Source organism: Dendropsophus ebraccatus, chromosome 2 (genome assembly GCF_027789765.1).
Source record: "Dendropsophus ebraccatus isolate aDenEbr1 chromosome 2, aDenEbr1.pat, whole genome shotgun sequence".
NCBI classification, from domain to species: domain Eukaryota; kingdom Metazoa; phylum Chordata; class Amphibia; order Anura; family Hylidae; genus Dendropsophus; species Dendropsophus ebraccatus.
The window spans coordinates 28201664-28273752 of NC_091455.1; the positions used below are offsets into that span (position 1 = coordinate 28201664).

At 42.9% G+C, this 72089-nt stretch overlaps 1 protein-coding gene across 2 annotated transcripts; it reads left to right on the forward strand.

The window, feature by feature from the left end:
• The first annotated feature begins 19869 nt into the window (after nucleotides 1-19869).
• TMEM74 (transmembrane protein 74) lies at nucleotides 19870-60058 on the forward strand. Of its 2 annotated transcripts, none has more exons than XM_069957198.1 (2): nucleotides 19870-19975; nucleotides 59186-60058. In XM_069957198.1, the coding sequence occupies exon 2, from the start codon at nucleotides 59245-59247 to the stop codon at nucleotides 60052-60054; it is 810 nt and encodes a 269-aa protein (XP_069813299.1). In that variant the 5' UTR covers nucleotides 19870-19975; nucleotides 59186-59244; the 3' UTR covers nucleotides 60055-60058. The 2 variants fall into 2 exon arrangements, with proteins under 2 accessions (XP_069813299.1, XP_069813300.1); XM_069957199.1 differs by lacking the exon at nucleotides 19870-19975 and adding an exon at nucleotides 53863-53921.
• The last annotated feature ends 12031 nt before the right edge of the window (nucleotides 60059-72089 follow it).

Here is a 72089-nt window from a genome sequence, read left to right on the forward strand (position 1 = left end):
GATCGGCCCTCAGTAAAGCCATGCTGGTTTGGATCCATCAAATTGTTGATTCTTAGGTGATCCATTATCTTCTTTTTTAGAAGAGTTTCCATCATTTTCACTACTACAGATGTCAGGCTCACTGGCCTGTAGTTACTGGGCTCTTCTCTATTCCCCTTCTTGTGGATTGGTATAACATTGGCTGTTCTCCAATCATCGGGGACATCTCCTGTTAGCAGGGATTGGTTATACAGATCTGTCAGGGGGGCAGCAATCACAGATCTGAGTTCTTTAAGAACCCTGGGATGGATCCCATCTGGACCCATCGCCTTATTCAGCTTTAAACGGGCAAGTTCCTCTGCAACTTCAGCCTCTGAAAATACTGGAGCCGAACCCATATAACTGGAGGCAATGTTGTGTCCAACCATCCTGTGATTGTGAAGGCCGCCTTCTGAAAACACTGAGCAGAAGTAACTATTCAAATAGTCAGCGACCGCCTTATCTCCATCAATAAACGTATTCTCCCCATTACTTATTTTAGTAATGCTGCAGCCATTCTTCTTCTTCTTCCTGTCACTTATATATCTGAAGAAGGTTTTATTACCCGCAGTAACAGATTTTGCCATTTCCTCTTCTTTTGAGGCTTTAGCAGCATTTATAATCTGCTTTGCCTCCTTCTGTATACTTTTGTACGTCTCTATGTCAGCTTCATTCCCAGTCTCCTTATACTTCCTATACGCTGCCATGTATATCACTTACATGCTGCAACACAAAAAAAGGTTGAAAAGCAGAAGACAAGGAGATCTCTGCTTCACAGCTCTAATAACTCCTGACCCCTGTTCTCCGGCTGCCTCAATCAAGTAGGAAGATTTGCAGAGCTTCATGCAGAGGTCAGGGGTTATTAGAGCAGTGAAGCTTTTTGTGTTGCAGCATGTAAGTGAACTTTGGGTCATTTACACACTGCAGTATATAGGGGGTTAAGCAGAAGGTAGTCTGCTCCTGCACCTATGTATTTAACCATAAGGGCTCCTAATGGGCCCTTATTGTTAAATACAGTGGACTGACAGCCATTGGCTCTCTGCTTTGCCAGTCACTCTTGTGGCTACAGGCAGGATTCTGTCTCTGGCAGTGAGGAGTGTGAGTGCAGGCACATTATAGAAGCAGTGTGTATAGCTGAGTGTGAGTGCAGGCACATTATAGCAGGAATGGAATTGATGGGAAACACAAGGGCTGACAGAGACTACAGGGAACATGAAGGAATAAGCAGGGCAGATATGGGCACAGTATAGCACTCTGTCCGGGGAAAGAGGGGTTAAAGCTGTAAAGAGATTACCTCCACAGTCCTGTCCCCTGATGCAAGCCCCAGCCTAAAGTGAATCTGCTATGATTAGGAAGGTGAGGGAGACTTTCTCGGTCAGAGTACAGGGCTGTAGACAGGCCCGGATTGGTAATCTGGCGGAGCGGGCGAATGCCCGCTGGGCCGCCAGGATTACCAATCAGAGGGGCTGCTGGTCCCCCTGCAAACTAATATCGGCCCCTGCAGTGGTTGAGAGAACAACGCTGCCGGCCACCGCGCTGTTCCCTCGGCCTCTGCTAATGGGGCTGAGCCGGCATACTCCCTCCGCCCCCTCCCCTCCAGAACACTCAAGGGCCGCTCTGCCTCTTAGTTATTTCTCTATGTGTAGCAGAGGTGCCGCACAGGCACGTCTGCTACCGTCGGCTGACGTCATTTCCTGCCGCAGGGGAGCTGATTAATGGAGGACGGGGGAGAAGGAGCTGCTGCCCCCTGCAGCATAGAGTGGCTGCTGCCGACTGAGGAATCACACAGAGGGGGCCCTTGCTGCTATGAACAAACAGCACTGCTTGGTGAGAAGAAAGAAGGACTCTTAAAGACCTGTTCTTCTCACCAAGCTACAGCCAAAGCCTGCCCTCCCCCCCTGTGTAAGGACGCAACCAACTTTCCCTCCCCCCACTCAGTGACGTCATCATCTCCTTCCTGCTCTGCTGTCGGAGGGGCAGGGGAGCACCATGCTGGCTGTGAGGGAGGAGGACCTGTCAGTAGCTGGGATGGAAGGAGCTTGTCTATGAACAGTAAGTGATTGTTTCTTGTCTTATAGTGTGAGTGCAAAGTGAAACTGTGTATCTATATAGTAGTGTGTACAGTATGTGTATTGTGTGTGTAAAGGATTTCTATATGTATGTATAGTGTGTATTTATATATGATATATGCATTTACAGTATATATATATATATATATATATATATATATATATGTGTGTGTGTGTGTGTATATATATATATAGTGTATGCATTCCTCTGTAGTATGCTTATGATAAATGCATGTATGAATGTGCAGTAGGCATGCATATAGAGGCCATGTTCACATGGCGTAACATACCGGCCGTTCTGTGGACGGTGTTAGAGAAGATCATTCCAGTCGGTACTGCAGTACCAGACGGATAATCTTCACTGCCGCTGAATTCGGATGCAGGCGCATCAGTGTGTGTCTGCAGCCGAATTCCCTGCTGCTCACAATGGAGCGTGCGTCCAGAGTCGCACGCGCCATTGTGTGAACTGACTCGGTTTTCTGTGGCCCCAGACAACTGACATGTCAGTTTCATGCGGCGCCACTAGGGATCCCGGCCGGAGTGTATACTATGTGTATACACTCCAGTCAAGATTCCTTAGAAAGTACCATTACATAAGTTCCATAGTAATCATGGCCGTTGTTACAACAGCCATGATTGTTACATAACCTATGCAGTGGGAACATGGCTTTATAATGTATATTTGTACAGATTGTGTTCATATGTGCATGTATTAAACAAAATACAAAGGACCACATCTACTTCATGCAAAAATTGTGTCTTTTTATTCTTACAGTATTATATATTTTTTGTATATGCAATGTGGTAGAATATGAAAACACATGTTTTGCATGGAGGAGATGCTGTCCTAGTTTATAGTCTACTTTGTGAGAGGGATGCCAGGGGTTGGTTGTAGTGCGCCCAGCCCAAGGGAATCTGCAGTACACAGCGCTACACAAAGTGTATACTGCCTGTGGTAGACAAATTGTGCCGACATGTGACCATACACAAACTGTAGCGTCAGCACAATCTGTTTAATACCGGCTACATGTGTACATATGTATGCATGCACAGTGTGTGTTTATTATGTATGTATGTATGCACAATGTGTGTCTGTATGTATACATGTATGTATGCACAGTGTGTATGTATGTAGTTATGTATATATTGTAGGGATCTTCCCGGGGGATGGTGTGTTTGGACACAGTTCAGGCAGCAAACTTGGGCTCATAAAACAGCTTTGGTGTTTATTTGTAGCATAAACGGTCCAGCAACATAAATACAGCAACACCGTGCAGTGAGAATAAACAAAACAAAAAGTCCTGCCCGTCTGGGCGCTTACTAATACAACAGGTTACCTCTCTGGCACTTCACTTGGCAGGTAATATTGCAGGGTGTGCATAAGCCCCAGCTCCCAGCGAACACACCATGCAGGCTGTTCACGCCTGTCTGAGAGCAAAACAAGGATCCTCTGCAGGGCTTTTCTCTGTCAGGCTTGATTAGGGCCAGAGACACCTGACCCCAAAACCTGACCTGGATCGGGGGGAGGGAATGGCAAATCCCACTACCAAAACCTATCTGCCATTCCATGTAAGTCCAGGCCCGGCAATAATAAATAATAGCTCAGCAGCATAACACTGCTGAGCACAGATGCCTCCTGGACTTACCATCTCACACTCCGTATTAACCTGGGTGAGATGTACACCCCCTCGAGCACTTTTCCCGTGACATGTCCACAATATATATATGTATGTATGCACAGTGTGTATGTATGTGTACATGTATGTATGCACAGTATGTGTGTATGTATGTATGCATGCACCGTATGTATGTGTGCACAGTGTGCGTCTATGCATATATGTATGTATGCACAGTGTGTATGTATGTGTGCACAGTGTGTCTGTATGTATATTTGTGTGCATGCACAGTATGTATGCATGCACAGTGTGTGTGTGTTTGTCTTTATGTATGTATGTATGTATGCACAGTATGTATGTATGTATGTGTGCACAGTGTGTGTTGAGTGTTTGCGATGTATGTATAGCATATGTGGTGTGTGGATGCGGGTAAGAAATACAGAGGGGACCTGATACTATAATACTATATAGAGGTGCAGAAGGGCTGGACTACTATTTAGTAGCACAGACTGCTTATAAGGGGGCACAGAGGGAGAAAGGTTACTGTGTTGGGCTCGTTCACACAGAGCAAAAGCAGCTGAATTTCTGCACTGAATCAGCGCTGAAATTTCAGCTGTTAAAATAGGTGCAGAGCTAATTTCCATTGTGTTGAATGGAAATTCTGCTCTGCAGTTCACACAGTGGAATTTCCGCACTGAACTAATCCGCTTTCCGCCAGAAGAAAGAACATGTTCATTCTTCCGCTAGCGGAAGCCTATACAAACCAATGGGGCTCTGATTTTCTGTTTCAGCGCGGAATACGCGCGTATTCGGCGCGGAATACAAGCGTAATACAAGCGGAAATTACGCGCTGAATCAGCGCGGAATTGGGGAAAAAGGGGGGGAGGATTCTAGTATATGTTCTGGTATAGTCTAGTTTACTCGCCAAATACTCGCTGAATTTCAGCGCTGAATGCATGCGGATTCAGCGCGGATTCCTCGAGTATTCCGCGCTGAATTTGTCAAGAGCTGATTACGAGCTGAACACTTTCCTAGCTGAATACGCAGGGATTCTGCTTGCATTCTGCTTATATTCTGCTCGGAATTCAGCGTCAGTTGATTTCAAGCGGAAATATTTCCTCGCGTAATCCGCCCCTTTTGCTCAGTGTGAACGTAGCCTAAAGCAATACACTTGAAGATGATGCTGGAGCAAGGATCCTAAATTGTTTGTCTGGTAGATCTTGCAGGGAGGTGTCATGGCTGGAGAAGTCTTCATGATAGCCAACCAAGAAAAAGAGAACAATTTCAGCAAAAACGTCACTTGCTATTCATGCACAGAAGACACCTCCTGTGAGTCACTGGATTTAACTATAATTACTCCTTTTTATTACCAGCTAAAGTGTAAATCAGTCAGAGCAGGCCGGGGCAGGAGGTGCAGCTGGGGCTCTGCTCTACCTCTCACACTTCAGCTGGTAATGATTATAAAAGTTTATGTAGGACTAAAGGTCCTGTCACTTATATCTCCCTCGCACCTGTATGCCGGGATCTACAACACTGTACGTGGTATGGACCACTCTTATTGTGGATTTGGTGCATCTGAAACACATAAATATGCAACATCAAATCCACAGCAGATTATGTTGTTTTTTATGTGTTGATGGTAGGGTTCATGTATTTAATGAAGTAGTGAGTAATGAGCAGAATTCGCTACAGCCTGTATAGCACACTGCTGTCTATAATATATTGGGGAGCATATATTATGTGGGCTGCTGAGGTTTGAGTGCCAGGGCTGATTTTAAGTCCCAGTCCGGCCCTGGCTGTAGACCCCGCTATGCAGGCCATGCCCTTAACCCGCTCCACCTCCCATCCAGTACAGGGAACTCTTAAACCAAAGCAATGCTCTTCTTGCAAAACGTTCATATATATATATATATATATATATATATATATATATATATATATATATATATATAATATAATTGTGTTGTGTGTGTGTGTTTGGGGGGGGGCTTACAGTTCATTGCTATGAGGCCCCATAAATCCTAGCTACACCCCTGAGATAATCGTTCTGTGTGATGGGACCTTAAGAGATTTTGTTTTCTTGATTGTGAACTTTACCCAATGGGGAATAAAGAGATCACTTTTACTCAGGTAGTCACTGTTAACAATGGCTTGTGGGTGGATAAACAAAAGACACAATGTTCCGTTACCAAGACATCGGGTAGGAATCCTAATGAGTGAGGCAGACTCTAGAACACCTGCAGGAATCCTAAAGACAATATTATTCCAACACTTATGGTGCGTTTACACAGAGAGATTTATCTGACAGATTTTTGAAGCCAAAGCCAGGCACAGACCATAAACAGGGAACGGGTAATAAAGGAAAGACTGAGATTTCTCTTCTTTTCAAATCCATTCCTGGTTTTGGCTTCCAAAATCTGTCAGATAAATCTGCCTGTGTAAACGCACCATGAGAAATGTGGGAAGAGTCCTTAAAGGGGTATTTCCATCATGACCTTGTGGGGTTGGACACCTAGCGATTGTTCATGCAGCCCTGTCCGCACGGTTCTCAAGCCATATTATAGGCTCTGATGTCCCCTTAAAGAGGATGCACCACCTGGTACATCCTCATTAAACTAAACCCACTAATCAAACTGATCCCTTAGAATGAATGGAGCCGCATCATACAGGGGAGGGAATTCTCTCCCACTGGGGGCGGCCCGGCCGGCCTCCAGTGCTTAAGCACCGTCCGGTTCGGTGCATAGAACGGCGCAGTGCACAGGAACCAGGCCTCGGTCCGAAAAACGGACCGCGGCACCGGCTTCCCCGTGCCGGTGCCGTTTGATCAGTGGGTTTAGGTTAAAGAGGATGTACCAGGTGGTACATCCTCTTTAAGGCTATGTTCACACTGCGTATGAGTCTGGCCGCATTTCGTACGCCGCCGTACATGTGTGGCTGAAACTACGGGCGTGGGAAAAATCGACATGCGGCCGGATGTGTACGACCTGCGAACATACGCCCGTAGTACAGTTATGCTTCCCTAGCTTGTTTCGAAGCGATCTATAACAGGTCATTTACTTGGAAATCTTCGCCCAGCCCAATAAAACTCACAGAACCTTTTGGATCGAAAAATCAAGTTCAATTTGGCTGAAATAAGTACTTTGTACGGGACCGCATGGAAATCCACGGCCGTGAGTTGGAACATTTCCGTCCTCAAACAATGGTCTTGTTCATTTTTCACGCCGCGGCATACAATCCGGCCGTAAGCTCACGTAGTGTGCACTGTGCGGGCGTATATCGTATACTTTCAAGCGACCACATCAACCTCAAAACTACGTGCGTATATTCGTGGTTCACACTACGGCCGGACTCATACGCAGTGTGAACATAGCCTAATACAGAAACCCTATCTGGGGGGTTGGATAGAAAAGCTGGCTGACTGTTACTTAGAAAAGCAAAATAAGAAAAGTTTTATTTCTACAGAATTAATAGATTCTAGTTGCCATGCAGAATCAGAAGCCAAAACACATTTTTCTTTCTTTCGTATAACGTGTAAATTGTGAATGTGACCTCGCAATCTGTTAGATGTGTTGCTATGGAATCTTGCATTTCCAGACTTTGCAGTGACACAGAATCATAGCAGCTTTTATATTAACTCTAACAATGAAGATGAATGTTTACACCAGCAATTAAGGCCGGGGATCAGTGCTGAGATTTGTCTATAGAACGCAACTTACTAATGAATATATGTTATACCGGACAACTGCAAAAACAACTAGATACAAAAAATAATATATTCTATATATAATAATTGTATCGACCTGTTTAAATTAAAACAAATCTAAAGAGGATCTGTCCTCAAAAAACAATTGTGTTAACTCACACATATCAGGAGCGGCATCCAGGAATTATCCTCATTTGCTAACATTATGGCTGAGTTTGGGCACTCCATCAGGAGCAGCATCCAGGTATTATCTTCATTTGCTAAAATTATGGTCCAGTTGGGGCACTTTTTGGCGTTTCTCCCAGTGCACCTACATTGCTTTACGGGAGATAAGGGCCCTATTACATGACCCGATGACTTTCTGTAAGCGAGCATTGATCTCCTGGATTGGTGCTCGCTTACTGAGCTCATACACTGCCCGATAAACGGGTAGCAAGGGCTGTACGGATAACAGTAGCGATGCCCATGAAGCCCTTGTAATAATAAAATAAACTCTATACCTCTACATAGCATTCAGAAACCCACCTGCTATCTTTTTCAATGGGATGCCTTGTGCGCCTCTACGCTCCACTTCACTTCTTTGTGCGGAGAGGCACGGAAGGCAGAGGCATGCGAGGCATTTAATTGAAACAGATAGCAGGCGGTATTCCGAGTGGAGTCCGCGAGCGGGGGTTCCACTTGGAATTTCCGGCTGTTTTCCGTAGTGTGAACGAGCCTTAAGGGTTTTCCTACAGTTTTTGGTAAATCTACTTTTCACTTAGTTGACCAAATTTAAAGTGTTTGGTTTTCACATTAGAGCGCAACAATAAGCGCCTTTATGCAAAATGGCGCATGTATGGGCACATGTATAAAACCAGGCAAATACACTAACAACAATTATATAACATATAATAAATCAAATGGGTTGAGAAATGAAAAGGAATTTTTAAAAACCTGACAATCCTAAGAAATCAGGGCCAATGTGTATCCCCCACCTTTGCCTTTCTCCTAGTCCCTGCCTGACACAACCTCAACCTATCACTGGTCTCAGTGGTGACTTGACTAATTAAAGGGGAACTTACTAGGAACAGGATAACATTATTAATACTCACTATATAAATATTGGGGGAAATTTATCAAGACTGGCTTACGAGTATACCAGTCTTAAATAAAGCCCGACCCCTTTTTCCTGGTTAGATTTAGTATAAGGCGCACGCCTTACGGTAAAGTCGGACGGCCTTGCGCCTGGTGCAGGCATTGCGGTGCTCATCTACACCTGCTTGGAAGCAAGTGTAGATTGGTATCATGATTTACACCTCCAAGTGGACAAAAAATCACGATAAATTTGGTGAGGGAGGAGACCACACCTCCTCCCCATCTTGACACACCCACCCATCAGGCAAGAGGGGGATATGGCTGCCATATGCCATGGAAAAGGGGGGCATCTAGTTCTAAGTGACGTCACTCCATTCGACTACTGATCCTTGTCTGGGCACTTTCTTCAGGGATGAATTCAGCTCATGGGATCTCCTTATTTTATTATGGACATTATTATGTTGTAGCTGTTTATTCAAAAGTTTTTAAAGTGTGGACAGAGGCTAACCCTTTAGGGGGATCCTCCCAACTATCATGAACCCTTATAGTACTCATGCATAAGGGCCACTGGAGCTCCTCAAACACCATGTCCAGTTGTGGTGTCCTCCTCTGCACCCATCCACTATAATGCCCTCTCTAATCACTTATTCCCAATGTGGCACCATTACCATAGTGTTTAATGGATGGATTATATTGTTTTGCTAATAACTCATTTCTCACGTAGTGGATTTAGAGACATTTAGAGACTCGCTGTCTTTGGTTTCATTGTATTATGAAATAAGAATAATTTATAAGCCCAACAAAGTGCAGTCGCCATAGTTTGCGGTCGCATGGTGGAGAATTGTTTGATCTTGGAGTACTTTAGTTGTCTTACAAGCACCTGCATTAGGCGAGTTTAACACTATAAAGAATGCTTAATAGTTGGATATGAATCTAGCTTCAGGCACATAGCTAGGCCTATGGGTCCAAATTAGAGAGTGGCAGGCATTCCATGGTACTTCTATATGGCACTCTTTCTTGTAACATCCCATAAATGGATGCTTCTCATCTACAGGAAGGCAATTTGGCTGAATACTATTTTCTTCTCACCGTAGAACATACTGCATATAGCACCTACATATGCTTTTCTATCAATTCAGAGGCACACAGGGCATTCTATGCACCAACATTGATCCGTGATATGGTTGTATGCATGAAATCCTATTGTGCTGTACTATTGTTTTTGTGTTTGCTGAGAAAACTTTCCCCTGCGCCCACTAAATATATTCTGCCCTCTAAATGGAATACTGTCTGCCACACACTGTGCCCTCTATATGTAATACTGCCACACACTGTGCGCTCTGTATGTAATACTGTCAGACATTGTGCCCTCTGTATGTAATACTGCCAGACACTGTGGCGAGGGGGCTGCAAAGAAACCTGGCCTGGCAGTGTCACTGTGAGCGCTTATCAGGGGCACTCACAGTGAATGGGCACCTGTTAGTGCCCAGCAGTGGACAGAGGAGGAGGAGGAGAGGGGGGCAGCGGGATAGATGGTGGCTGTTCCGGGACAGCGGAACATCACCCCAAAATCATGACTGCCCCACTGGATCCGGGACGGTTGGGAGGTATGTATACTATACAATATATGTTACATATCTACCATCTATCCTATACATATTACAGTGTCTCTTATGGGAATGACACACAGCGGTAGTCTGCCATATTATGCTGAAGCTACATATAAATGCATCATCTCTTCCACTGAACGCACAAATATTTGTTGTCCCTGTATTGTAGAGATGTAGATGGTTGTTTGTGGGATTACTATGAACGTATAATAGTCACCATGGTGATTTTGATTTGATTCCTACAGATCATGGAAGTAAAATGAAAAGCTGTCTACCTTAATATACAACAAAAATACATAAAAATGGAAAACAATGTTGTATAATATAATGTAATATGACGCTCAGGACTGGAAGCCTTAAAGCCGTTTCTGCGAATAAACCTTAGCGCTAAACCTCAGTATACAGTGAATATACTATGTTACAATACCATGTAATAAAATAAAAACCCAAATGATCAATTTCAGAACTTTTTCCACCTAAAGGCTGTGATCACGCATAGTATTTCCATCATTCGGTCTTTTGGTCATTATTTTTTTTTTTTAACCAAAACCAGGAGTAAGTTGAAAACACAGATATCGGGGAAGGCGTCTGACGTAACATAGGTGTGATACTCGGACACTTCTGTGTTATCTGAGTATTGGGTGTTTTTTGTACAGGTGTGATGTGCTTTGGCTGGTTTACTGTCCTCAATGGTCGGTAACCTCCGGGAGTGTTGAGGGTCACTTGGGCACTTGTCACAGCAACCTGGAGTGGTATCAGACCCACCCGGGTAGTCGGTACTGCCACTCACAGAACGGGGAGAAAACCTAAGTGTACGATGGTGTGTGTGGGTACAGGTGCAGACAGATCTGATAGAGTACTGTGCGTTTAGTCAAAAATAGAACACTTTATTAAATAAGACGAGTTTAACAGTATCTAGCAAGCTAGGAAATACCTGGTTCCCCAGTGGTAGTTAAAACGTAACTTTTATTTAAATATTAACTTAAAATCTTGTTTTCACCCAATATGTATGTGTAATTGTTAAAACACTTGTGGTGAGACAGCAGGGTTACTCTTTAGTGAGAGTTGGGGGTCACGACTACGTCAGTATTGTCACTTGCCTAGTATACTAGTCATGCAAGGAAGTCCAAACAGTGATACATTAGCGTCATGCATCAGTCACGTAAGCTCCTATAATGTGGCCCCAGTAGAATGAACACTCGTGTTTTCAGGGGTGTGTGGGCCCGCATACCCCATGGACGAGAAGTCTAATTAAACTCGGGAAGGGATATCCGAGTCTGCTGCTGTGCTTAGAAAGACACCAAAAAGAGAGGGGGGGGTTTGGTTGCTAGAGCTTACGGCCAATGCCGATGCAGTGATGCTCGTGGCGTGGGCTAGCACTCTAAAGGACAGTGCCAGTAAAGTAGCCTGTTAGGGTAGCAAGATTTAGGGCAAGCTAAGTAAGAGCTATATTGCCCAGGAACAATTTTGTATACGTTCCAAGTTGCTCCCCACTAGGTGAAGAGAAAAGAACAGACATCTCCACGTCACAGATAGTCTGTTGGCAAATGGGGGACCTGTGTTGCGAGCCTCAAAATAATTCTATTCATGCCTTGTTCTAAGGTCAGATTCCCGGGCTATTTTTTTTAATTCCTGCACATGCGGGGAAACTTGACCGTAGCGGCTCTGATTGATGGTATTGCTCCTGCGTGAGAACATAGACTTAGAAGTATCAGAAGTTATGCATTGCGCATTTCATTGGACTTAGCGCTGATATGCAGGTTACCAGTGCGCATGTCTAGGTACTTAGTGCAATCTGCACTGGTGATACTCATAATGCGCATACAAGCGAACTTTGTCTCAGCTTCAGATCCCTGGAAGTTTATCTGCTCATGGTTCTCCACATAGTCGCTAGAGGATAAGAAGTATTGCGCATGTTTGAAGACTTAGACGATCGGCTAATAGATGCATGAAATGGGACTTAGAAATTTTGAGCCTTCCGCGCCAGGACCACGCATTTTGAGTGTCAGGGCCATGCATAAAGGATTGATTCTACCTGTATACTCCAAAAAGAGGTCATAACTTTGCAACACAGGGTCAAAGGTAGACGGTTCTGGTACCATCAGATCTGGATGGACCCTCAGAACGTTTGGAGACCAAAGATGACTTCGTTACCCAGCTTTGACTACCACTTCGGCGTATCTCCTTACCACGGGGTGTAAGACACATGAGGATGTTTGGCTGTGTTAGGCAATAACTGTTATGCTGCTAGGATGTATGGTAACTCATTATGGAATTGCGGCTCCAGGCAGTCTGCTTGTAGTCCTCTAATGAAGCTCCATGCAACTAGGTCCCACCAGTGGGAGTTCTGAAAGCAGAGCTACAGTATACTCCTGAGAGGTGGGAGATCTAACACCTGGATGGCTCTAGAGGGCTCCCCCCCCCCCAATGGCTTGCATCCTCGGCAGATGACCTCCACCATGCTGTTCTTTGGGTGATTCGCAGTGTTGGCTTTGTTCCATACATACCTTATGGAATTATGGCCAAAAATGTCCCCCTTGGTCTTATTAGCCCATAACACACCAGAATGATGAAGGAGCCATGAGTGAGATAAACTATAATTTCTTTTGGTTCCGAAAATCCCCTGTAAGCTCTCAAAAATGCCCCATAGCAAAGGTTCTACAATAGGGATGCTGAAGCTGAAGTCCCACCTGGTGCCTGGTGGGGTTAATATTGGCCGGCCTTATACTGCCATATAGTTAATTAACCAAAGGGAAGTGATTAATAGACCTCTGGGGTCCTGTGGGAGTGAAGAGATTATTGCTTGTTTTGCTGATGGTGTAAGTTGTTTAAAGGAGAAGTCCGGCCAAAATTATTTTTTTATATGTTATTACTGATGGAAAGTTATACAATTTTCTAACGTACATAAACTATGGGAAATGCTCATATACTGCTATTTCCCTTAATTTAGTGTATCAGGAAGTGTTAGAATTATCTCAGAAGCAGTGACGTCACGACGAATGGTGTAATTCCAATGGAGTGTCCAGCAGGGGGCGCACTATATATACAAGTCAATGAGTCAATGAGTACCATTGACTTCTATATATAGTGCGCCCCTGCTGGACACTCCATTGGAATTACAATGGATGTGTGTATGTAAATGTAATATACAGTGTTTTTGATTGAATACATGTATGAAATACTTTGGGGAGCAAGTGTCCTTGCTCCCCAAAGTATTCCATAAGTGTAAGCAATCAGTACATCCCAGTAAGCCCGCCGAACTGCCGCTACCGAACGCCCGCCGCTCTGGACTACACTCAACTACTACTCTCCCCACCTGCTCATAGCATGCACAGGTGATGGGAGAGTAGTAGCTGGGTTATATCTCTGATATTGCCGCCGCCGCCGCTGATGCTGCGCGAGGGAGCCGCTCATCACTGCAGCCATCATGCCCCTCCGCTCCCCCCTCCTGCTTCTTCCTTACTCTATCTGATGGCTGACTCCCCATCAGATAGAGTAAGAAAGAAGCAGGAGGGGGGAGCGGAAGGGCATGATGGCTGCAGTGATGAGCGGCTCCCCTGCGCGGCATCAGCGGCGGCGATCTCAGAGATATAACCCGGCTACTACTCTCCCATCACCTGTGCATGCTATGAGCAGGTGGGGAGAGTAGTAATTGAGTGTAGTCCAGAGCGGTGGGCGTTCGGTAGCGGCGGCAGCGGCGGTTCGGCGGGCTTACTGGGATGTACTGATTGCTTACATTTATGGAATACTTTGGGGAGCAAGGACACTTGCTCCCCAAAGTATTTCATAAATGTATTAAATCAAAAACACTGTATATTACATTTACATACACACATCCATTGTAATTCCAAAGGAGTGTCCAGCAGGGGCGCACTATATATAGAAGTCAATTGTACTCATTGACTTCTGTATATAGTGCGCCCCCTGCTGGACATTCCATAGGAATTACACCATTTGTCGTGACGTCACTGCTTCTGAGAGAATTCTAACACTTACTGATACACTAAATTAAGGGAAATAGCAGTATAGGAGCATTTCCCATAATTAATGTACATTAGAAAATTGTATAACTTTTCATCAGTAATAACATATAAAAAAATAATTTTGGCCGGACTTCTCCTTTAAGGGGTTAATAGTTGTTTCCCTGGTGACATAAAGTAGAGGGGACTTCAATGCATAATACTGTGCAGATTTATATGATCAGGCAGAGCACTTAGTGAGTGATCTGCCTTGTCACTAAAGGAAACTCCTACCCTGGCTGATTCCAGTTGGCTGTCACTTTATGTTGATAAAGAACACCAGTGACAATTAAAAATCTAGGGTCGGCAGGGGGTGGTCGGAACATAATAATCAAGTGATACTTACCTATCCCTGTGCCCCTTGGTGCAGTGCCACTGCTCACAGACTCCTGCCGGCCTCCTGCAGCACCAGGTCTTACAGTATCACAACCCGGCTGAGGCATGCCTGCTTGGCCAGTCAGTGACTAAGGCAGGACATCTCTACAGTCATAGAATGGCTGAGAGGGCACTTCCAAGCAGGTTGTGATGACACAGGAAGCCGGGAGAAACTAAAGAACGGAGGCTTAGATTGAGATGGTGATGCTGTGGGGGCAGGGCCGTTTCTACGTAATTTGGACTACATGGCGAATCTTGCTAAAAGCGCCCCCCTTCCCCCCCAAAAAAAACAAAACAAAAACCAAAACAGTAATTCCGTGACTTACAGGTGACATCTTCTTGGATCTGAGGCGTCACTTCTCTTTTCCTTTCCTTCTGGCCCAGACCTCCATGATGATTTCTTCCAGCTACAATTCGTTTCTTCAGAACCTGCCAGACAAACATCTTAGGCTCCGAACTTTAACAACAACTTCCACTTTTTTGTGTCGTGTGCAGTGAAGTCAGTAGGTATGTGGGTTGCCCCCTGTATGTAGGATACCCTGCTGTGCCCCCATATAGTAATAATCCCCCTGTGCTTCCCCCCATAGTAATAATCCCTCCCTGTGCTCTGCTCCATAGTAATAATCCCCCTGTGCTCCCCTCATAGTAATAATCCCCCTGTGCTCTATCCCCATAGTAATAATCCCCCCTGTGCTCTATCCCCATAGTAATAATCCCCCCTGTGCTTCCCCCTATAGTTATAATCCCCTCTTTGCCCCAATAGTAATAATCCCCCATTGCCCCCCATAGTAATAATCCCCCCTGTGCTCCCCCTTATAGTAATAATCCCCCCAGTGTTCCCCCTTATAGTACTAATCCCCCTGTGCAGTACAGATAGTAATAGCCCCATACAGGATAGCCTTCGCCCCGTGTAGCCCCCCATAGTAATGCCCTCCCCTCGGGTAGACCCCCAAAGTATAGCCTTGCCCCCCAAAGTATATCCCTCCCCCCAAGTAGCCCCCATAGTATAGCCCTCACCCTGAGTAGCCCCCCATAGTATAGTTCTCCCCCTGAGTAACCCCCATAGTATAGCTCTCCCCCCAAGTAGCCCCCCATAGTATAGCTCTCCCCCTGAGTAGCCCCCCATAGTATAGCTCTCCCCCCGAGTAGCCCCCCCATCCAAATAGCCCCTCATAGTATAGCCCTCCCCCCATGTAGCCTCACCCCCCCCCCCCCGTGTAGCCTTCCATACTATTGGCCCCATTGTAGCCCCCACATTCTAGCAGTTATGAGAAGAAAAAAAAATACACTCACCTCTCCTGGATCCTGCGGCAGCGTCTCCCTCTGTCTGGCAGCTGATCTTGTAGGTACAGTGAGCTTCCGGCACAGGCAGACTGTCACACACCTGCCCGGAAGCTCACTGCTGTAGCCCCGCAGCGCCCGGACTTCTCTCCTCAGCGGCGGTCATGTGATCACGTCACATGTCCACTGCCAAAGAGAAAAGAGAAGTCCGGGCGCTGCGGGGCTACAGCAGTGAGCTTCCGGGCAGGTGTGTGACAGTCTGCCTGTGCCGGAAGCTCACTGTACTAGATCCGGCTGCCTGGAGGGACCGGCCCGGGGGGGGGCACGCCGGGCGGGGTGGCGGCGATCTGGGCAGCTGATGGGGCGGGCGGCCGGGCGGCCAGCGCCCCCTAGCTGTCGGTGCCCTGTGCGGTCGCCCGGCCCGCCCGCCACTAGAAACGGCCCTGTGTGGGGGCACGGGGACAGGTAAGTATGACTATTCTATTATGTTCCGACCTCTCCTGCCGACCCTGGACTTTTACTTTTCACTGGAGTTCTCCCTTAATATTGAACTCTCTCTATCGAAGAAAGAAGGCTCCATGGAAATTCATAAAATTGTAAAATTAATTTCATTACAAGAATTTTCAATGTGCATCATACTTTACTACTATATACATTATATTGCTTTTATATTCTAAAGAGGTTGTTCACCAATTCTTTTTTTTATTTTAAATCACCTGGTCCCCAAATGTGCCAGAGATTTGTAACTTGCTTCTATTTAAAAAACAAAATCCAGTACTTAACAGCTGTTGTATGTCCTGCAGGATATGGTGTATTCTTTCCAGTCTGGAGAGCAGGAAAGGTTTTCTAGGGGGATTTGCAACTACTCTGCACAGTTCCTGACAAGGACAGAGGTGGCAGCAGAGAGCACTGTGTCAGACATGAAAGAATACACCACATCCTCCAGGACATACAGGAGCTGATAAGTACTGGAAGACTTATAAGTACTGGAAGTAAAATACAAATCTCTGGCACTTTCTGTTACCAGCTGATTTGAAAGAATTTCTTTTCTGGTAAACAACCCCTTTAAGGCTGAAATAGCTGGATATAGATATAATATATGACATGTATTGGTTTAACCCTTTCACTTTAGGAACATAAGAAGCCTCCCGTCTCCTTCCATTTCATGTTAGAACTTCAGTTTTATCTACCAAAATTTTACGTATTTCTAATTATTGATGTAAAAAAACATACGGTACATGATCCAAAACATGCTCTTTTTTTACTACTACTACTAATAATTATATATATATATATATATATATATATATATATATATCAAATTTTATTATATGTATGATCATTTTGAACTTTCACAATTCGTATCTCCTCGTGCTACATTATACAATATACAGCTATATAATACAGCAGCTATCAGACACTGAGCTCTTGCTATATCATACATACTTGGCGTACCACTAGATGGCGCTGGACCAGGGAGATCCCAGGGTCTTCCTATGCTATGAGGAATCCCAGAGATGACATTTCATGTTCCTTTTCTCTATCCACCATAATGTTATTATCCTCTTGTACTCTCTTATACATTTTTCTTCTGATCTGGAGGACAATGTCATTGTGTTATTATATCTAACCCAATAAATATTTTACTTGCATCTATATATGTCCATAAAATATCATTTACTTTCTTCTGGTTGATAATAAATGACAACTACAGTGCGACTCCTGGTCTCTATGCAGAGTACTGCGTAGGTGCCGCTGTCTGTCATGTCCTCCATTCCTGATAGTATGTATATTTTACACTATTATCTGTCCGATCATGTATATGGCAGACAATACAGATCCCATAACAGTTGTTGCTTTCCAGAACAGTGGAGCTGCCTAGTTATACAGTCATACAGTGTCGGACTGGGGTATTTGGGGCCCACCAGAGGGAATGATTCTGGGGGCTCACTAATGAAGAACCAGTGAGAAACAACATGTCGGTCAGTGTTAGTGCAGGTTCTAAAGCTGGGGGCCCCCCGGAGGATTCTCCGGTCCTCTGGAGGGCCGGTCCGGCACTACAGTAATACAAGAAGTAAAGCTGCCATATACATTAGACTGACTGTGTCCAAACCTTCTGATTAAAGTGGGACTGAGCGACCATATGATGCCTATATAGTACACTGAACATTGCATATGGTCTTCTTTTTTCTTGTGACCACCTTGGCTACCTTGGATCCTAGCCTTTCTATTCAGCTGATGGTGGGGGGGCTCTACCTATAAATACGCCATAAACCATAAAATAGGAATACGCATTGAGTACTGCAATAATCTACACTAAGCTATAGTATAGCTGTACACTGATGAGGTGAGCAACCAAGCCAACAAGGCAATGGCTGGGTGACCCCAGGGCTATATACCCTCTGTACCATAAGAGAGGTCAACAAGGCAAGGAACGGCCCCCTCATATACAGGGCGTTCATCAGGCATCTACTGCACAGGTGGGATTTCTTCTTTATCAGTGGATTTATAGCTTTCCCACAGAATAAGTAAGAAATGACTGAATATAATATTTATAATCTGTACAGAGGAGAACAACATGGGACTAGTCTATAAAGGAATAGAAAGTTAAATAAAGGGAATGCAGGATATCTATCCTCTGTCTATTTCATATCTATCGGCTATATCTCTCGCCTATTCTCTGTCAGTCTATGTCTATGTATTTATATATATCTCCCTCTATATATATCTGTTCTCTCTTTATCTGTCTTGCCATATATCATCTACCCCTTTCTCCCCTCTCTCCCTCCATCCATTATCTGTCTACCTCCTATCTATTATCTATCTATATAGAGAGAGTAGAAAATCCACGGCACTCCAGGGGTTAACGATGCAAAAATGTGGGTTTATTCAAAATAACATAGTGCAGCACATCATAAGGCATCATAGTGCCTTATGATGTGCTGCACTATGTTATTTTAAATAAACCCACATTTTTCCATTGTTAACCCCTGGAGTGCCATGGATTTTCTACTCTATATTTATATGCGGTTCAAGTCAAGACCTAGGTCCGCTGGCACCAACGTTATACCTATTTAGCAGTGCTGCTTTTTTTCTTTTTTGATATCTATCTATCTATCTCCTATATATTATCTATCTATCTATCTATCAATATTTCTTGTGTGTTTATTGTATGTATTTATCAATCTCTCCCTTTATGTATTCTCTTTAGATAACATCTGTCACTTCGCACTATGCATCTTAGTTTCTATTTCTATCTACAGTAATATCTGTCATTGAGATATATATTTTTCCATTTCATAATATTACATTACGTGATAATGTTGCGGTTATTAAAACTCTGTAACTTTGTATGCTTAGCTGTAATTGATTTTATTATTTTTCACTTCATTCATATAGTTATCTATCTTCTATCTATCTATCTATCTATCTATCTATCTCCTATCTATCTATCTCCTATCTATCTCCTATCTCCTATCTATCTATCTATCTCCTATCTATCATCTATCTATCTCCTATCTATCTATCTATCTATCTATCTATCTATCTATCATCTATCTATCATCTATCTATCTATGATCTATCTATCTATCTATCTCCTATCTATCTATCTATCTATCTATCTCCTATCTATCTATCTATCTATCTATCTATCTATCTATCTATCTATCTATCTATCTATCTATCTCCTATCTATCTATCTATCTATCTCTCTCTCTCTATCTATCTATCTATCTATCTATCTATCTATCTATCTATCTCCTATCTATCTATCTATCTATCTATCTATCTATCTATCTATCTATCTATCTATCTATCCATCTATATCTATCCCACACTGTGCACACAAACTGTATGACCTCCAGCTTTGCTACATCTCTCCTTCCCTGAATTCTCCCAACTTGCCTGCTTCTCCTCTCTTCTCTCCACATCCCACCATGTTCTTTCCTCAGCAGACACAAGTAGATCAGCCCTCACACATCCTTTGTACTCCTAACCTCCTCCCAGTCACTCATCCCTCAGCACAGACAGCACATGAGCATCCTCAATAAAACTACAACTCCCAGCAGGCTTTGCACACAACCACTCCCCAGCTCAGATGGTCCCTGCTGGAGGATCTATCTGGAAAGAGCAAGCAGGCAGGCAGGAGTGTGAGAAGTGCTGGTGCTGAGAGCTCCCATCCCTGCTGAGGACTGGGACACAGGCTGCAGTAAGTACTCCCAGAATTGTTACATTGTTACAGAGAGTGTCACACTGGGCATTGTTACCCTGATAACAATACATCAGCTTTATTCTAAGTCCAGTAGCCCTTGCTGCTTGCTGTGCATGCTCACTACAGTCACATATACTGCATGTGCTATTATATACTAGAATCATTGAAGTTTGTATAGCCTTCTATGGGCTGCTATAATAACCAAGCACGTTACTTTTGGTTGCACGCTCTCCGTTACTGCAATGTATATATATATATATATATATATATATAGTTAACCCTTTGCACAGATTTCATTAGAAATGATTCCTACTCGTGGCATTACTGTAATTCTGCTGCCGAAGCACCGGCGTATTCCCCTCGGGATTATCAAATTTCCTCGGAGAATCCTCAGTATCTCTGGGTTACACATTTCTATTTATCGTCTGCCTCCAACCTGCTCTAATCTGGAGAGTAGCGCTCCTTCCTCTCTGGCCTCGGGGACTGTGCAGGCAGTGGACTCTTCTCACAGCCATCAGTCACTAGAATGACTTTTTTTTTTTTTTTTTCCTTTTTATATATACGGACATTGTTTTAAGTGGCTCCTTTAAACAGCTGCCATTGATCTGATTTATGAAGGTTAAATGGATCCTGCTTCTTCCCGTCCGGCTGGTATTAAGTTTCCGTATGGATTATAGAGCTGGAAAGTGCTATATGATTAGTGACTGGGAAAGGCAGGTATAGATTATTGATCACATTATAGGCTATGGCATATAGCAATATGGGCGGTGGTAGAACATAACAATATTTAGAAGAAACTTTGGAAGTTTGGGGGGGGGGGGGGATCTACTTTCTCAAGTGATCTAGAACTAGTGTACCAAGAAGCTATTGTATTATTGTAAGTATAGGGAGGCAAAACAGGAAATTACTGGGGGGGTAAATAATTAAAGTGTCACTGTCGTTTTTTTTTTTGTTTTGTTTTTTTGCAGAAATCAATAGTCCAGGTGATTTTAAGAAACTTTGTAATTAGGTATTAGGCAAATATGCCATTATCTACATTCAGAAAGACTTTCCCCAGGTCCCCCCTCCCTCCTCTCTCTCTCATTCACTGCTCATTATCAGGAAATTACGTCTTGTTGCATCAGATGTGCTCCTGTCTGTTCTATGGAGAGGGGAGGGGGGAGGGAGATTAGTTGCCATCAAAGAACAAAGAATTACACAGCGGGAGCTGCATGAAAGCCTTTATTCAGAGGTCAGAGAGGTCAGTGCTGACTTCAAAGGAGATAGCGAGTGATGTAGCTGTCAACTAACTCTTTGTGGTCCTGTTTTGGTGCCTAATCTCCCTCCACCGCTCCCCTTTCCATAGAGAACAATGAAGACAGGGGGAGAGCTTCAAACTGCTTTCTCATGATAAAAATGCATTTTTTGGCTAATAAATCCAATTACAAAGTTTCTTAAAAATGCCTGTACTATTGATTTCTAAATAAATAAATAAATAAATAAACAAGTTCTTTTGAAGGGATTATCCAGGTTTTCAAAAATTTGTGATTTCTGTGCAGTTCCTCGTACCACAACTACTAAAAGTACATAGAGGGCAGAAATGGTGCACATGTAAACACTGAAGAAGCTGTGGTGCTGGTCCAAGCACCATGGCCTCTTCAACCCCTTGAAACAGATGATTGACAAATGGTTCAGGAGTTGGACCTTCACTGATTTAATATAGATGAAGAGTGAAAGAGGAGTTGTGGCTCAGCATTTGTGCTTCACTCTGGCACACCTCACCACTCCTTCCTCCTCCCTCTTTTTCATGAATATTCTCTGCTACCCAGCCTCCTGCTCGCTTAGCTGTCAGTTTCTCTGATTGCAAATCATTCCTCTGTAGGCATCTGTATCTGGAAAATAGGTCATCCATTTTGAAATCCCTTAAAGGGGTTGTTCGATGGGATAAAATTAAAAACCACCAATCCCTCTCTACTGCCATTCTGATGGTGCCTGGGTGCCTGCTGCCCACTACTTCTTGGTCTCCATCTTGGCACAAGGAAGGTGTCTATTAAGCCAATCACTGGCTGGGATGGGTCACAGGTTCGTACAGTGATTGGCTAAGTGTCTTTTTCGGTTTACAGTGAAACCTCTTTGGGAATAAAATGTCCATTATGAATAATGTAGGGTGGACTGGCAGGTGATGGGTTAAGTGGGCAGCGGCTACATTCTTGCAGAGGAATAAAAATCTGCAGCAAGAATCCAGAGCCATAGGCCATAACAGTACCATGTACTGTATAGTGTAGCGTATAGTTCGGGTAGCGTATAGTGATTCTGTTCCAACACAACTTGACAGTATCCAGAAAAGCATCTAGGATGGATAGCTGTTCCCAGGAACCACATTCACTTTAATTAACTCTCATTCACCTCAATCCACTAAAAGTCAGATGGGTGTAAACTTAATTTTTAAGATTTGAATAAATATCAGATGATGGGCGTGATTATACTGACAGGGGGTTGGACTGGTTTACATTGAGGGACAAATATCTCTAAAGCACACCCTGACTGTATAATCACTCCCATCACCTGATATTCCTTACTAATGTTAAAATGAAGTCCATGCCCATCTGACTATTAAAGGAAATCTGTCAGCTCCCGGGCCCTACCTAAGGTGCTGACAGTGTGCTGTAGCACATCTCTACTATAATGTGCTGTCTTACATCTCTACTATAATGAAGAGTCAAAGAGGAGTTGAGGCTCAGTGTTTGTGCTGCACTCTGACATGTCTCGCCCCTCCTTCCTCCTCCCTCTTCATCTTGAATTATCAATGCTGCCCGGCCTCCTGCTTGCTCAGCTGTCAGTCAGTGTTTGCCAACAGAGGACTGATCAGAAATCAGATATACTTGGAGCTGTTGTCTTGGGGTAAATCATCTGTCCAGAGAACATCAGCATGTTTTTCTTTGTTTAAACCCCCCGGATGGTATTGAAATATAGGTCTTTATTTTTTTTCTCATTTTTGTATCATTTTTAACAGTGCAAAGAGTTCCCAATCAGAGCCTATTTAGTTCTCTAGACAGATGAGTTACCTCTAGAATCCAGCTTCAACACATTTAGTCACAGAGATTCAACTGTATCTGAGTGTTTCTGTCAGGCATAAACTGCCTACAGAGGACTGATCTGCAATCAGACACCGGCTGACAGCTGAGCGAGCAGGAGGCCGGGCACCAGAGATAATTCATAAAGAAGAGGGAGGAGGAAGGAGTGGTGAGGTGTGCCAGAGTGCGGCACAAATACTGAGCCACAACTCCTCTTTGACTCTTCATTTCAGTAGGAGACCTGAGATTATGCATAATTCACTTCACAGACAAACTACTAAAAGGCACCATGCTCACTAAGAAACTGCAGCTACAGCACACTGTCAGAACCTCAGATAGGGCCCAGGTGCCGACAGGTTCCCTTTAACTGAATTGTCAAACAAACTATAAACCCACATATCTCAGGAATGAGCAGTGTATGAAGAAACAGTAAAAAGAAAAATGTACAATTATTTGTTGGCCACCACTATGAACCCCCCCCCCCCCCCCCCACACACACACAAAAAAAAAAAAAAAAGTATGTATATACAGTATCCTCTCCATAGGGCATATCTCTGCAAATCTAATTTACCTTCCTAGAAATGTGTTAAATGCTTGACAGAATTTTCCTTTATATGGGGCAAACATTCACTCTATTGCCCTAGCTATGTCTCTAAATACAGCGGTACCTTGGTTTAAGAGTAACTTGGATTAAGAGCATTTTGCCAGAAGAGCTCACAGTTTTTCAAAATTGTAACTTGGTTTAAGAGCATTGCTTTGGTTTAAGAGCTCCCTGTACTGGGGGGGAGGGGGAGTGGGGGAGGGGCATGGTCTGCATAGCGGGGTCTACAGCCCTGTACTCTGACCCAGGAAGTCTTCCCTTACCTTTCAAATCATAGCAGATCTACTTCAGGCTGGGGCTTGCATCAGGGGACAGGACTGTGGAGGGAATCTCTCCATAGCTGTAACCCCTCTCTCCACGGACAGAGAGTGCTGCATTTATGTGTGCACATCTGCCCTGCTCATTGCTTCATGCTCCCTGCAGTCTCTGTCAGCCCTTGTTTTTCCCATCCTCTCCATTTCTGCTATAATGTGCCTGCACTTACACTCAGCTATACACACTGCTGTTATACTCTGTATGCACTCACACTCAACTATACACTCTGCTGCTATAATGTGCCTGCACTTACACTCAGTCATTCAAACTGCTGTATATAAAGTTTCTGTCACTGCCCTCCTGCACAGTTCTATGATTCTCACTTCCTGATTGAGCCATGCTGAACACACCCCCTTCCCCATTGCTGTCATGTGACCACACAGACCTCTGACAGCAGCCCTGCTTCTCTATTCTAGCCTGTTGTACTTCGCTCCTGCATTATGGGGATCTGCAGTTCCATCCTGTATCTACAAACTGCTGCGTTTTTTTAGGTTTATGCTCTTACTATACATTATACTCCACATGCTCATTGCTATACTGTACAGTAACTTATAATATCACAGATTCAGCTGTTTCTCATATTTTTTTTTTGTTTCCATCTGTTCAACCCCAAAAATCATTATTTTTGGGGTGTTGAACCAATTGTCTGTATATCAGTGATTTGGTATGGAAAAATCTGCTTTGGTTTAAGAGTGTATTTAGATTACAAGCGCGGTCCCGGAACAAATTATGCTCGTAATCCAAGGCACCACTGTACTCTCCTTAAAGGGCAACTCCAGTGAGAAAAGATTTCTTTCAAATCAACCAGTGTCAGAAAGTGCCAGAGATTTGTAATTTACTTCTGTTAAAAGTTCAAGTTCAAGTCTTCCAGTACTTAGCAGCTGCTGTATGTCATAGACATAGATGTGCAGGGCATACATCAGCTGATAAGTACTAGAACACTTGAGATTTTTTTTTAATAGAAGTATATTACAAATCTCTGGCATTTTCTGACACCAGTTGATTTGAAAGAAAAAAAAATCACTGGAGTTGCCCTTTAAGTGATTCAAGGCAGGGAATCTAGCACCTTCATAGGGCTCCATACTAGACTTGCTATGTGGCTTCCCCGCGTTATACTAGTCTGAGATAAGACAGTAAGACTGTGAACACAGGACGGTGATTGATGACAATTTATATACCAAGATGCAGAATGTGTTGGCCCTATATGTATAACACGAATAACATAGCGGTATAGCATCTGTGTAATTGTGTTACGTCTCTATGTCTCCGGCGTGTCACCATATCCTTCCCATTGTCATATTGTGACATCAGCTTCTCTCTGCTACAGCGTGACGCTTCAGACGGCCTTATTTCTAGTGAGTTGACAGCGAAAGCGTTTTTGCTATTCCATTGTGACATTGTGATTTAATTATTACACGACAAGCTACGGATGTAGCAGAGCCAGTTATGTCTATGAATTACTTTATCCGGCCCTAATATGCATGATAACACATTAAGGATGGTAACCTGAGGTTATTGAGCTCTGCTACATCTGGTACAGGTGAGCTCTGCTACATCTAAGAAGGATGAGCTCTGCTACATGTGGTAAAGGTGAGATCTGCTACATCTAAGAAAGGTGAGCTCTGCTACATGTGGTAAAGGTGAGCTCTGCTACATCTAAGAAAGGTGGGCTCTGCTACATCTAATAAAGGTGAGCTCTGCTACATCTAGTAAAGGTGAGCTCAGCTACATCTAAGAAAGGTGGGCTCTGCTACATCTAATAAAGGTGAGCTCTGCTACATCTAGTAAAGGTGAGCTCAGCTACATCTAAGAAAGGTGGGCTCTGCTACATCTGGTAAAGGTGAGCTCTGCTACATCTAAGAAAGGTGAGATCTGCTACATCTAATAAAGGTGAGCTCTGCTACATCTAAGAAAGGTGAGCTCTGCTACATCTAAGAAAGGTGAGCTCTGCTACATCTAAGAAAGGTGAGCTCTGCTACATCTAAGAAAGGTGAGCTCTGCTACATCTAAGAAAGGTGAGCTCTGCTACATCTAAGAAAGGTGAGCTCTGCTACATCTAATAAAGGTGAGCTCTGCTACATGTGGTAAAGGTGAGCTCTGCTAACTTCTAAGAAAGGTGGGCTCTGCTACATGTGGTAAAGGTGGGCTCTGCTACATCTAGTAAAGGTGAGATCTGCTACATCTAAGAAAGGTGAGCTCTGCTACATCTGGTAAAGTTGAGCTCTGATACATGTGGTAAAGGTGAGCTCAGCTACATCTAATAAAAGTGGGCTCTGCTACATCTAATAAAGATGGGCTCTGCTACATCTAAGAAAGGTGGACTCTGCTACATCTAATAAAGATGGGCTCTGCTACATCTAATAAAGGTGAGCTCTGCTACATCTGGTAAAGGTGAGCTCTGCTACATCTGGTAAAGGTGAGCTCTGCTACATCTGGTAAAGGTGAGCTCTGCTACATCTGGTAAAGGTGAGCTCTGCTACATCTGGTAAAGGTGGGCTCTGCTACATGTAAGAAAGGTGAGCTCTGCTACATCTAAGAAAGGTGGGCTCTGCTTCATGTAAGAAAGGTGAGCTCTGCTACATCTAAGAAAGGTGAGCTCTGCTTCATGTAAGAAAGGTGAGCTCTGCTACATCTCTGTGATTTCTGTAGTTTTGGAGTTTATATTGCGGACATTACAGTTCCTCGTTTCATTAGCTGCAGTGTGGTATCATTCACGATTGTGTAGTTGAATGGATTCTATACATAGTGAATGAGGTTTAAGCAGATTAGTGGATTATCTTCAGTGTCTGCCTGTATTAGCTTATCCATATGGTCAGCCCTATGGAGAGGATACCGTATATGCATACTGGTTTTTTTTTTTTGTTTTTTGTTTTTTGGGGGGGGGGGGGTCATTGGGGTGGCCAACAAAATATTGCACACCTTTTCTTACTGTTTCTTGACATTCTGCTCCTTCCTAAGATATGTGGGTTTGTAGTTTATTTGACAACTCAGTTAATAGTCAGATGGGCGTGAACTTAATTTTAACATTAATAAGAAATATCATGTGATGGGAGTGATTATACAGTCGGGGGTGTGCTTTAGGTATACACGCCCCTCAGTGTAAAGCAGTCACACCCCTGACTGTATAACCACGCCTATCATCTAATATTTACTTCCACCATAAAAATTAAGTTTACACCCATCTGTTAACTGGATTGTCAGACAAACTACAATCTTACATACCTTGGTAACTTGGGGGGCATATAAAGAAACTGTAAAAAGCTGTGTGGTCAGCGTACACTAAGCTGTTTAAAGGGTATCTGCACCTCTATATCAAGCTTGAGGTCAAGTGTCAAGAAGGTGTTGCCAAGCCACAGCATGCATGCCTCCTTCCTCCCCCACTTCTGTCTGTTTTGACTGATTGATGTACGGGGCTGAGAAGTAAATATCTTTCCATTCCTCCCACTGTAGGTTGTAAAATCATTTTATGTTTTTTGTTCTTACTTTATGGCTGCCTGGAAAACATGGTTATAGCCATAAGCTTAGGCCTGCATCTAACTTCTTCAGTCACCGGTAGTCAAATGGTGCATGCTCAGGAAGAACCAGAGCATGCGCAAGGTTGTAATTTCCTTCTATTTACAAATCTCAAGCCTTCCAATACTTATCAGCTGCAGTATGTCCTATAGGAAATGGTGTATTCTTTCCAGTCTGACACAGTGCTCTCTGCTGCCACCTCTGTCCATGTCAGGAATGTTCAGAGCAGGAGAGGTTTTCTGGTTCAATGTTTTTTATTAGATTTTTTAAGAACATATAACAAAAGAGAAAATTTATAAGCACTGAATTTAGTGCCAACAGTAAACATGTTTGTACAACAAGCTAACATATGAGTTAACAAAGAATATAGAAACAACAGTAATAACATTAGGTATATTTTATAGGTATAAAATTATGGTAACATATATCTACCCAGGAACATCAGACAAATGCTGGAGGAATTGTGGCGACCGCGGCACGCTCTTCCATCTACTTTGGCAGTGCCCTATAGTGAAACCGTATTGGGACTCATGTACTACAATCATTAATAGAGTACTACAGGTGCAGCTGCCCCTGGGGCCCCACATGATCCTTCTTTTCTTGGATACCCAGTCTATTTCTCCCACAATCAGACCATTAGCTTGTCTACTATTCATACATGCAAAAATAGTGTTAGCCAGATACTGGAAAACTTGTACCCTCCCTCCGGAAAATGAGTATATAACTGCAGTAAACTCATCTTTCCACTTTGAAAAGGTTTTAGCATATGGCGCCGGCTCCACACAACCTTTTCTACGCAAATGGGGTTTATGGATGGAATCACCATACTGTACACACACACAATGAGCAGCTCACATATGGGCTTTGAGGACATTTACATTATATTATAATATATTATTTTTTTCTCTTCACCTTGTATATCATCTTGACTGTAAAACCAGTATACTTTATACTAATTTTCTCAGGAGGTGCTACACCTAATGTAATTCTACCAGGAGAGGTTTTCTATGTGGATTTGCTGCTGCTCTGGACAGTTCCTGACGTAGACAGAGATGGCAGCAGAGAGCACTGTGTCATACTGAAAAGAACACAACACTTCCTGCAGGACATACAGCAGCTGAAATAATTGAGATTTTTAAATAGAAGTAAATTACAACTCTATATAACTTTCTGGAACCAGCTGATTTGAAAATAAAAAAATTGCTAGAAATTAATAGATTAAAGCAAGAGTCTAACAAATGGTCTAGACCTGCAGCATCACCCCCCTCCTCCCCCTTCCCTCTCCTCTCCTCCATGTCTTTAGTTAGTTTGTTACTTTGTTGAAAAGGTTGGTGAACATCATTTCCAGAGAGCCTGCGGGCAGAGAAAGGGGGAACTACAGGCTAACACAAAGGTTCTAAAGACGCCAGAGGGTCGGGAGAAGCAACAAGCCTCTCTGCGCTGACATTTAGTACAGGTGAAGGGAACGCTAACAGTGCCCCGACTCCTCAGGAGTATAAATTGAATAAATGGCTTTAACAATAGAGTTTAATAATGGAGCTGGAGCAGCTCTGAAGGAGATGTCAGACTTCTCTTATTCTGGCAGCTTCACCATTTTTATATAGTAGTAAAATCGGAAAAAAGTGACGTCTCCGCACTTCATTTTATACATATTTTACATTTAATTGGAACCGTAAATGGCAGAAAGATCAAAACCGTCTCCGTTGTTTGTCAGGGAAGGGTCATGAAACCATGGAAACTTCGAGGGCTGGAGACGTGGAGGAAAATATAATAAAATAATAAAGAGAAGAGAATAGACTGGGTAAAAGCTCGGTATGGGCGACCTCGCACTTATTCATGGGTTTCCGGCCATCTTCTTACATAGGAAGATCACACGGCTTTGAACTTTTCCGCAAACTAAGCGGCTCCATTTTTTTTTTTCCTGGATCTCATATTTAATGCATCATTCGCCTACGGAGGCCGTTTCTTCTCTCTCCTATAGGGTTAATAGAGTGATTTAATATCCCACATATCATTTGGAAATTTAGCATGTCAATGAGACCTTATTATGCATTGCCAGATCAAAGGCATAGAATAATAGCAGTGAGGGGGAGATCCCCGCTCTGCAGGGTACAGCCGAGGATTTACCCGCGCTAAAGCCACACATCGGGACAACGTCGGCAAAGGGAAATTAAAATGAATGAAAAAATGATGAAGATAAAGCTGCGGCGGGCTCGGGCTTCACAGTAACATCTGCTGTGTGTGCAAATGGGATTTACATAGTGACAGTGCGTGCCGTCATAGCCCAACATTATTCTAAAATTCTTTGGGATATATAATTCGCTTAGGCTAGGTTCACACTGCGTTTTCAGCATCCGTTTAACGCATCCGTTTTTTGCAAAAAACGGATTGCAAAAAACGGATTCATTTGTGTGCATCCGTTTTTCCATTGACTTCCATTATTAAAAAAAAACGGATCCGTTTTTTTTGGCGGACCAAAACGGACCAAAAAACGTTGCTGACCCTATTTTTCTGGACGTTAAAAAAAACGGATCCGTTAAACGGATGCTGAAAACGCTGTGTGAACCTAGCCCTACCTGATCCATCGTCCATGACTTGCTTCAGCTTTTAAATGCTGTTAAAACACTTTTGCACCTTGAGAAAGACAAGATTATCAGGAACAGGGTCATAGCCTAAATTTGCCAAAAGTGCTCCGAAGTTTGCCGTAAAGTGAGCGAGGTAACAGTTGGTCTAAACTTAGACTAGACAAGTGTTTCTCAACTCAAGCGACCTCAACAAGAAATGTTTTGAGGATTTATATAGTATTTCATAGGTGATATAATTATAGTCAGAGCATCAGGGGTCACTATGGGTGTTTTCTGTATGAGATAGGTGCCCCCAACAGGTCATGATTTGAGACTGAGTAGAGATGATCGAACATCGGGAATTTTTAGGTTCGATCTAACTCAAACTTTCTCGAACCTTCGTCATTTAATTGCCGCAGTCTTCCATGGGGAAGGTGGAGACAGCCCGAGTACCACCTGGAAAACAGGGATACAGCCTAGGTTAGCTTACCTCTCCTTGTGCCCGTGGTGAGCGGCAGGACGGTCTTTAGGACCCCTGCCAGGCTCTGGGATCTCAAGCGCTGACACGTAATGACCTGGCTGATAGACTGGCCGTCCAGCCAGTCTATGACTGGGGCAGGACTGATTGGCTGAGCGGCCAGTCCATCAGACGGGTCAGGCCTTTCCCCCCGGGGGAGAATGCCTTCCGGCGAGGGTCCCAAGGCTGGTCCTGCCAATCAACATGTGCTTCGGTAGAGGTAAGTTCCTACTTGTAATCAGTTTCCCTCCTCCCCCTGCCTGCTGCCAGATTTTATAATCTTTAGACTAGACACCTTCTAGACACCTAGACACCTTCGATAATAGTTGGGCAGATAATAGTTTGGAAACATTTATCTCTCTTATCCTCCCCACAACATGAACATTTAGCATTGCTGAGCATTCTTGTGTTTTCTATGGGAAGGGGTAAGTGGCAGCCAGACTGCACTTTTGGCATACAGTATATCTGTCCGAGAACAAGGGGGTCGGGATGTGAAATTCTATCACTTTCAATCTCCCTACTTTATACTGACGTTGTGGCTGGTCATAAGTATAAAGTTTATGGGGCCATTAAGACACTTTGACAAATCTGATATATTTGAAGATCTTCAGCCTGGAGGAAGCGCCATATGCGTGAAACCATTGTTGCTGTTACCTATCTATGTGTTGGTGTCCTGTCCACGTGATGTTACCATCAAGAAATAAAGAAAGCTACATTTTATCGGTTAGTGCCCTTCTTTCATCTGTCAAGTTTCAATTGTATTATCATCAGCTCTTGCAGGTGACACTGCTGATGTAGCAAGACCTGCACAAACATCAGAGACTTTAGTATAGAGTCTGTCAGCCACATGATCTGAATAGTGCCGATCGCTTTCTCTACGAATTAGAAACTATTAGTAAATCTAAATGTGCAAGCGCTTGTATAAAGAAACAATGGACCTAATAGTATTGCCATATGGTGCAGATTATAATTATCTTGCATAGATTTGTGTTGGACTATTATGTCCTAGTTAATAATTGAAAACAGTAAAACACCTGTCACCTGTTGGCACACTTAAAGGGAACCTGTCACCCCCCGTGCCGGGGTGACAGGCTCCCGACCCCCCGTTAGAGACCCCTATACTTACCTCATCCCGCCGGGTCCCGCTTCTGGATTCGGTTGGGTCCCGGAGATCTCAGCCGCTGCAGCCGGGCGCACGCGCTGACAGATGAGTCCAACGCTCATAGAGAATGACGGAGCGCTGGACTCTCCTGTCATTCTCTATGGGTATTGGACTCATCTCTCAGCGCGCGCGCCCGGCTGCAGCGGCTGAGATCTCCGGGACCCGACCGAATCCAGAAGCGGGACCCGGCGGGATGAGGTAAGTATAGGGGTCTCTAACGGGGGTCGGGAGCCTGTCACCCCGGTACGGGGGGGTGACAGGTTCCCTTTAAATGTTGAGATATAGTATATATGTCTGTGAAGGCATTGTTAAACCAAAAAAGAAATAAAAGTATCATAGTTTTTTTGCACTCTGCACCTCATTGACAGCAGTAAAACACCTGTCACCTGTCCCCATATATTGTGTTTGGAGTGTATTGTTGATAGATAACACACTAATGCTCCATCTATACTAAATAGATCTCAGATCTGTATATAATAATAGATCATTATAAGAGAGAACATTACTTTATGCCTCTGATACCCTCCATGTATTTATATTGTTCTCATCTTGATTTAATAGCATTACGACAGAGAATAACAAGTATATAATGGAGAACACAGACATTTAGATGGAAAACAATGCCCTCATTAAAGTCGGTTCACTCCTTTATTTGCAAGAAAATTTTGTTTGTTAATTAAAGAATTAATGGAAAACCCAAGGCTTCCTACACTCGGAGTTCTAGATGTTATAATAGATTCCATTACATGGCGTAATTCCTCATTGAATGCTTAGCGAATACCGAATATGATGATTTTTTAATGGTTACATATTTTCAAAGAACAAATATCTACAAACAACTGTGTGAATAATTACCAGGATATAGAGGTTAGTTGTATCCGATGTAATATGATTGGCTCAAGGTTTCCATCAGACTGAGACGTTCTTTAAAGTTGACCTGTACTTCCCAAAAAGTTTTCAGAATTCTTGATCTATTTTGATAGATTAATATGGGGACTTTGGTTTCTCACTTCTGCTATTGAGCCTATAATTGTAGCTCCAGTCAAATCTGGGACACAGGACTTCTGTTCTCATGATGGGTTGGGGTCCAAGCAGTGAGGCCCCGCAGCGTTCAAGCACTTGCCACTTACCCTGTATATATATATATATATATATATATATATATATATATATATATTATATATATATATGTATAAGCTTAACTTCTAGGAAAGCCCCTTAAATGACAGACAACAGCTCTGATGTGCTGCATTATACTCAGATAATGGTCTGTTTGCAGCTACCTGGTTCCATCAATTGGCTCCTATACACTTCTGTCTTCATAAAGTACAGCCATACTGGAAGTATGTGCTTCCAATGGAGTACTTAAAGGGGTTATTCATTGTTAGAGAGAGAGAGAGAGAATAACTTGGAGGAGTTATCCTGCATTAGAAAAACATGGCCACTTTCTCCCAGAGACAGCTCAACCCTTTTCTCCAGGTCAGGTGCGTTTTGCAATTAAGCTCCATTCGTGTCAATGAAATTGAGTTGCAAAACCTGCACCCAAACTGAAGACAAGAGTGGTGCTGTCTCTGGAGGAAAGTGGCCATGTTTTTCTAAGCCTGGATAACCCCTTTAAGTTATTTTCTCTCTCTCTCTCTCTCTCTCTCTCTCTCTCTCTCTCTCTCTCTCTCTTTCCATCTATCTATATATGCGCCGATATATTGTGGTTATTTTTATTTATTTATTTAATTTTTTTTAAATTTCTCATGTTCCTATCTATTAAATAAAAACACTTTTTCTTTCAAATCAACTGGTGTCAGAAAGTTATACAGATTTGTTTTTTACTTCTTTTTAAAAATCTCCAGTCTTCCAGTATTTATCCGCTGCTGTATGTCCTGCAGGAAGTGGTGTATTCATTCCTGTCTGACACAGTGCCCTCCCCTGCCGCTGCTGACTCTGGATTCCCCTCCCCACTGGACACTTGTAATGTTTTGTACCAATTGGTCTTTTCTGCTACAACTCCTTCTCCACATTGCAGAGGCATAGGGTCAATTTACACAGAAAGTTTATATGACAGATTATCTGCCAAAGATTTGAAGCCAAAGCCAGGAAAGGATTTGAAAAGAGGAGAAATCTCAGACTTTCCTTTATGACCTGATCTCTGTTTATAGTCTCTTCCTGTCTTTGGCTTCAAATCTTTGGCAGATAATCTGTCAGATAATCTTTCTGTGTAAATGGACCCTTACATAAGCAAGAGTGGCTGGGAACTGTAGGGTCAGTGCACTTCAGGGAAAGGGTGTCCCTGCTTGACAGTATTCACTGCACTCAAGGTCTATTTACACAGAAAGATTATCTGACAGATAATCTGGCAGATAATCTGTCAGATAATCTTTCTGTGTAAATGGACCCTTACATAAGCAAGAGTGGCTGGGAACTGTAGGGTCAGTGCACTTCAGGGAAAGGGTGTCCCTGCTTGACAGTATTCACTGCACTCAAGGTCTATTTACACAGAAAGATTATCTGACAGATAATCTGGCAGATAATCTGTCAGATAATCTTTCTGTGTAAATGGACCCTTAGTGCCTCAGCTTCAGGGGTTACACCTATAGATAAACCAGTTAAAGTGACTCTGTACCCACAATCTGCCCCCCCCCCAAAACCCCTTGTACCTTCGGATAGCTGCTTTTAATCCAAGATCTGTCCTGGGGTCCGTTCGGCAGGTGATGCAGTTATTGTCCTAAAAAGCAACTTTGAAACTTGCAGCCCTGTGCCAAACGGCCACAGCCTAGATTGTGTATGCATTAGGCTGGCACAACCTCTCTGTTCCTCCTCCCCGCCCTCCTCATCATTAGGAATGCTCCAGGCAGATTGCCTCCTATTCCTCAGCTGTGTCAGCACGGCACATGGGCTGGATCGTTAAGGCATCTGTGCAATGTTCAGACAGGAGAAAATGTTCCAGTGGCATTCCTAATGATGAAGATGGTGGGGAGGAGGAGCAGAGAAGGTGTGCCAGTCTAATGCATACACAATCTAAGCCCCGGCCATAGGGCACGGGGCTGCCAGTTTAAAAGTTGTTTTTTAGAACAAAAACTGCATAACCTGCCGAACGGACTACAGGACAGATCTTGCATTAAAAGCAGCTATCCGAAGGTACAAGTGGTTTGGGGGGGTCAGATTGTGGGTACAGAGTCGCTTTAAGCTGTACTGATTGGAGGTGTGCCACCTGGCAGCACTTATTATTGACGCTATTCCTAAATGGGATATTGGCTCTTCAGAACTTTTTGGACTTGGGTATCGGAAGAGAACACTAAGCAGTCCCAGCTCTAGAACGTTTTTACACAGTATGGGGTGCTTTATAGGTATGCTAAAAAAACAAAAAAAAGTGCATTAAATATCACCTTTTAGCGCTCTCAGAAAACATGGTGGCATATTTATTAATCTTGGCATACCTGATAGCATTGTGCCAGTATGTGAATTTAGTGCAGCTTGTGCCGTGTTCATCAGCCCCGCATACATTGTTTGATAGCCGCAGGGCAGCAGCTGACTACTGTAAATTATAAGAATATAACAAGTCACCAAGGAGCTCTGTGACCATAAAAACGCAGAAGGCACAAACTGAGTATATATGGGTCACTGTACTCTCAGGTGACTTATAGTGATTGCAATACACTGTTCCAGTATTGTCATTTATTAGTTAAAACTTAAAGGGGTACTCAATTGTACAACATAACACAAATCCAATCTACCGCGAAAAAAAAAAAAAACACCTCAGTCTGTCTATTAAAGGTGTATGACAGAAAAAAAAGTTATTTTCAAATCAATTGAAGGTTATATAGATTTGTAAACTACTTCCATTTAAAAAAAAAAAACTCCAGTCTTTCAGTACTTATCAGCTGCTGGATGTCCTGCAGGAAGTAGTATAGTCTTTCCAGTCTGACACAGTGCTCTCTGCTGCCACCTCTGTCCATGACAGGAACTGTCCAGAGCGGTAGCAAATCCCCATAGAAAACCTCTCCTGCTCTGGACAGTTCCTGACATGGACACCTGCAAACTTGTTCTTGTGCAACACAATATAACCTTTCCACTTACCTGGTTGCGCTCATTGCTATGTAGGTGTGCTGCATTAAGAGGCAATGCATACTGTACTATATGCATCACTTCTAACCCTACTGCACCCTACATTCACCCACAGAATGTGAGTGACGAATCATACAGTATAGTATGGATGCCGTACAAAAATAATAGAAAAATAGAAAATAATAGAAGAGCATACACAGACTTAGTGAAAATAATAAAACAGATTTATAGTACAGACGTGTTTCGAGGTTACACAACCTCTTCTTCAGGTCCAGTCTACCAGTACAGTACAGTACAGTACCAGTTGCACTGGTCAGCGCCACAATAAGCATGGTGATCTACATCAATATATAACATGCCATGCAGAAAATAGAGCGCAGCCAGCTATGTTGGTGGGCACAATATTGGCATATTACACACTGCAGCTGCTGAGGAACCTCTTCATACTATATATCATAGCAGAAAGCTAAAGTGATCTGGAGCAGACAGTTTGAGTAGAAAGTAGCTCCTATATATCACAACCGCTTATATCAGTCTTATGTAGATATTATTTACAGTCATGTCAACGGAAAATTAGTTATAATAGTTATCATAATTATTCTCCATCTACCTATATAATGAATGTGGGCTGAAGTATCACCGTAATCAGCTTAGATTCATTGTGCCTAATATAGTCAGTTACCATATATACAATTAACACGATTCAACTAGAAGAAATTAGTTCTATCCCCCCCCCCCTTATTATAGTGAAGCTTTATTATCACTTGCTATAAATAAGCTGAGCTGTTCCCAGGTGATAGGCTTGTGGCGTGCCCGGGGGTAACATCGGATTTACCGCTATGAGGTGTGAAAACCTTGTCTGAAACGAGGAGTAAAAATAAATATTCCGGCTGAAATGTCACCCGGTGATTATAAAACAAGTGCTAATACAAGTCAGTGACCTTGTGGCTAATATCTACTATATCAGGGTGTTATAGCTTACACATATACTGTAGCCTTGTCTGAATAATGTAGTCACTCACTTAGTTGTCTTGTGAGGTGTATAGGATTATTAGGAGGGGGGATAATGAGGAGGGTTTCAGCTTATGTCTATGGTCTGTGTAGAATATGTACAATGCATATTCTTTGTATAGACTTCTATCGAGAGGAGTGGGCTGTATGTGTCGCCTCAATACTGTATATTGGGGGAGATTTATCAAACATGGTGTAAAGTGAAACCGGCTCAGTTGCCCCTAGCAACCAATCAGATTCCACCTTTAATTCCACACAGACTTTTTGGAAAATGAAAGGTGGAATCTGATTGGTTGCTAGGGGCGACTGAGCCAGTTTCACTTTACACCATGTTTGATAAATCTCCCCCCATTGTCTTTACAGAGGGATCCTGCAAAAGTTATTGGGGAGTCATCAGACACAGTGCAGTAGTCAATCGTAGCAACCAATCAAAATTCTACTTTCATTTTTAAAAAGGCCTTGGAATCTGATTGGTTGCTATGGGCAACTGCTCCCTGTCAGTGATATGTGAACTTGTATGGAATACAATCTTGTCTGTCCACAGTCTCTTATAGAGTCAGGATGTATAAGTCTCACCAAGCTGGGATTGGTTGCCATGGGAAACGGAGAGAATCTTGATAACACAGCGCCATAAATCGCCCCCATAAAATACAACTACAAATACAAATACAGCTACTTGGGTACTTCAGAGAAAAAACTATTAAATCAACTGGTGTCAGAAAGTTATAAAGGTTTGTAAATGACTTCAATTTAAAACTCTCAAGTCCTCCAGTACTTATCCGTTGCTGTATGTCCTGCAGGAAGTGGTGTATTCTCTCCAGTCTGACACAGTGCTCTCTGCTGCCACCTCTGTCCATGTCAGGAACTGTCCAGAGCAGTAGCAAATCTCCATAGAAAACCTCTACTGCTCTGGACAGTTCCTGACATGGCCAGAGGTGGCAGCAGAGAGTGCAGTGTGAAACTGGAAAGAATACACCACTTCCTGCAGGACATACAACAGCTGATAAGTAGTGGAAGACTTGAGATTTTTTTTTTAGAAGTAATTTGCAAATCTCTATAACTTTCTCACACCAGTTGATTAAAATTTTACTGCTACCGTAAGCACCTCTATGTGTGTGTGTTTTTTTTATATAGACAATCCCTTTAACAGTAAGACATAATATATATATAAAAAAAATAAATAAATAAATTATATATATATATATATATATATATATATATATATATATATATTGCATGTAGAGATGAGCGAACTTGTGAAAAAGTAAGGTTGGCATTAACCCGAACAATCAGCTTTTGAATTCCACTACCTGGAATACATGGATATAGTCATAGGCCATGTTCACACGGCACATAGGACCGGCCGTTCCGTGACCCTGCTGGGGCATGGAACGGCCGTTCTCTGAAAAGATCATCCCTGCTGGTACCGCAATACCGGGCGGATGATCCGGAGCCGCTCACTTCATTGTGTGAACTGACATGGTTTTCTATGGCCGCAATTCACTGAATTGTCAGTTCTTTGCGGCGGCGCTTGTGATCCCGTTCGGAGCGTATACGATGTGTATACGCTCCGGCCGGGATCCCATAGAGCAACACTCGTACAAATGTACAAGCACATTTACTATGTGTGAACATTGCCATAGGCTGTATCCACCTACTCCAGGCAGTGAAGAAAATTCAAAAGCCAATCGGTCAGGTTTGTGCGACCAGAACTTTTGCAAGTTTGCTCATCTCTACCTCTATGGTTATACACAGTAATTCATTGTGACTTCACATGAGTCTCCTGGTATTGCACCAGAACACATGAATGTGGATTATATAGAGACGTTAAATGCATCCACAATAAACTGGGCTATGCTTACAAATGATGGAAGACAGTAAGTTCTTCTCAGAACAGACGGTATGTGCACAGCTCATTGCCATCACACATTCACATAACACTGAGGTAACCTTGCAGACGCTCTTAGGAAATGTGTTAATTGAACTGTACAAAAATAGTTCTGTACAAATGTAAAGTTATTTTCTTAGTTTAGAAAGATTTTCCTGCATGAGCTGTGAATCCAGTGACCAGCTGATCATCACAAACCTGGCTCTTATAATCTGTAGTGATCAGCTGATCATCACAGACCTGGCTCCTATAATCTGTAGTGATCAGATGATCATCACAGACCTGGCTCCTGTAATCTGTAGTGATCAGATGATCATCACAAACCTGGCCCCTGTAATCTGTAGTGATCAGCTGATCATCACAGACCTGGCTCCTGTAATCTGTAGTGATCAGCTGATCATCACAGACCTGGCTCTTATAATCTGTAGTGATCATCTGATCATCACAGACCTGGCTCCTTTAATCTGTAGTGATCAGCTGATCATCACAAACCTGGCTCCTGTAATCTGTAGTGATCAGCTGATCATCACGGACCTGGCTCCTATAATCTGTAGTGATCAGCTGATCATCACAGACCTGGCTCCTGTAATCTGTAGTGATCAGCTAATCATCACAGACCTGGCTCCTATAATCTGTAGTGATCAGCTGATCATCACAGACCTGGCTCCTATAATCTGTAGTGATCAGCTGATCATCACAAACCTGGCTCCTATAATCTGTAGTGATCAGCTGGTGTATAGTGTTCAGGCCGGCCCTGGTTGGTATTCTGTGCATGAAACAGTGTCCTTATGGTATAACATATAATGCTCAAATAATACAATCATATAGTGCTCACATAACATATAAGGTGTCTGATTCCGGTGCAGCTGTCTTATCATAGGTTTGGGCACCAAGTGAGGGCTCATGGATGCCAGCTCTGGGTGCCCAGGCCATGAGCACCAGTGGTGGGCCTGCAGTAGTAAAATGTGATGCATGACCCTATGTGAGTGCACAGGTCACCTACCCTAGGCCAGATCTAGCCAGCCAAGGATAGGGCAGCTAGGGAACTACTTGTAGGTAACTGCTGTGTCCTTGCTCCTAGTGGGAGGTCCTGGGCAGGGATAATGTTTTAAGATGTCCAAGTATCTAAAAGTGCACATGAACAAGGGTTATATTCATTGCACAACACCCATATAGTGCACCTCCCAGTAAACCCCTTAAAGGGGAACTATCAGTAGGTTAGAGGAATGTAATCTGCTGATAGCCCCTTATTGTGCAGGAGATGCCAAGGAGGAAGTCAGGGGTGTAGCTAGGATTCACGGGGCCCCATAGCAAAAAATTTTAAGGGGCCCCCCTCCCCTACGCACAACACAAAGCACTGTATATATATATATATATATATATATATATATATATATATGCTTTACTGCTGGTGCACTGAAAACCCCTGACCTCTGCACGAGGTCTACACATTTTCCTTTCCTACTTGATTGCCAGCTGAAGAACAGAGGTCAGAGTTTACCAGTGCATTGAAGCAGAGATCTCTGTCTTCTGCTTGTTAACCCTTTTTTGTGTTGCAGCATGTAAATAAACATTGGGTCACTTACACAATGCAGTACATAAGGGGTTAAGCAGAAGGACACACGCTCTTACCTTCTCCCCTGGGCCCCCCTCCTGCATGGGCCCCATAGCAACTGCCTACCCTGCCTCTATGGTAGCTACGCCACTTGAGGAAGGTATGTCTCTTACTTTCATCCTTGCTGCCTTTCCGGTGCATTGACATGTTTGCTCCATGGTTTGGTAGGACTGTTAGGAGCACTGGGGCTCCATTAGGAGCACTGCCCCACCTACATATCGCTGATACGGCCCACCAGGGCCAGAGGCGGGACCAGGGCAGAGCGGCGCTCTGGGGGCGGTGCATTGCTCATTTGCTCACAGGAGTATGCTAGCATGGCACAAGTATACAACAAAATTGTAGAATAGAAATCTCTTAATGAGATAAAGTCAAAATGTAATAAAATGTTCTAAACAAATAAAATATATAGCTTAGTGTCAAAAATAAATGAAAACCAAACACTAAGCAAATATCACATAAAAACGCACAGAACTACATGGAACCTGATGAATGAATTACAGGTTGGTTAGTGTGAAAAATAAATAAAACAATGCTTAAAAAAATGGAACTTTACTTTATTCTTCAATGAATTTTTTGCTTTATGTCATGTATAACTTTAATGGTCGCCTAAATATCACAGTGTTGCTGTAAATTGATAAAGAAGGCAGCAAAACTATATGGCTGTAATATGTTACTAGACACTAGCAGGGACTTGCTGTAATATTGCGTAAAATCGACAGTTTTTAACAGTAAAACGACTATTAAAATCTATACCTATAGGGAGAGATTTATCAAACATGGTGTAAAGTGAAACTGGCTCAGTTGCCCCTAGCAACCAATCAGATTCCACCTTTCATTTTTCAAAGAGTCTGTGAGAAATGAAAGGTGGAATCTAATTGGTTGCTAGGGGCAACTGAGCCAGTTTCACTTTACACCATGTTTGATAAATCTCCCCCTAATAGTGCCAAAAGGTATAACTTGTTGCTCCTTGGCTCCCATCCAAAACTGTATAACAGGGTCCCATGTCTACCTTGTGCCATATATAATACCAGTATTTTCATATATGTGGCAGAGGGTCCTTGCCCCCCTTCCCACCCCAACACTTTGAAGTATGAGGGCCACACGAGGCCAACAGTTGGGCATCCATTCTGTGGTATAAGCAATATATATGCCAGGGGGGCGTTACAATCCATGCTCGTAAATATATTGTAGGATTAGTAGTAACATAACATAGACAGGCTAAATATACAAATGTACTCATTGATGGTATACACAGTAGATCTCAGTCAGCCCATGGCCGCGTCTCTGTATATCCGTCTGCCGTGACCTCACACGACACAACCATGTCACCGGCTGCCAGACTCCCTGATTATACCAGATAATTACATAGTCAGGAGCTATGTGCACCAAATGTTACAGTACAGTGGGAAACACATGGCAGATGAGAAATATTTCCTTTATATACTAGTCCTTTTTTCTATTCTATACACATATATAGTGTGTGTGTGTGTGTGTGTGTATATATATATATATATATATATATATTTATGAAAATGAGTTGATGCAGGAGTTTCTTTAGAGAGAACCACAAGGTAATGGTATTCTGTGGATCAGTATGATTGCAGAAATACCAAATATACACCATAAAATAGTTTTTTGTGAAGGTCTGTCTTTTGTGGGGTGAGCTACAGTTTAATAACAGAATTTTGGCGTAGATGCAATCTTTTCATTTTCAATAAAGGGGTTATCTAGCGAAAATCTTTTTCTTTCAAATCAACTGATATCAGAAAGTTATATAGATTTGTGATTTACTTCTATTAAAAAATCTAAAGTATTCCCATACTTATTAGCTGCTGTATGTCATGCAGGAAATGTTGTTTTATCTTCAGTCTGACACTGCTCTCTGCTGACATCTCTGGCCGAGACAGGAACTCTGTCTCGGTTTTCTATGAATTCTAATAGAAAACCTCTCCTGCTCTGGACAGTTCCTGTCTCGGCCAGAGATGTCAGCAGAGAGCACTGTGTCAGACTGAAAATAAAACAACATTTCCTGCATGACATATAGTAGCTAATAAGTATGGAAAGACTGGAGATTTTTTAATATACTTTAATTAATACTTTTATTATTTCAATCTCCTACAGGTCTTAAGGTCCCCATACACCTTAGGGCCCTATTTCACGGGACGATTATCGTTCAGATTATCGTTAAGTCGTTCGAAACTAAGCAAATCGTTCGGTTGAATAGCCGTTAACGATTAACGACCGATCGCTTAATAAGACCTAGACCTATTTTTACCGTTGCTCGTTTGCAAATCGTTCGCATTGAATAAGACATCGTTCGGCAGTAGTGACGAACGCAATAGCGACGACAAGACGACCGCAAGAAAGATTATCGTTCCATGTAAATGGGTAAACGATTTAAGGTCTTTCGCAATAGCGGTAGTTTGAGATCGTTTATCGTTAACAGTAATCCGAACGATAATTGTCCCGTGGAATAGGACCCTTATAGACTTTGATTGTCCAAACCCACCGATCGTGGTTGATTCGGCCTTCAGTCTAAGGTGTATGGTGGTTCAGTCCTGAACAACCACCAACAGCTGATGTCGGTGGTGATAGGAGTCCGCCTCGATAGAAAATCATGGATAATATCTGGCCATTGTATCACTAGTATATGCTATTTCCCCCCCCCCCTCCCCCCGGATACCATTCTGCTAAATGTGTCTGTATCTGCTTTTCCTCTGCCTAGCTGCAGTGTGGATGCAGAATAGCCTCTATACCTGGCTCCTATACACTGTATACACTATTAACAAGATCCTGCAATCCTATCTTACTGTAGCAAACCTTCAGAAGTTCAGAACAGCACTGGGCAGTGCAACATGTGAATCCAGTGTTTATCTGCACTTTGCACAGGCTGTTTGTCTCCTCTTCCTGCTCACTCATCCCTTTCAGCCCCTCCCTCCTCCATAGGCTATAATGGGCAGTGTCACTTTGTTTCTCTCTGCTGTAGACAGTGTTGCCTTGATAATGAACAGGTATGAAGCAAGGAGGAAGGTGAGAAAGCAGCATTGTGAGTACAAAACGAAACTCTTTTGCCTAATAAAACCTATGACAGAATGTCTTATAATTACTTGTACTATTGATTTCTGCAAAGTTGTCTGAAATGACAGCTACACTTTAAATGGGTGCAGGTGTCAGCAGCAGTATCCGCCTTGTATTGGGTAGGCCACGTCCTGAGCCCACTTCCTACTCTCTGTCCCTATCTTTGATGTCCTTGTACCTTAAGGTGTCACTGTCATTTAATGTTTTATTTTTTTTTCAGAAATCAATAGTAGAAGCGTTTTTAAGAAACTCTGTAATAGGTTTTATTAGGCAAAAAAGCTTCCTTCTGTACTTAGATATCCGTTATGCAGACTCCCCCACACGCACACTTCTTATCTGTGCATTATCAGGCAAAGCCATCTTTATTACTGAGGAGCAAAGTGAAGATGGGTTTGCTGAGTCCATTAAAACCTATGGGGGGGGGGGGGGTCGGGAGGGATCAGTGAGCAGGGAGAGCAGACAAGCAGCTGTACAGTTTGGAGACTGTCTGGGCACATAAAACGCTGTATTCACAGGTAAGAAAGGTCAGTGCTAGTCTGGGAGCTTGGTAAGATAGGATTGCAGGATGTAGTGTTTTGCAGGGCTGCCTTTTCTTCTCTGTGTTCACTCACTGTGTCCCCTCGACCCCTCCCCTCTCTTATGGTTGTGATGTGGGCAGGGCTAAGTAGCAAAGCGGCTACAATCTGTTATGACCCCAAAGATGAACAATTTGATGGTGTGGACACTCCATAGCTTCTTCGATATGCTGGCCAGCAGAGGTCACAGGAGTCAGACCTCCCACAATCAAATCCTAACCAGAGAGGCCAGCAGTATTTAAGTATTGGGAAATCCTTTAAATAATTCATCAGGTAAGATATTTACTTTAGGTCTGTCCCGAGAATCGTGGCTGAGATGCAGTGACCACCATCACAGACCAAACCTCAAAAGAAATTAGCACTGGTCACCGACCGTGTTATAACATGACCCTAGATGTCTTGCACAATAAATCTGTAGGGAGACAACCGCCAGGATGTGGGTAAATGGAGAAAAGTGAAGGACATTGTCTTTGCAGCACTGGGAATATGTTATTCATTGAGCAGGAAGCAGAGACTCAGCATTAAGTCATATTCTCCGAGAGAACAGGAGACAAGTGCATCAAGATGATCAATACTGTACCAAGGGCAGGAAGAGAAGGGGGATGGGACAACGTCAAGGTTAAAGATCAAGATGAAGGTCTTCGATGCTTGGGTTATATTTGAAGATAGTAAAGAGATGTTTAGTTAAGATTTTACTACAGTATTTGTTTTTGATGCCGTAGGATTTTCGCCTTTATTAATGGATATTATTTTAATCCATTCTTGTCTGCCATAAGCAACTAAGGAAGTCAGACTGGAGCACTGATAGATAGATAGATCAGTGACGTCTGTATAAATGTAGCTGTATATCAATATAATTTTTTACAGAATCTTTTTGGATCTTTCGCATATATGTATGCTTTTTGTTGCAAAGCAATGAAAAGTTGACATGCTCATGTTCAGATGGACCCTCAAAGCCATCTCCTCTGGTGGACATGAGGATTCAAAGTCTAACTGGAGAGGTGAACTATATTATTTTTGTACTTTTAAAATTATTTTATTGATTATAAAAAAAAAACAACACTTTTTTTGTCTTGTATATTTTTATTTATAATTTTACATAGTCATACAACTTCCCTTCATATAATACTCTATGATGTGATTCCCACTATCAAAATTGACTCCCTACTGCAGAAAAGTTTGGGCCATTAGGTGTCAAAGTGTCCTACAAACTACCACCCACTGCCTTTTGTTGGGGGAGTTCAATCTTTAGTAACAGAGAGACCAGGATGGAACACAGGAAGTCAGGGAGGGGCTTAGCTACTGCTATGCGCAGAAGAGGAAGAAGGCCAGCCTGAGCTGTGTAACTGCAATCTGTAAACCTGACTGCCTTCTACAGAGGATCCTCACTGTTCTAGAAAGGTAAATCAAGCTTCCCTCATCTCAGCAGCACTTTAGTGTAACACCTAAACTTTCATGTAGGCTCATTTAGCACCTAACAAAGCCAGTGCATCAGTAACCTCTTCTCCCTCCACACATCCATAGTCCTGCACTGTTAATCATCCATCAAAAACACAGTGCCAGCTTGTTTGGTGCGGTGCACTTTCACCAGCCCTTTGTCATGGCATAGCTGAAAAAGTAGGGGCTGCGCTATTATTGGGCCAGAGAAGTAAGGAAAGGAAAGAACCTGTGTGTCCACTACTGGCAGATAGCCCAGCTTTGTTTCCACCTCTTAGGAAAGGTAAAAAATATAAATAGCTGTGCACTAAGGAGGGGGCTCTCTGGACGTTCAATGATAACAGTAAAATTTCCATGTCACCCCTCTGTTAAATCATTTAGATTTTTAAAATCTTTTGATGTAACAGGTACACTTTGAACCAATTTTTTAAAGCCCATTCCCAATGCCATTTGTTTTAAAGCTCGATATACTATTGAGAACATAGACATATACTGGGTGGTCGCCACTGCTTAGGAATGAGCACCAAGTCCATGTCCTTATGTCATGTCAGGCGTCTGAAAGCTGGTAAACAGGGAGAGGGGCTAGTAAAAAGCAAGAGTGCTAATCCATGGAGCCCTTTTCAAATTTTAAAGGGATACTCCAGCGTGGGGGCTATTTTTAGATGTGGCCGGGGAGGAGGTGGCTGAAAAAAAAGACGTCCACTCACCTCCCCAGCTCCAGCGGCAGGTCCCGCATCGCAGCGCTCCGATGCCCGGTTCTCGGCCGCTGCCTGGTCTCTGACGCGGGCCCGAGACGTGACGTCTCAGGTCCGCTCAACCACTCAGTGAAGGAGGCCACCTCCTCCCCGGCCACATCTAAAAATAGCCCCCACGCTGGAGTACCCCTTTATTAAAAACTGTATTTTTCTATGCAACCCTCGTCTTCTAAAAATTGGCGTAGCTTAGAGCTTGGCTTAAAAAAAAAAAAAAAAAACAGCGCCCCCCCCCCACCATATCACAAATAGATGGACTAGGCCCACCCACTCTCCAATTTATTTACATATGACTATTCTGTGGCTTAAGGAAGTCGGCACAATTGGCTCATGATAAAAGAAAAACGACTTTGTATCTACCTGGCTCCAGTCCAGTTCTCAGTAGCGTTTTATTTATTTATTTATTTTCGTGCTGTTTTAATTTTATTAGATTTTTATTTTATAATTTAATAAAATCTGTCATTTGATAAGTAAGAGAATACATTATACATCTAGATATTTAACCACTGGCTGTGAATTTTTATTTATTTATTTATTTTCTGTTCGTTCGTTGTGTATCTGCGAGCCAAAAATATATTCTGGCACATCTGTCTGCCAAGAGCCATGTCCTGAAATCTGTGACTTAGACAGCTCACTCTTGCAGGATATTGTTTTCAGGCTCTAAATAGAGGATCATGAATAAATAATGAAGCCATTGGCCTAGCAACCTGTGTCGGCTTATGTTTATCCAGTTAATTATATTTGCATAAATTAATCTTAATGAACAAATTATAAGCCGGTGCGGGAAAGTAAATTTTGTAGATGAGCCTTATTTCAAATAAAAAGCATTACTTGTTACTTTATATCTACGGGAGAATGAGCAGATCATGCCAGATTGTACGTGGACGGGAATATAGGCATCTCTTCTCGGGGTGAGGCATCTCAAGCTGAAAATGCAAAAAATGATTAGTTATGGTGCCAATATTTTTTTTATTTTGGCAAATTTCGATTAACAGATTGAGTTTTATTTTTATATCAAGTGATTCATTATTGAAAAAGTATCTGTCTTAAAGGGGTTATCCAGCGCTACAAAAACATGGCCACTTTTCCACCCTCTCATGTCTCTAGATTGGGTGGGGTTTCAAATTCAGTTCCATTGAAGTAAACGGAGCTTAAAGGGGTTATCCAGCGCTACAAAAACATTGCCACTTTCCCAACTCTCTTGTCTCCAGATTGGGTGGGGTTTCAAACTCAGTTCCATTAAAGTAAACGGAGCTTAAAGGGTTTATCCAGCGCTACAAAAACATGGCCACCAGTCTCCAGTTCAGGTGCAGTTTGCAATTAAGCTCCATTTACTTCAATGGAACTGAGTTTCAAAACCCCTCCCAAACTGGAGGCAACAGTAGGGGGAAAGTGGCCATGTTTTTGTAGCGCTGGATAACCCCTTTAATTGCAAACCACACCTGGACTGGAGACAAGAGAGGGGGAAAAGTGGCCATGTTTACTCAAAATAATTTCTAGGCTTGGTATCCCTTTAAATTTTTTTTTTTTTTCTTCTTTATGAAGTTGTTGCATCTTGTAATTGGGCGAGGGCATGCCTATATACACTTAATTCCCCTGGCACAATAAATTGGAATAGGTACTTTCACTAATGAACCTAGCGAGCGGGTGTCAGCTATATGTTTTATGCCGAGTCTGAGCACTTTCTTTAATTAAACCCATAAAAACATTGATTAGACCTGTCTCGGCTTCCACCGTGAATACATTATTTTGAGGATTTTTTTTTCTTTTTCATATTGTGTTTATCCAGCACTTGTACTAGGAGATGACAGGCCCCGTTTTTTTACATACTTGGAAGATGATTTTGTCTAGGAATGAATGGATCATAAAGTTACAGTGACAAGTGGTATAAATCAGGGAAGCACTCGGAGGACATTGTGCGCGGCAGAAAGATAGTCAAATGTGTCTTTTAATTCATATTTACTAGTAATATAGTGTGGATGAGGCGGGAGGGCTGGAGAAGCCTTGCTTTTCGGTGCACATTTTTGGCTCGGAGGGTTTGCTGCGTTATTAGTATAGTCCTTATTGTAGGACATATGGGTCTTCGTATTTAAAATTGATGAGATTCGTCGAGTTCTGTAAAGTTGATGAGATGGAAGCAGGCAAGCGTAAGGATCTAAGTGACTATGACAAGGAACAGTTTGTGATGGCTACATGAGTCATAACATCGCCAGAGAAGATGGTCTTTTGTAGTGCCGGACTGGCCCAGCAGAGGAACGGAGAATCCTCCGGTGGGCCCCCAGCTTTAGAACCTGCACTAACACTGACTGACATGTTGTTTCTCACTGGTTTTTCATTTCCTTTGGTGGGCCCCTGGTACCCTAGTCCAACACTGGTCTTGTGGGTTTTTCCTGGTATTTAGTGTTTGATACCAAGAAAAAGTAGTCAAGGGAAGGACAAGAGGTGAACTAGTGACTATGCCCGGGACACCTAAGCTTAACCCCTAGTCGCACCAGGAAGTTACAGTACGTTCTGGCGTGGCTAGGGGAGTTCAGAGGGGGGGTTGCGTGGCAAACCCCGCTCTGAACCGCCGTGTTCCCGTGTGCTATATAAAGCCCGGGACTGCAGCTATTAGCGGGCATGGTCCGATCGCCGTGCCCGCTAATTAGGCATTTAGATGCATCATGCAGCTGTCAAAGTTGACAGCTGCTTCTAAATGCTAGCTGTCCCCCATCATTGGTGGTATAGTGGGGGGATCGCCCCCTTACGACGTGATCGCGCAGGTGCAATCTGTAGCGGGCCGGGGTCTGCACCGTAATCCCGCTCATCCTGGCTTGGCATTCTATTGTTTTCTGCTGCAGCAGCGAAGAGCAATAGAACACTGATCTCATCAATATATGCAGTATAGCTATACTGCAAAGATCTCTATGGGAGATCAGTGTAGTTATACTAGATGTCCCCCAGGGGGGAATAACCCTAACCCCAGGGGGAATAAGCCCAACCCCAGGGGGGATTCTATTATGTGTGTAAAAAAAAAAAAAATTTAAGTATTAGAATAGAGTGATTTTAAGGAACATATATTTTAAAAAAAAAGGTTTTAATTTTTTTAAAAAGCCATCTAAAATAAAATAAGAGTTACACAAGTTACATATCTTTGTAAGAACATATTGAGGAACATATATAAGAAGTCAGGTTTACCCCAGGGCGAACGGCATAAAAACAAAACCTCCCCAAATAAAAAAAATTGTTGTTTTTTATTTTCAATTTCACCAAACATATCATTTTTTTCTGGTTTGACGGCATATTTTAGGCAGAAATTACGTCTGCTATTGCAAAGTACAATAAGTGGCGCAAAAAATAAGGGCTCATCTGAGTCTCTAAATGAAAAAATGCAACTGCTATGGCCTTATATACATGAGGAGGAAAAAAGGAAAGCGCAAAAATGAAAACAGAGTCTAATTCTTACCCCCTCATCATTTGCCCCCTTACCCTAATCCTCATCCTGCCAGTATCCTATTTACACTCTTTCTACCTAATTTACACCCTCTGCATCATCCAGGGGTAGAAACAGACTGCAAATAGCCCCTGTGCAAAAAATGCTTGGACCTTCAAAGCCTAACCATACCCCGCTTCCCCCCATACCGGACCTTTCTATGCCCCTATATAGTAATTTCCCCCCCTTCTGTGCTTCCATATAGTAGTTAGTTCCCCTACATGCTCCCATATACTGGTAGGCCCCCAACCAGCCCTGTAGATGTAAAAATGAAAGTGTTATGGCTCTTAGATGGCGAGGAGGAACACTTTTTCAGTGTGACCTGGACATCTGTGCATCAATGGCCTCAATGGTAACAACCATATTTATAGGCTGTGTTCATGGTACCTAGAGGAACTACCATTAGAGGCTTCATTGAAAGTACCAGCAAGATAAATAGTGCAACATGGAGTGCTACTCCTTCCTGAATCCATCAGTCCAGTAGCCAGTAGGGTCTGTTGGTCACCAATAATGGCACTGTGATCATTGTTTCCGTTATAACAGAAACCATGACATCAGTGTGAACAGAGCTTTAAAAGAGACCCTGTTAGTAGGATTATGCTATCTTGGAGTAGCATACACTAATGACAGAGAAGCTTAACAGAATGATGTATCCCATTGTTATGTGCAGGTTTTTTTGGAGATATCCTCCTGAATATAGTAGTCCTCTCTATAATGTGCATGAGCCCAGTAGTCCTGGATATTCATGAGAAGCAGAAAGCTCCGCCTACCAGCTGCTGATTGGCAGTTGTCTATCCATGCTGTGTATAGACAGCTGTCAATCAGCAGCTGGAGGGCGGGGGGAGAGGTGTGGCAAGAATCCCATTTTCCTGCATATTAGGAGAACGGCTGAACAGAATGATGTAAGTAATACACCCATCTGTTCAGCATTTATATCACTAGTTTAGGCTTCTCTCATTTAAGGCCGAATAAACCTAGTGACAGATTCCTTTTAAGTGGTTAATTATTGGCTCGGAACTTATGATGTTAGTGATGAATTAAAAAGCTTCATGCTGGTTAGGTAGAATGTAAGATCTTATATACTGTATTAACACCTAGAGGAATGTGATAATAAAGGACCATCTGTTTGTGATGTGACCTTATAAATTCTGTACGCACAAAGGATGCAAGCACATTCAGACTGTTTGCATTTAGATTGATATATTCATCATCTGGTTACAACGTAGTATTTACCGATTTTCCTTCATATGAATAATATAGCATCACATGGCAAAAAGAGTCACCAAAGTGTTACCATGTTTTTTCAATATTTTGTGTATGGAGGTTTTCATGAATCCATAGATATGGGTTCATTTATTTAGCTTACACTGACTTCTGTGTGAAAATTCTGTTCAAGCAGCATTAACTGGAACATGCTATGTTTTTTTTATGAATAACACATAAAATGTATATAAAAACTACATATAAACATATGGCATTACCTTAAAGGTATAGAAACCTCTATTGCGTAACCTAAATACTGTAGTACAGTGTTCTCTGCTGCCACCTCTGTCCGTGTCAGGAACTGTCCAGAGCAGTAGCAAATCCCCATGGAAAACCTCCCCTGCTCTGGACAGTTCCTGACATGGACAGAGGTGGCAGCAGAGAGCACTGTCATCCCCAAGGAAGCCGTTTGGACGGCAGAAAGTGTTGGGTGTTCCTGTCCCCACCTGACCCTTTGATCTGGACCACACATAGTGAACTCTTATCTATATTCCTGTGATCTATACACTGCAGTATTGATCAGATTATTGTATATGTGATTGTATATGCAATTCCATGTGATGTTGTCTAGGGCCGGGTTTGTTTTGGTGTATCCCATACTTGAACCCAAGTAAGATTAGTTGTGGCATTAAGTGATATTAATGTTCGGTAGTACTGTATTTAGGACTTGTCTCTCTGTTTTACTGCTCCTGGTTAGATTTTTTTGTATAGAGACTTCATAAAGTATTGGTTGATGTGTTACCTGTTTATGCATATGCTTTCTTTCTTTTTTGGTGTTTCTTATATGTTGCATTTTTGCTACTTTTGCTCTGCATGAAGTCCCACCACTGAGTGATGTCATCACCTCTGACCAGCCACTCCAGTGGTCACCTGTGGTGTCCCACCATGGGAGTTACTGGTTTATACATCCCTCGCAAAAGTGAAAGTTTTAATGAAGTTGTACCTAAGTTTTGCCACTAGATGTCGCTACTATTTATCTATTGTAATTGTATATTGCACAGCTCCAATAAGAGCTCTTTTTCTTCTCCACCTATCTCTATCCTTTTCTTTTCTCTGCACTTTCTTCTCTACAACTCACAGGAGGTATTACACACCCTGTAGGAAGTTGTCACATGGGGAGAGGAAGTACACACGCACACTTAGTCCAATGTAGTCTAGTCTGGAGTGTCGTAGTGGATGGACACACATGGGATACGCAGAGACTTTCTTCTTCAAAGCAACACTTCTACCCAAGATGCAGTGCTATACTACTCAGGAGAGGACAAGTCAGAGATTACCTCAACCCACGCCGTGAATATTTCTAACAGTGCAGGACAGTATTGTGAAACAAGAGGAACTGATCCAGATAGAGTACGTAGGGTTGTAGCAACTTTTCTCTATCTCGCAGTGCAGGTGTAACCAGGTAACTTGGCCACCTTGCTCAACTCAGGTAACGAGGTCTGGGGCTAGTGTCACCCTAGGAGGACGGGTCAACTGACACTGTAGGGCAACAGGTGGTACAGCAACAACAAAGGTCGAAAGGCGGGCACAAGTAGTCTTCTATTCTCAAGTATTCTTCAGTATTCTACTTCTTCTAAAGTTCCGGCAGAGCACACTTCTACACCGGGTTGGGACTCTCAGCTCAAACTCCTTTCTACCACTCTAAACTCTCAGCACAAACTCCTCTCTACTGCTCTAAAATCGCTCTACTTCTCAGCACACAACCAAGTCAGCACAGCTCTTCTGCTCCTAAAGCTCTTAACGCAGATTGTGTCTAGTCAAGTCAGAAATCTATTATCAGCTACCGTATTAAGTAGTCCTGAAGTAAAGCAGATTTTATTTATGGTAACAGGACTGATTATTGTTTCGGCACCTACACAGTAGTTACACCATCCTTGGGTCATCTCCCCTTTCTGTGGGTGGTGGTACCAATAGTCCGGGTGGGTCACAACTCTACTCTGGACCACCGTGATAAGTATCCAAGGGACCCATCACAGCCCGGCAGGTCACCAACCACAGGGGAAAGGGTATAGCCAGCCACCTTAAAATAAAAGCAGGTGTGCCCCTATACCTGTGTGCCCAACCGGCACTGGTGTCACGACAACCTACCATCTGGCTGAGCTATATTCCGACCAACCACCACAGTGGTGGCGTCACACAATACCATCTGGCAAGTGACCAATCGTCCACCACTAGCGTACACCACACATCAACATCTCCCAAGATTTTTATTGGAACATTTAGGAAAGAATTCATTGTGTTTACAGCATGCTGCTTTGTTATGGATGATGAAGCTAGATGAGCAGACACGGAATAAAGAGAGCAGGTGCTGCAGATTTACTGTGAGCAAGCAAGTTGCAGGAGTGCTGTGGGAAAGGATTAGAAAGATGGGAGGGCAGTAAAGGAGAACTGAGAGAAAGCATTCTGGGAATTGTAGTGTGGAGCAACAACTTAATCAGGAAGTAACACAAAGACATGGTAGAGGGGAACATTACATACTCACAAAAGACATCTAAACTGGGGCAGGTAGGTAAGCAATGCTATATGCATCTGCAGCATTTTTTTATTTTTTTCACCTGACATCAGACTGCCCCTTAGAGTAATAGCATAAACAGTGCCACATCTTTCATTTCTATGAATTTTTATTCAATTCATATAAAATTTATTACTCAAAGATATCTATAGCCTTGTTTTCACCAATGTACTGTACGTTCTATTATTTATTATAAATTGCAGTCCCTTCTGCAAGGGAATAGATTATTTATATTGTCTGTGTCCTTTTATTGCTAAAATTCAATAAATGTTTCCCAAACCATAAACCACAAACTAAATAATATTATTGTAAATATTTTTTTTAGTCACAGTCACCTATCACTATCAGATAGGAATACGTTTCTATATTTTATTATAATTAAAAAAAAAAAATGCTTTGCCTTTTTTTATTTTTATATATTTTTTTTTTAATCTGATCCTGATTGCTTCTACAGGAGAGCAACTATCAGTCACCGCTTCCCTAGGTGATGACCTTGACATATATATATTACTTTCAGTGAACTGTGCCTGGTATCCATGAAATACATATATATACGGTGTGTATGATGTATATACATCATGGCATGTTAAAAAACTGTAGATGGGAAGGCTCTAAAATCTTCGCCATGTTTTTTCTGATGCAAGAACAATTAAACAGGCAATGAGACGTATTTACACTGGCAATATAATTTTATTTGCAAATATATGCTTGTTGGCTTTTTGGATTGTCACTATAAATCCAGCATTGTTACTGTTTCTATAACCTTCACATCACAGGTGCAGCCATTATTGTGAACCCCAAAAAATGACATCACCTTTAAACGAAGCTCCACTTTCAGAACCAATTTATTGAATTGTTCAGATGCATGTTGTTTGTTTCAGGTTATACTGTGATATGGGCGTACATGAGGAGTTGCACTATTTCTGGCCATCATATAATTTTTATATTCCATTTTTGCTCCAGTTTTTCCCTCTGCAGGTTCTATCTCTAATTTTCAGTTCTTTCTGATCTGGCGAGTGTAGACTAGCTGCTATGATGTCTCCATATACATTCATTGTTTTATGCAATTTGTCAGGATAGACTCTCATATGGGCATACATAAGTAGCTGGACTATTTCTGGCTATTATATAATTTGTTTATGGTATTTTTCACTGCCGTGAATTTAGACTAGCTGCTGTCTTCATACATGTGTTTTTTCATGCAGTTTTTCAGGATAAACTGCCCACACATGAGTGGCTGCACTATTTCTGGCCATCATAGAATATGATTATGGCATTTTTCACCAGTTTTTTCCTCTGTGCTAAAAACAGCTAGTCTAGATTCACCATTATCTAGTGAATCTAGACTAGCTGCTATGATGTCTTAAGACATGACACATATATAGAAGATCTTGCTCCCCTAAATCTCTTTAGCAACACCTTCAGAAGTATAGGCAGCATGTAGGACATTATAGAGATGAGCTGAGCAGTATAAGCTGTGAATACTGTATGGGCGGGATATAACACTTTTACAGCCTCACCCATGTGTCCTACTCTTCAGCTCACTCCTCCTTCCTTTACCCTATCTATAGACGCCTATAGGCAGATTTATTGTGAATGGTAAGTTTAGGGGGGAAAAATAGTTAAAAAAAAAGATGAGGAGAGAAGGCATTTTCCTCTAATAAGATATATTACAGAGTTTCCTATTTGTGTGAACTATTGAGTTGAACAAAAGTTTGTTGAAAGGTTAATGGCCATGGGGGGAGGGGGACCATGCAGATATGGGGAGAGCTGTCCTTGGCCAGATTTGATCCCAGTTAAATAAAATCATGTGAAGGTGGAGTTTCCCTTTAAGAATTCAAGCTTGTGTTTTTTTCTTATTTTTCTGCTTTGTCTCTTCAAAACATTTAATCAAATTGAAGCTTTGTCCTGAATTTGCCAGAGAACATTGAGGCTTGAGGTAAATATGCCACTATTATAGTTTTTTTGAGAAGGTGCCAAGACCCATTTAGATGGATTTAAGCAGAAAGCATGAAAAAAAAAAATCCAAGACAGATTTCAGGAAGACGTATAGCTTAGTGTTCATATGGATGTTCTTGGCTCGCATCCGCGATAAAAATAGAGCTAGACATTACTCAACTGTACTGAGAGTCCTGCGCAGAGTGAAGGTGCCGAGTGCCTTGCATATAGAATGCGATATAATGTGAATCAGTACAGGGGAAAATGATGTAATGCTCGTCTGATATGAAGAAGCCACGCTGTCCGTGTATCTGCATGATCGCTGCTCATAGGCTATTTTAGAAAAGTGACATCATGGGGTTGTGTTTGGAGGTTATTAAGTATACCGTGAACCACGGAGGCCGCCATGTGGCCCATCACATATCCATGTTCTTATGAGGGTTGTCTGAATCAATTAAAACAATAAGAGTTGTGATAAACTAAATAAATTGGGATTGCTTAAACTAAATAAGGAACCTTGGGGGAGATTTATCAAACATGTTGTAAAGTGAAACTGGCTCAGTTGCCCCTAGCAACCAATCAGATTCCACTTTTCATTTTCTAAAGAGTCTGTGAGGAATGAAAGGTGGAATCTGATTGGTTGCTAGGGGCAACTGAGCCAGTTTCACTTTACACCATGTTTGATAAATCTCCCCCCTTGACTATATAAAGAGCTTTGAGGCCTTTTTTTTTATTGACCGTCTATATAAGAAGAAGGTCATCAATATTCAGCAACATTGTTGGTCGAATTGCGTGCCACTGTACACATGCCAGCCCTGCAACCTCCTCCCTTCCTACCAAACACAGCACCATACATTCAGCAGTGGCTGCACTTGGTATTGCAGCTCTTCCAATAAAGTCAATAGGATGAGCTGCAATACCAGGTACAGCCACTAATGAGTGTATGGAGCTGTGCTTAGTAGGGAATGAAAAGGTGACGGGACTTGAATGCGCGCAGCGGCCCCTTAAATGATCAGTTGGTTTGGATGCTGGGCCATCAGAAAGTGATGGCCTTCTCTTTAGGATTACCTATCAATCATATTGATGATTGACAAGGATTGATATTGATGTTCTGTCCTATGGGTGGACCATCAAAAAAAAAAGTCCTGGCTAGGACATTATATTTTAGTAAATGCTTGTATTAAAGTAGCAAGAGTGAGAGTAACTTTATTATTACCACATCCCTATTATATGCAGTGGGATACGCCATCAGAATTGTAATAATTATTTATTATTAGAGATGAGCGAACCTCGAGCATGCGAGTCCATCCGAACCTGAACGTTCGGTATTTGATTAGCTGGGGCTGCTGATGTTGGATAAAGCTCTAAGGTTGTCTGGAAAACATGGATACAGCCAATGACTATATCCATGTTTTCCACATAGCCTTAGGGCTTTATCCAACTTCAGCAGCCACCGCTAATCAAATGCTGAATGTTTGGGTTCGGATGGACTCGAGCATGCTCCAGGTTCACTCATATCTATTTATTATGTATTAGTATTATACATATGCATGCTGTATGCCATAAGCAACCATTTCTTTTTAGTAAGAGTTTTGCTTTTTTTGGTTTTCACATACTATAGCTGATATTAAATGACTGTCCTCCCAGTGGAATATGAATGAGTACCTACAACCTTCCTATATTACGACGATTTACTCGTAATTTCTCAGCTCATATATATTATCATGTCACTCTATAAATAGTTTGTAATAAAGCGTGCAGTAGACTGGAAATCAATACCGTGCCCCTGAAATATTACAACGGTATAAGTTTCCCTTTCTGCCTCACATGGTACCTGGGGTGAATATGTAGCCTGGGTAAATTGTTCAGTTGCACAAAGACCCAAAGGGGGAAAAGGGCTACAGGGGATTTAAAGGGAATTTGTCAGTAGTTTTATGCTGCCTTCAAGGGGGCAGCAGAAACTAGTGACAAAAATGCTGAACAGATATTAATTATTACAATATATTACTTACATTATTCTGTTCAGCCGTTCTCCTAATATGCAGGAGAATAGGATTCTTGCCATCCCCCCCCCCCCCTACAGCTGCTGATTGACAGTTGACTGCCTATACACAGCATGGATAGATAACTGCCAATTAGCAGCTGGTGGACGGAGTTTTCTGCTTCTCATGAATATCCAGGACTACTGAGCTCAGGCAAATAATGGAGAGGACTTCTTATTGTCCATGTTATTCAGGAGATATCTCCAAATCAGCTGCACAGAACAATGATACAAGTGACACATCATTCTGTTCAGCTTCTCTGTCACTAGTTTATACTACCCTTAGATAGGACAGCCTAAGGGGCCTATTCCACGGAGCGATAATTGGCCGAATCGGCCGATTATCACTTGGTGGAATAGAGAAAACGATAAGCTGATGATCGTGTCATCAGCTGATCATTTATTTAGGCCCAAACCTTAAATCATCGGTCACCCACTGCGCATCGCTGCGTAGAATAGCGATGCGCGGCGGGCGACCGATGATTCAAGCAGCATACATTACCTTGCAGGGCCTCTCCTCCACTCTGTCTTCATCCCGATCCCGCGTGCAGCAGCAGCAGCTTCTGTGCCGCCTGAATGAGCTGTCAGACCACCCAGCCAATCACAGGCCGGTCTGACAGCTCAGTCAGACCGCTCCGGAATTGATGCTGCGAGCGGGACCGGGGTGAAGACTGAGCGGAAGAGAAGCCCTGCTAGGTAATGTATGCTGCAAGGGCTGCAAGGACATTGGTAACGATGTCCCTGCAGCCCTCGCTAAACGATCATCAGGCCGTGGAATAGGCCCAGTAAACGAGTGCCGATCTAGCAGATCGGCGCTCGTTTACATTATTGATGCTGTCCCCCACTTTCCCCAGGGGTTCTGCCACATGTTGCACAGACACCGCATTTTGCCAGTCACAAAGCTTAAAGACTTATACAATTTCCATAACTGTTCTTCATGAGGAATGCGTGTTCTTGTTCGTGTTCTTCATGAGGAATGCCACATTGCTCTAGTACCGACCTATCTCTCCAAGAACAAAGTTATGAGGCAGTAAAAAATCCATTATAATCGATTCCTATCTCCAACAGCATTATCTATCGGAGAGTTGGGAGGTTCCCGTACTCCTTATCCTGGTGGTCGAACCGGCCGCCAGCGGTGGGTTTGGCTTACTTTAGTATCAATTGTATATCGTCCTTAAGGGCTGTATTACATATTGCTTAGTATGGGGCAGCCAGCTGCATATAGAATTGCTGGATCATTGGCGCAGCCCATTACTTCTGTCATTTGTCGGCCACTCATGCCCTACATGTAGAGTAATATGCGGCCAACAATAATTTTTAAACCTGTTAAAACCCTAACACTTGTTTGTCAGCAGTTGGCCTACTACACAAAGATTTTTTGACTGATATTGGCCCCATACATTGGGGCTCTAAGTCATCGCCAGAGCCTTTCTGTGCTCGACTCATGGATCTCCAGTTTTAGATAAAGGAACAAGGAGCTTTGCGGCCTTCAGTATAAAAGTTCACTCATTCATTACTAGTGATAAGTGAACTGGCTGAACGTTTGAACATTGGCATTTGAAGCCCGATAGATGAGAAGTTGGATGCAGCCCTAGGGATACCAGGAGAACATACATAAACCTATGGCTCCATCCAACTTCTCCAGCCATCAGGCTCCATCCAACTTCTCCAGCCATCAGGCTGCATCCAACTTCTCCAGCCGAGCGTTCGCGTCTGGCTAAACCCGAACTTTCGGCCAGTTTGCTCATCACTGTTCACTCCCCTAGATAGAAGATAGTTAACTAAATGTCTGTAAAATGTGACAGGCCTGTGTTATTAATCATTTTTGTTTTTTTTCTTAGACATCTTCAAGAGTCATGGATAAAGACTTCTATGATCTGTAAAGAAATCCATAGCTTGCATGGAGCTCCTTCAAATCAACGGTCAACCACAAAGACTCGATGAGTGCAACAATGTGGACTGGACTTATAACGTCAAAGATCCCAAAGCCTATTGCTATGAAAACCACTGCGTGACCTCTGCCCTGTCACCAGATCAATACGAGTCCATATCATTGGCCACATCTGATGAAGTGTCTTATCCTAAACTATCCCAAGACGATCATGGCAAAGAAAGAAGAAAGGTGTGCTGCGTCGAAGAACTGGAGACGTCTTTTACTTACATTGATGAAAACGTGAACATAGAACATGGCATCCATCCATCGTTGAAGAACGGCCACAGGCACCAACATCACAGCTCCGATAGGGAGATCCAACAAGATAGCATCCAAGAAGTGTCTATCATATCTGATGATGAAGCCACCTCAGAAGCTTCCGGGAAGTCTGTAGACTATGGCTTCATCAGTGCGGTGACTTTCCTCATCACCGGGATTCTTCTTGTCATCATTTCATACCTATTCCCGAGAGACAATAGATCAGATCCTGGTTCCATCTCAGCAAGAGAAATGGAAAAAATAGAGAAGAAAAATGCGATTATTGGGGCACATTTGGACAGGTGCGTGATCGCCGGACTGTGCCTTCTGACTCTTGGAGGTGTTGTATTGTCAGTGTTATTAATGATATCCATGTGGAAAGGTGAACTGTACAGGAGGAAGGCATTTGCCTCTAAGGACTCCGCTAAACTCTATGGATCCATTAATTTTAACCATTCCAAGTCTGGTGGAACTGAAAATACCTTGGTGCAAGAAGAAACCATCGACGTTGTGAATTAATGTTTCCTTGTCTCTTTGATCACTTGTTTCAATAGATTTTCATTGTCTGCTAAAAAAAAAAAATGCTGTAAATCGACATTTGAAATACAATTTTTTTTTACGTTTTGCTTTCGGAGTTCAAAAACATCATGTCATATACTGGTGTGCAAAATAAAAGTTATGAAATAAACATGTACGACTCTATATGACGGATATTAACATTGACATGGGCACAGATTTCATTACAAAGTGGAATAGAGATGTTAAAATGTTCTGGGCAATGTTCTGTTAGCTTGGGGCTCCTACTCCATTAGTAGTAGGCTATAATTCTGGTGGACCCAGGACTTCTATATTATACATATGGCCATTCAACCGGAGTGAAAATGAACAGCTGAACAGCTGATACCCGTAGGAAAATCAGCAGGTCAATGGGAACCAGTGTCAAGGTGATCAGGTGATGGCCACAAAACATGTCAAGTCAACAGGGTTGTCTGTGATGAGACATATTCCTTTAGGCTGGAACTACATGGCCTTATTGGTCATGACACATGTTGTATGGCCAAAGCTTGCAGTGTTGCCTACATCCCATCCTAACATAAAATTTACTACAACTCGACAGGCACCAGAGACTCAGTATTGCTGGATTTCTGAGGACTGTCGACTTGCAGCAACTTGTGTGCAAACATATCCAAATGAAGCAGAATACGTCACTTCAAGCAGGGGAAAAATCAGCTTTCTTTATCACCGATATGGACAGAAACAAAAAGTTGACTAAAGATGAGCTTAACTGGAGCATACTCAAGTCCAGTCGTTCAGCATTTGAATACCGGTGGCTGAAGAAGTTAGATAGAGCCCTAGGGCTGCCTGGAAAACATGGTTACAGTCATAGGTCATAGACTATATCTATGTTTTCCAAGGCTCTCTAGGGCTTTATCCAACCTCTTCAGCCACCTGTATTTAAGTGCCGAATGATCGGACTCGAGCATGCTTGAGTTGCCCTAATGTCTACTAACAACCTATTTTGCTATAATGCCCATCTGACTTTTCAAAGAAAGGCGCAGATAGTCAAGAAAATAGTAAACCCTTCTATCGCTGGGATGTTGGGAGCAAAAATGGTTAAAAAAAGATCCAATCAGGACATCCAACGCCATAAAATGATATGGAATAAAAAACTATTTTTTTTGTACTGACCACAGGTCCTCGTTAAAGTGATGGAAGATGTTGTCTCATCACTTCTTCTAGGGTTAAAGCTGGAGCGTGTACAGTAGTTCTGTGTAGAGCGGTTACATTACACAGCCACCTGATCACCGTGATCGCAGTGAATGCACAGGTCCTGTAGGCCGGAGAGACTTGGGACCGCATACTGTGGGGGATGTGGTTGCTCTGTTGACTCATAAATAAGATGTGCTCTTCTGCTGGATGAAATCAGCACCATGGAGCAGACCTCTAACAGGACCATAAAACACCTTCCTTATCTGTCCTGTCCCAACAATTTATGGCCCCCGCTGTTTAATCTTCCCCCAACCTATAGATGTTTCTGCTTCCCATCACTGGTCATCTTGTATATAAATCCGGGATTCTTCAGTGATTGTGTTACACCAGAGTCCAGTACTGTAGCCTCCCAAGCTCATACATGTTATCATCATCTTGTTCACTCACCATTTTTATCATTCACAAAGTGTTTCTCCGAAAAGTGACCTTTCATTTATGGTGCCCTGAAAGTGGAGCAATAAAGGAAGCCATTCACGTCTTCCCAGTGATGTTCACTTTATTATTTTGACATAAAGCTACTTGCGCTTTTCCATTGTAAATGACCTCAGTGGTGTATTACATACTGTACGCGAAGACTCAAGAAATCCAGTAACCACTTTGTATCCTTACTGTGATATTATTTATCATACTAACTGATCTCGCAGTGTACTGTATTATGGTGCTTATATAAGCACAAGCCTTAGATGCGGCACTCACCAAAAATGATGGTTGTACTTTTATCCAATCTATATTTCAGCAAACATAGGGCAGGGAAAAAGTGTTCCGATGGTGCATTGGTGGGCCCATCAGTGCACCAACTGGATGCTCTCTCCCTGCTCTGGTTGCTGAAATTAGGGTTGAATAAAAGTGCAACTATCATTTTTGGTGAGTGCTGCTTTGCTTTTCTTACTCTAAGGCGTGTGCTTATGAAATGAACTCTTGTTTTAATTGTCTGCTGAGCACCACAATATACAGCTACATGCAATAAGAGAAGTACATCGAAGGTGATTCCTTATATAATCTAACAGCCAAGACATATACCGGAATCACTATATATATATATATATATATATATATATATATATATATATATATATATATTGTGAGACACTGAAGGGGTTAATCCTGGATGGTCGCTATGTTTCACCTGTATTCAGCTATTACACCTACTAGGACTGAGGGAAGTTCATGTCTCACTATCTGAGACATGGAAAAACCAGGGATGTGTTGTGATATTCAGCAAAGGTAGTTGCTGGGGATGTATTGATAAAGTGTGTTTGGGCCGGGTTTTTAGGAATGGATGGCAGGCTTGGTAGTGGGGCTGTCCATTCCACTTCCTCCACTCCAGATATTGTTTGGCATCAGACGCCACAGGTGCTGAGGCTGGATCATCAGCAGCTCCATATAGTGTTGCAGAGCCATGGACAGAGAGAGGCTGGGTGCAGCTGAGTGTGCTGGAAGGCTGCTAGCCTCAGGAGAAGCCATATACCTGCCCAAGGTAAAACACTGGACTGTATATAATCTGTTATGTTCGTGCGACTGCAGCGAGTCGTAGCATATAGACAGGGCCGTCTTCTGTTTAGTTAGTGCTGGACAAGCAGAGTTTATTTTGTGTTATGCCTAAAGCCAAGGCTGTTTATTTGCTTTCTTGCATGGGATAATAAACGCAGGCAAAGCCTGTACTTGGACTTATTCGTTTGAGCCTGTTGACTGCTGTTCACACTGCAATCCTGCACTCTACCGAGCAAATCCTCCCACATATGGTGCTTCGGAGTGGGCAGTGAAAAAAAAAAAAAAAAAAAAAAGGGCAGTCTTAAAGAGAAAGACAAACTATAAAGACTTTTTTGTGACCTGTGTATGTCCTGGGTGAAAACTGCAGGTGAACTGCATAGGAAGACTGCTGCAATGGAGGACCTGGTCAGACAAATGGTTCAGGCCAATCTGCAGCAAAAAGAAACTAATCTCCAACAGCGAGAGGAGACTAAAGCAATCATTCAGGCCATGCAGCAGCAGCAGCAAGCACAGGCTCAGGCCATGCAGCAGCAGCAGCAAGCACAGGCTCAAGCCCTGCAGCAGCAGCAGCAAATACAGGCCCAGGCTAATGTACAACAGCAGGAGACGAATCGTCTACTGATGGAACAAGTGGCTGCACTGAGAGATGCAATAACTGCACAGCGGACTGCAACTACTGAGGGGCAAAACGCAAATATGCAAGGAGCCCGAGGAGTGCAACCATCCGTGAGGGCCACAGTGCAAGCTTCACTACAAAAGATGACTCCTACAGATGATGTAGAAGCATATCTCACAATCTATGAAAGAGTTGCTGAGCGTGAAGGGCTACCCGTGGACCAGTGGGCAGATGTAGTGGCGCCTTTCCTAACAGGCGAATCCCAAAAGGCCTACTATGACCTGAACGAACTGGACTCTCGGGACTATGCCAAGCTAAAGGCAGAGATCCTTGCTCGGATGGGGGTAACCATGCAGGTGCGTGCAGGACGAGTGCACGCCTGGACTTTCTCAGAAAGCCTACCCCCACGGTCCCAGATGCATGACCTTATCCACCTAGTGACAAAGTGGCCACAGCCAGAAAAGTGCACTCCAGCGCAAGTGGTCGAGAGGGTCGTCCTGGATAAGTTCAACCGCTCCTTGCCGCCTAGGATACAGCGCTGGGTTGGACAAGCCGGGCCTACTGATGCAGACCAGCTGGTGAACTTAGTGGAGAGGTATCGTGCCACAGAGGAGCTGCTACAGACCTCTACCAGTCGTGGCAGTACCAAGGAGACCAAGATGGCCAAAGGAACTGGTAAGACTGCTCCATTTACTGCTGGTGGGAGTCGTGTTGTAAAGGGAGGTGGCTCAGAGGGTGAGTCAGCGGTTGGGCCACAACGTGGGTCTCAAAACAGAGACCAAGGCCGCATACAATGTTGGCGGTGCCATGACTGGGGTCACATAGCGGCTCATTGTCCCCTCACCACCGAGCCCATGGATTGCAACGCCTCCAGACGCGTCTCCCTATATGCACGCCCCGTTTTGGCCGCAGAAACTATGACCGAGACTGAGCCACAGATGTGCACTGTGTGCATTGGGGGACATCCCGTCCCGGCTCTGCTGGACTCTGGAAGTCTTGTGACACTAGTGCATGGAACTTTGGTCAATTCGGGGGCATACAGTGGAAGGAAAGTAGGGGTACTATGCATACATGGGGACACTCGGTAATACCCCACTGCTGTTATTTGCATGGACACACCCTGTGGTACAACTACACATGAAGTGGGGGTTGTTAAATCTCTTATACATAAGGTGATACTTGGAAGGGACTTTCCATTATTTTGGGACTTGTGGAGGGGAAGGCACACATGGTCTGCTGAAAATGTTAATATTGGTAATAATGTGTGTCAGGGAGTAACCCCCGAACCATATGACCCAGATACTGAGGTACCAGCTGTAGGGGTGACCCCAAGTGGAGATGACAGTCTTCCCCTAGCTGTACTGGCTGGTGACACACAGAATGAGGAGGAAGTTCTGGATATGCCAGAACTAGAGGTATCACGTGACAATTTTGGGACCGCTCAACTTAGTGATCCCACATTACTAAGGGCCCGTGAAAATGTAAAAATGATAAATGGTGTATCTCAAGTCCCAGGGGCAAATAAGGAATACCCCTACATGGCTGCTAACAATGACCTACTGTACAGAGTAGATAAGGTAAGAGGGGAGGAGCTGGAACAGCTAGTTGTACCCCAACCATATCGCCGTGTAGTACTAGAGCTGGCTCATAAACATGTGCTAGGTGGTCACCTGGGGTGTGAAAAGACCAGAGAACGGGTCTTACAAAGGTTCTATTGGCCCAGGATACATGAGGATGTTAAAAGATATTGTGGCTCATGTCCTGTGTGTCAGCTAACTGCCCCCATGTCTCATTTTAGGAGCCCTTTGGTACCCCTACCGATTATAGAGGTACCTTTTGACAGGATCGCTATGGATCTAGTTGGCCCAGTAGTGAAGTCTGCTAGGGGACATCAATATATATTGGTTGTGTTAGACTATGCCACACGATATCCTGAGGCTGTACCCTTGCGAAACACCTCCTCAAAACTCATTGCCAGGGAGCTTTTCCATATGTTTTCCCGTACAGGCATACCCAAGGAGATCCTCACGGACCAGGGGACGCCATTTATGTCAAAGATCATGAAGGAGATGTGTAAGCTACTAAAAATTAAGCATCTACGTACATCAGTGTATCATCCCCAGACTGATGGCCTGGTGGAAAGATTTAACAAAACTTTGAAGGGCATGTTAAAAAGGGTGGTCAGCAAGGATGGGAAGGACTGGGATTGTTTGTTACCATATTTGATGTTTGCAATCCGTGAGGTACCCCAGTCTTCCACAGGTTTTTCTCCATTCGAACTAGTGTATGGTAGACACCCACGCGGCCTTCTTGACATCGCCAAAGAAACCTGGGAAAATGAACACACCCCCTACAAAAGCGTCATAGAGCACATTACACTGATGCAGGACAGAATAGCAGCGGTCATGCCCATAGTGAAGGAACACTTAGAGAAGGCACAAGAGGCACAGAGTCGGGTCTATAACAGGGCAGCTAAAGTCAGGACCTTTAACCCGGGTGACAGAGTGTTGGTATTGGTACCCACTGTAGAAAGTAAGTTTCTGGCTAAGTGGCAAGGGCCCTATGAGGTAATTGAGAGAGTGGGGGAGGTCAATTACAAAGTGTACCAGCCTGGCAGGAGAAAGCTTGAGCAGATATACCATGTGAATTTGCTCAAACCCTGGAAAGATAGGGAATCTCTTTCAGCGGTAGGCATGCTGAATAGTGATGTTTCAGTAAAGTCTAGTGAGAAGGAACCAGAAGTACGTATCTCAGAGACCCTGTCTAAAGTGCAAAGGCAGGAAACAAAAGAGTTTGTGCTTCAAAACAGTGATGTTTTTTCGGAAGTCCCTGGGCGTACATCAGTAATCAAACACGACATTGTCACTGAGCCACAGGTACGAGTCCATTTGAAACCATACAGGGTACCCGAGGCTCGTAGACAAGCCATATCAGAGGAGGTCCGAAAGATGTTGGACCTTGGGGTTATTGAAGAGTCAAAGAGTGATTGGTCAAGTCCCATTGTCCTGATTCCCAAACCAGATGGGACACTGAGGTTCTGCAATGACTTCAGAAAGCTGAATGAGGTCTCAAAATTTGACTCTTACCCAATGCCACGGGTTGATGAGCTGATAGAGAAACTGGGACATGCTAGGTTTTTCTCTACATTAGACTTGACTAAAGGGTATTGGCAGGTACCACTCACTGACAGTGCCAAAGAGAAGACTGCTTTTGTTACCGCTGATGGTCTTTTTCAGTATGTCTGTCTTCCCTTTGGGCTACATGGGGCTCCTGCCACCTTCAAAAGATCGATGGATGCTGTCTTGAAACCTCACCGTAGATATGCGTCCGCATATCTAGACGACATCATTATCTTTAGTAATGATTGGGAAAGTCACTTGGCAAAGGTACAGGCTGTAATTGATTCTCTCAGGGCTGCAGGGTTGACGGCCAACCCTAAGAAGTGTGCGTTGGGTTTGGAGGAGGCACGTTATCTGGGGTACATTATAGGAAGAGTTGTCATAAAGCCCCAAGTTAATAAAGTAGAGGCCATCCAAAACTGGCCCCAGCCAGTGACGAAGAAGCAAGTGAGAGCTTTTTTAGGTATTGTGGGCTACTACCGCAGATTCATCCCTAACTTTGCCACCATTGCAGCTCCCCTGACAGATCTAACCAAGGGAAGTAGATCCATTATGGTAAAGTGGAGTGAAGAGGCTGAGCGGGCGTTCCAAAAGTTGAAGTCAGTCCTCTGCAGAGAACCAGTCCTAATTACTCCCGACTTCACCAAAATGTTTGTGGTACAGACAGATGCTTCCGATGTGGGTTTAGGGGCTGTCCTGTCCCAAGAGGTTGGGGGTGAGGAGCACCCAGTCACCTATCTTAGTAGGAAGCTTACACCCGCAGAGAGAAACTACAGCATCGTTGAACGTGAGTGTCTGGCGATAAAATGGGCGCTAGAGTCCTTGAGATATTACCTGCTGGGTCGACACTTCAGGTTGGTAACAGACCATTCCCCTCTCACCTGGATGAGCCAGACTAAAGAGAGAAATGCACGGGTAACAAGGTGGTTTCTCACACTGCAGAACTTTAAGTTTACCGTAGAGCACAGGGCTGGCAAACTACAAGGGAATGCTGATGCCTTGTCTAGAACCCACTGTTTGTTGGCTAAAGGTGTTCGCCCCCACAGGTTCGAACAGAGGGGGAGGGTATGTGAGACACTGAAGGGGTTAATCCTGGATGGTCGCTATGTTTCACCTGTATTCAGCTATTACACCTACTAGGACTGAGGGAAGTTCATGTCTCACTATCTGAGACATGGAAAAACCAGGGATGTGGTGTGATCTCCAGCAAGGGTAGTTGCTGGGGATGTATTGATAAAGTGTGTTTGGGCCGGGTTTTTAGGAATGGATGGCAGGCTTGGTAGTGGGGCTGTCCATTCCACTTCCTCCACTCCAGATATTGTTTGGCATCAGACGCCACAGGTGCTGAGGCTGGATCATCAGCAGCTTCATATAGTGTTGCAGAGCCATGGACAGAGAGAGGCTGGGTGCAGCTGAGTGAGCTGGAAGGCTGCTAGCCTCAGGAGAAGCCATATACCTGCCCAAGGTAAAACACTGGACTGTATATAATCTGTTATGTTCGTGCGACTGCAGCGAGTCGTAGCGTATAGACAGGGCCGTCTTCTGTTTAGTTAGTGCTGGACAAGCAGAGGTTATTTTGTGTTATGCCTAAAGCCAAGGCTGTTTATTTGCTTTCTTGCATGGGATAATAAACGCAGGCAAAGCCGGGACTTGGACTTATTCGTTTGAGCCTGTTGACTGCTGTTCACACTGCAATCCTGCACTCTACCGAGCAAATCCTCCCACAATATATATATATATATATGTATATATATAATTTTTTTTTTTTTTTTTTTTGTCTAGATAATAGTGCCGACCATCTTCTCCTATCTTGTGTGACGGTGGTTATACAGTTGCTGACTAATATATATAGTAAACCAACAGTAACTAGATAAAACAGAAGTCAGCTCCATTGACCTTTACCTTTAATGGGTCCAAAAACAAAAAAGAATTTTTGCTTTCTGCCAATAACACCTTCCAGAAATAAAAATCAAAATGTTGCATGGTATCGGTGAAAACTACAACTCATCCTGCAAAAATACAAAATGTTTTCAGTATCAGAATATAGCAAAAGGTTAATGTGTTTCAGCCTCAATCAGCTTGATCACGGCTGTTAGCCGAAATGCGTCAACCCTTAGTTGTTCTCTATTGCTACAATAAAGAAAGCTGCTTTTAACCTGCTCGGAGTGCTGGATTCTGATTCATTTGGATATGATTTTCTGAGGACTTACAGCTGTGTGGGCACCAGTGTGTATAATAACTGGAGTTGTTGGGGCTAACAATGTGTTTCCTACCGTGCAAACACCTTCCCTGTTATTAGCTGGGATGCAGGTAGGTGCTACCATAGTAGCTGAGTAGCCTGTGTATAAAATATAGACCTATAACAATGGCAGATAATTTACATAATGTAAAGGGAACACACCGAGGTGTACAACTGGCAATCCATGTCATGGCTATGTCAGGAACGTGGCTTCCATCTTGAAAGCCACCATATTGGATCAAGGGCAAGTTTTTCCAATGGGAAGGTGTCCATTTAGCTTATCAAAGAAGACTAGAATTGTCCCAGAAATCTATTGATCAGATTTGCAATATATATTAAATAATAAATATATAAAAATATTTTCTATTTCAATAGTTATCATGACAACCTTCCCATTGGAAAAAACTTGCCCTAGATCTATTATGACAACTTTCAAGATGGTGGGCATGTTCTGGACATAGCCTTAAAAATAGACCCCCCTCACCCATTACTTACTGGAGTATTCAGATTCATATTCTACATATAATGTTCCTTATAAAAGGGTGTTCTAAGACTTTTGACTCACCCTGTATATGCTGTGTGAATAAATGTATATGTATGAGTGTGTGTGTGTTTGTTTTTCTTTTTTTTGTTGTTGTTTTTTTTTTTTTTCCCCAAAATTTTTTCATTTTTCTTTCAACAGAGCTGTGTTAGGGATCTTTTGCAGTATGAGCTGTAGTTTTCACTGTTGCCATTATGAGGTACATATGACAATTTGATAATTTTTTATTCTATTTTTTGAATCATTAAACTAAAAAAAAAAAAAAAAAAAAAAGTTGTTTATCTAGTTGCTGTTGGTTTACTATATACCATAGGTCTCCAAACTGCGGCTCTCCAGCTGTTGCAAAACCACAACTCCCATCATGCCTGGAGAGCTAAAGCTTTGGATTTGGCTGTCTAGGCATGATGGGAAATGTAGTTTTGCAACAGCTGGAGGGCCGCAGTTTGGAGACCCATGATATATACTGTAGATAGTGACTATACTGTATAACCATCATTATAAGGTACACAGTGAGATAACATCTAACAGTATGTCATAGTATGAAATATTGAAGAATATGCGCATGTTGCTTATGTCAAAATAATAAAGTGAACGGCTTTCCTTAATGCTTCACTTTCAAGGCACCATAAATGAAAAGTCACTTTTTGGAGAAACACTAGCCTACACACCGACTTAAAGGGGTAGTTCAGCAAAAAAAAAATATATAAAAAAAATAATAATAATAATAATAACCTTTAAAATCAACTGGTCCCAGAAAGTGCAACAGATTTGTAATTTACTTCTATTAAAAATCTCCAGTCTTCCAGTACTTATCAGTGCATTCTTTCCAGTCTGACACCGTGCTCTCTGCTGCCACCTCTGTCCATGTCAAAAACTGTCGAGAGCAGTAGCAAATACCCATAGAAAACCTCTCCTACTCTGGGCAGTTCCTATCATGGATAGAGGTGGCAGTAGACAACACTGTGTCAGACTGGAAAGAATACACCACATCCTGCAGGACATACAGCAGCTGATAAGTACTGGAAGACTTGAGATTTTTAAATAGAAGTAATTTACAAATCTGTAAAACTTTCTGACACCATTTGCTTTTTTTCTCCAGAGTACCCCTTTAAATTCATCAAACTACAGCATAGACAAAATGTAACATATATGTATATCTCAGCATCTGATAAGAACCTCGGCTCTTCCTTCATCCGGCAATGCTCCGAGCTAAGCCGCACATCAGATGGAGCTGAATCGCAGCAGAAACAAATAATAACTTTGCTGTCTGGGCGATAATCATTATAATTCCATTTCACAATATTATCAGGTTTCCTATGTATTTATCAGGGAATTATTTTTTTTTTTTTGGCTCATCAAACTTAGGAAAGAACTGAGCTCCTTGGCACATGCTGGGATGATGAATGTGCGGATTATAGGTAGTATCGCCATGGTTACCCTATCATGGTGTCACATGCTCCCAGTCATTGCATACAACCATTCTTGTGAGATGAGCGAGGAGGAAGGTTTATCATAAAATTGCACAATATTCCAAGGCTATGTATTATCTGGCCACAGCCGCCTATACAAACCTGTCATCCTGGCAGAACATAGCAAATAGAAATGCTGCAGCCAATGCCGTGGGGTTTTCTTTCCTAATAATAAGAGGATTATTTTTCAATAATGCAATGGTCACGACATCTTTCTGAAAATAAAGACCAGACTGGGTAAATTCAGGGTTATGTAGGAAAGTTGGTGACGATGTTTGAGCCTCCATTGTCAAGCATTGACTCATAGGACATGAGAGATAAACTGCTTAAAGGGGTATTCTAGAGAAGAAACTGTTGTCAGAAATTAGATTAAAAACAAAAAAAAAAGTCTTCCAGTATTTATCAGCTGCTGTATGTCCTGCAGGAAGTGGTGTCTGGCACGGTGCTCTCTGCTGCCCCCTTTGTCCGTGTCAGGAACTGTCCAGAGCAGAAGAGGTCAGTAGGGGATTATAATAGGTCCCTTTTAGGCGGTAGGCCAGGGTTTTGAACTTCTGGGAGGCCCATTGCCACCCAAACAGACTTATACTGGCTACAGATCTATCCCGTATCTATGAACACCACGCTAGTGCTGCCATAGTTACAGTGGAGTTGGGGGGCCAAGCTTGGTGAACAGCCTATGGTAAAGTTAATCCGCCCCTGGGAAAGGTTTTCTATGGGGATTTGCTCCTGCTCTGAACTGTTCCTGTCACGGACAGAGGTGGCAGCAGAGAGCACTGTGTCAGACTGGAAAGATAACACCACTTCCTGCAGGACATACAGCAGCTGATAAGTACTAGAGGTACTTAAAAATAAAAATAAAAAGAAGTGATTTACAAATCATTATATTTTTCTAACAACAGTTGATTTGATTTTTTTCTCTGGAGTACCCCTTAAGGACCAACCCTTCACCCCTGTATGTCATGGTGCTTACTGACATTATTAAGCCATTATATTGCATTGTTTTGAGGGATTATCACAATGACCAAGTGGGAGATGTAGGTGGTTGTAGTTCTCTAGACAAAGTTGGTAATGTCACAGTAGCTGGAGGGAAAAGACTGGACACAGGGAACCTTCCTTGTGGTCTCAACAATCTTTGTCAATGGGGTTTACATGTTTCAAGTTACCCATTTCTCCGGCCTTTTATTTGTACCCAACCATCAAGGTTAAGTACCCCATCTTACACCAGGCAGGTGTCCTGGCCACCATCATGTCTAAATTCAACAGTCTCTTCACTGGAATCAGCCTCAGGAGTAGAGGATGAGGTGCCATT

What these genes read in the sequence shown, in the direction of transcription:
- TMEM74 (XM_069957198.1), top strand. Translation starts at nt 59,245, where the DNA reads ATGGAGCTCCTTCAAATCAACGGTCAACCACAAAGACTCGATGAGTGC.